Here is a 72,089-nt window from a genome sequence, read left to right as displayed (position 1 = left end):
AGGCAAGAGCTGATGAATGAGCCCACACACAGAGATTAAAACCAAAGCTTGACAGTGAACTATCCATAGTCTAGTGTCCTTTCCTTGCATTTTGTTTAATATGAGTCAGAGTCACCCCAAATGACCATGTTGGTATTGCTGCAGTGGTCTAAGCAAAAGAAAATACTGCTTTAGTCAGTGAGAATAATCCACATGCCAGGCCCACCTTCTGGAACTGGAGGTCCAGAGGACCCCCCCCCTCCCCCGCCCCACCGACCACTGGTGAATTCCTAGAGTTTCTCAGGGTATCTGGTCAATGCTATACGCATGGTAGTTCCCTGGGGCAGTGGGGGGTGGCAAATGGAGCCCACAGGGTACATAGATCCTGGTCTAGATTTAAAGTTCTCTGCCTGATGGCACTGCCAGCCCTGGTTAGTTCTAAGCACTGGACGTAGACTCAGACAAATTTAAAGAACTTACTGGAAAGCGCTCCTTTCAGTTCCCACTCTACACAGTGCAAAGCACCCAACAGGGGCTTTACTTCTCTATGTCTAACAGTAGTACTGCTTATTATCATTCTTGTTTTACAGATGAGAAAACCAGAATATGGTGAAATTAGGTAAGTTTTCCAAAGTTAAGTTGCTAGCAAGTATCAGGAAATAAAATCAGAGAATTTGATTTCATAGCCTGTATTCATAACCAATTTGCTATATGACCCCTGAAATATTGTAGTGTATGTGAAATCATTTTGGGTGAATGAAAGATGTATTTCTCTACTTTTCATAAAGTGTAAAGCATTCGGAAAAATGCATTCCAGCTATAAACAAAAAGTGCTGTGAAGGCTAATTATTAAATATTAAAAAAATACGATCATCACAAATGACTTAATCAATTAAAAATAAAAACTGGAGGAATTATATAAGGAGAAATATATAGTAGGAATATATGTAATACATATGTAAAATATATATGTAAAACATATACATATGTAATAATAATATCATGTAATATATATGTAATGTAATATATATGTAAAACATAATATGATGTGTAAAACATACTGTATATGTAAAACACTTTCCTATGAAGGCTCTGTCCAGTATACATAATGTGAGATAGCTAGAACTAATGAAAAAAGTATGGTCTTCTTGACTTAGGTCTCAGATCCCTGAGAGAAGATGGGCAATGTGGTAAGACGCAGAATCCGCTGCTTTGTCCCTGGAGACACTTTCTGAATTGGCCTTTCTGGAGGTGGGCTAACTGGAGCATTATAATGGTCCCACAGAAGAAACAGGTAGTTCGGGAGCTTATGGAGGGTAGGAATTTGTGGGACAGAGTCCCAAAGAGAAGGAAGTCACATAGAAAGAGAGCTCTACAAATCTGCATAGGGTTTCCCTTGAATCTGCTGCTCAATAGTAAGCCACAAAGGCAAAGGATGAAATACCTTGAGGACAAGCAAAAAACAAGTGGGGGCCTCCACGCGGAATGATTTCTAGAGCTTTCTCTAACCTAGAAAGCGCTGAGATGACTATTAAGAGTGGGGCATCCCACTGATCACTTGGGGGTACTCAGTGGAGACACCCCCAGAGGATCATGCTTTAGTACCAGAACCATACTTACCCCCAAATAAAGTCTTATCTAGAACCCACCTTAACAAAGCTAAAATCAAAAGCTTGAAATGATCAAGCTAATAGGCAAAAAACTTAATTGCTGGTCAGAATAAAGTTTAATACTCTTTAAAATATAGCAACCATAATCCAGATGAACGTAAAATCACAAGGTCTAGGTCCTGTTCAAAACAAAACAAAACAAAAAACTAGAAATACCAAGAAATAGGCCTATTGCAGGAGAAAAACCAGTCAATAGCTACAAACCCAGAAATAAGATAGTTGATAGAATTATAAGGCAAAGAGTTTTAAATGTCTGTTTAAATATGCTCAGCGTCACAGGAAAACATGATGATAATGAGAAGAGAAATGGAGGGTGTGAAAACTTACTAGAAATTCTCAAGATGAAAAGTACATTATCTGAAATGTAAAATTCACCACATTAAAAGCGTTTGACTAAGCTCAACATTCATGATAAAAGTTCTCAGCAAATTAGCAATAAAAAGTACCTTCCTCCACCTGATACATGGCACTATGGAAAGCATCAGGCTTAATGGTGAAGGACTCAAGAATGTTGATTGTCACCACTTTTACTCAACATTACACTGGACATCATGGCATATGAAATAAATCTGTGACTTACTCTTGCACTGCAGCTCCAACTGGCTCATAGGAAGTACCAAAAAGTCCTAGAATGTCCCATCTAGACACAGAAAATCATGAGTTCCAATCCCCTCCTCCTATATGTGAGGAATCTAGGTAGGATGTGTCTTACTGCCCCCCAAAGAAGCATATGGCATGCGTGTTAGGAAGATCATGTTTTTAAAATAAAATTCAGTGTTCTTTTCTTTTGGTATTGATGTCAGTGTGACCTTCTCCTGTTCCATCCCCATTCTTTCAGAGGCATCCATTTGCCCAGGGAGGATTAGAATCGTTAAAGCAGAGATGCCAAGAAAAAGGAGGTATTCAGCTCTTGCATACAAAGTAGAATTTTTGAGTCTGCAACAATCACGTTGTCTTAGAACCCAGGCTTCATAGAAAGAGAAAGCATTTTTAAAATTCCTTTAGATATCATTAACATGTTAGGAGCTAGGCCTGACAGCTTAGATCACAGTTTCTTCCAAAGTGTAGAAAAAAGATGGATTCTGCCATCAAGACTGCACCGTGAGAGGGCACCTGTTGGGATGAGCACTGGGTGATGTATGGAAACCAGTTTGACAATAAATTTCATATTAAAAAAAAAAAAAAAGACTATTGTTGGCAGCCATTGCTCTCTGGCCAACATGATCTTCTCCGATACCCTTGGTGCCACAGGCAAAATACCGGCTCGACACACGTGTCTATCAGTTTGGAGGTGCTGAGCCCGGGGGCTTTCCCAGTGCCCAAGTTCCCGGGCGCAGGAGATCTAGCTGCGATGAGCCTCTTCCCTCTTCTCCGAGGGCTCCTGACTTGTAGAAAGATTTTTCAAGCCTGGTTAACTTTTGCACTTCTAGTTCACCCCACAGGAAGTAGGCAACCTGTCCATTCCAAATTGGAGAGTTCAGGCTGCTCTCTCTCTCCAGCTTGCCATTTGTCCTAAATTATTAACTCCCTTTTAGCTTTGATTGGATCAGAGTAGGTTAGGTTTATGTCCAATTTGGAAATGGTGCCACTCTGTCTCATAGACAGAATTTGATGAACGATTTTCTTGAATCCTTCTGAGGTAGACAGGATAATACCCCGACCCCCAAATTCATCTATGTCCTAATTTGTAGCCCCTGTGAGTATTATGTTCCTGTTACAAGGCAAGGGAGGATGAACATTGTAGATGGATTTATGGTTGTGAATTGGCTGACCTTAAAGAGCTTGTTCTGGATTATCTAGGTGGACCCAGTGTAATCACAAGGGTCTTTAAATAGGGAAGAGGGAGGCAGGTAGTCACTGTTAGAATGATGCCAGGCTAGAAAAACGTGATTGTCCATTGCTGGCTTTGAAGCTAGAAGGGGCCCACAAACCAAGGAATGCAGGAAGCCTCTAGAAGCCAGAAAAGGCAAGAAAGCAGATTTTCCCCTGTAGACTCCAGAAAGGAATACTGGCCTGCCAACAACCTGACTTCAGTCCAGGGAGATCCGTTTCAGACTGGTGACTTCCAGAACGATCAGATAATAAATCTGTATTGTTTTAAAGCAGTAGGTTTGTGGTAGTTTGCTACAGGAGCGCTAGGAAGCTAATGCACTCTCTCTCTCTCTCAGCTTGGAGGAAGGGTGGAGATCATCCCCTCCACAAAATTATGGACTTCTCCTCGGGTAGGGTCAAGGCTTAGGATCCCCAAAATGCTTTTCTCTTCCTCCATGCCGCCCTCAAATTTCCTCTCCTTTCATCTGCTAGAGGGAATAGAAAGGGACAAGGTAGCTGTTGGACAGTGGCTGGGGGCATCCGTGTCTGTTTTGCTACCTTTTGGGAAGGGGAGGATGTCGAGGGCTCAGTATTTGCAGGTCCTTTTAGGATATCATTACTGCTTTCTGTCAGGCCTCACCTTGTCCCCACTTGTTTCTAATTCCAAGGCAACGGGGTAGGTAATACTACAACACGCTGTCAGATTTGCGTCGCTGAGTGGTGAGATGCACAGTAAAATTTCTCTCTCTATACCACATATGTAATCTGCATTGTGGCAGCACAGATGCAAAGCAGGTCCCCCATGACATTAATAATTTCTTTCGCATTGTAGTGACACGTGCGTGTAGTTTTTAAAGCCTACTACCATTATGAGGCTGATCGTTTGAAAGAGACGTACCTGGCCCATTTCCAAGAAACGTTCTTTTCATATCCAGCCTGCTTGGTATGTACCCGACAGCTGGGCGGGGCAGGGGGTGGGGGTCTGACTCTTAGGAATCCAGATTTTCATTTATTACCCCGTTTTCAGCCTGGTGACCCCGGGCTCCCTCAGCTCGTCCTTCCAAGAGAGCTGCCTAACTCGGTATCTGGGGTGTGAATAGGGGGATATGAGTGTCCATTTGCCACACGCTGTGTTTTCAGCCCCGCTCCATATCCTGGACTTCATTAGGAAGATTCTAGTCCCTTCAATCACTGTGCCTCTGAGGATTCTAGCATGAATCAGCCTGCCTATTGTTGTCATTCCCTGCTCCCCCAACGGACAGTTTGATTTTCGCATTTCTGCTCTGCTAAATCGGTTATGACTCATCTATCTATTTTCCAAGCTTCAAAACCCTGTTGACAATCTGGCCTGCTGTCATCTTCCTCCTGTCTCTTGTCTTGTATAAAGGCTCAAAATTGTCTATCTTATACCCTTTTATTATTATTGAAGGGGGTTCTGGGGGGGAGCTGAGAGACGCATACGGGATCTGTCTACCTTGGGCACCTGCCAATCTCCTTCCTTTGTTTCTTCAAATCCGTAAGTCATGTATGAATATTTCCTTCAGGAAACAGTGCAAAATAACAATTCTACTTCCTGGGATAAAAACAAACCATTTCTCCCATTTGAACTCCTCCAAAAATGCCCACAATTTAATGCAATTCAATAGACCTGTAACGCTTGTGTGTTTCCAGTAGCAATTTAGATAAAGTGGTAAGTGTGGCCTCCATTGGGGTCAGTTTATAGCACTTGGTTGCCATGGTCACAGGTTCTATAAAATGGAGTAAATAATGAAATACTCTATCCTTCTTCTCAGCACCAGACATTTATAGTATTCAAATATTTACAGAGAGAGCAGACTTACTTAGTTTTTTAAAATATCAAAATGGGCCTGTTTTCTAAAGGGCAGATCTTTGCCACTGGCAATAAAGACATAAATAAATGAAATTCTGGCTTTTGAGAAGCAAATACTAAGAGAAAACTAAAATATAATCTTGCAGGACTTAATTTTAGTTTACTTTCAGGGAGCATGTATTTTCCCACCAAAAAAGATTGACTTTCTTTTATTAGTTAGGGATTAAATCATTTGGTGAATCAGGTCCTGAGACACTTTCTCTGCTTGTTTATACTTAAAATTAATGATAAGGAATAGCAAACAGATTTATGTCACAACAGACGGTGACTTCAATTTGGGATAGGTAAGACTTAAAATTTAGTTTTCATTTTTATTGTGATAAATTATCTGAGATATACCCTTTTAACAGACTTCTACTTTTTTTTTTTTTTTTTAAAGTAATCTCTACACCCAACATGGGACTTGAGTTCACAATCCAGAGATCAAGACTCGGATATTCTACCCATTGAGCCAGCCAGGCACCCAACCCTCCTAACAGATTTTTAAGTATACAGTATAATATCTTTAACTGCAGGGGCAATGTTGTATGGCAGATATCTAGAACTTATTCATTTTGTATTACTGAAACCCCATACCTGTGATTAGCTAATCCCACCTTCCTTTGTATGACTTATCAGTCACCAACCAGCCAATCATTTTTCTTCCAAGATCTTTTCTCTATACTTTGACTCACAGAGCCTAAAAAATTCTGATGTGGTGCTTCATTAGGAAAATATAGTAACATTTAAATCAGAGCATGTGAAAAGAGAACTAATTTTAGGGTTCCAGAGGGTACATGAGGAAAATGTAATTCTCTCATTAGTTTTTGCTTGTTTCCCATTGCAAGAAGTCGTGAGGAAGTAATAAATTGGAGAACAAATGTGTTTTTGATTAAAGTTTCTGTGCTGCTTTCAGAGACAGCTACAATAGCATAAATCTAAATAAACAGTCCGACATTTATCCCAGGCAAAATTACATAACATATTTTAATACCAAAATCATAGGGAAATCATGGTTTCTTTGGAGCCTGCTGGTGTGTAGATGAAGGGGATATATGGGCTCCCTCTGGTGGTGAATTTAGCAATAATAATAACTGAACAAATGTTATTGTTTAACCCAAAGACCAGGTGAAATTTAAAGAATCTTTTCCATTGTCAGCAAGAGGTCTGCTCGAAATTACCGTGTAGATTCTCTCCCAGGCTCTCGACTAGAGAAACAGACCAACATAGAATATGTATCACTTATTTTACTTGAGTTGTCTGGCTCTTGAATTACAAAGCTGACTTAGAAACCCAGTGACACTGTTTTGCCATCTAGAGTCTCTGAAAATTTGTAGAATCATTCACTCACTCACTCACTGAATGTTTCTTATGGAAAATATTGGGATCTGTGGGTGACAGGGCTGTGGTGTTGAGAATTCCTCCACTACCCCTAGACCCAGACCTGTCTTTGTGGTAGTTGGGGAACAGGATTTATTGCCATCCATTGTTTGCAGCCAATACGGTTTTATCCTGTTCTCTTGTCTTTGTATAGGGGATACAATTTTCTTCCTTATGCCCTTCACTGTTCTTGAAGTGGCTTGTGTGATGGAACAGAGATGAACATATGGGATCAGTCTGCCTTGTGCACCTTCTCTGCCCATTTTAATTGAAAATATATCTTCATACAATATCACAAAGAAGCTAGGTTTGCTATGTTTATGTTTATGCTTATGTCTGGCTTTGAAAAGCAAATTGAAATATCTGACATAGGCAGTCTCACAAAGTAATTATCTAAGGGTAAGTGTGCCCCCCATACCTCCCACACTCTGCATCAGCTTTGCCTTTTTAGTCCCAAATTTAGAGCCTTGAATGCATGTTCAGTCATTCAGTTTCCATACGCATTAAAAAACTAGAATGAGGGGCACTTGGGTGGCTCTGTCGGCATCTGACTCTTGATTTCAGCTCTGGTCATGATCCCCTGGTTTGTGGGATTGAGCCCCTTGATGGGCTCCATGCTGACAGTGTGGAGCCTGCTTGGGATTCTCTCTCTCTCTATCTCTCTGTTCCCCTGCCCACTCATGCTCTTTCTCTCTCTCTCAAAATAAATAAATGTTAAAAAAATTTTTTTTTTAATGTTTATTTATTTTTGAGACAGGGAGAGACAGCATGAACGGGGGAGGGTCAGAGAGAGAGGGAGACACAGAATCTGAAACAGGCTCCAGCTCTGAGCTGTCAGCACAGAGCCTGACGCGGGGCTCAAACTCACAGACTGTGAGATCATGACCTGAGCCGAAGTCGGATGCTTAACCGACTGAGCCACCCAGGTGCCCCTAAATAAACTTTTTTAAAAATTAAAAAAAAATACTAGAATGAAGTCTCTAAATTCATTAGAATCAATCATTTTATAGCCAAGCTCCTTGGTTAAATTATTTAATTTACCCCCAAAATGTAGTTAATAAAATGACAAATTCTTCAGGATATATAATCAAGGGAAAAAAAAACCCAAAATTTAAAGCACCAACATTTTTCTGAAAACAAAACATTGAGAAGCACCTTGCATCGTATGTACATAGTAAGCACTCAATAGTGGTCTTGTTTTAAAATTCAAACAGCAAAACCATTCTGGACTACCTCGATGTTTCTCTTTCTCAAAATAACATTCTTTATGTTGCAATGTGATCCTGCCCATATAAGTCAAACAAAAAAAAATCTGTCTCTGATATTATTATGATGCGAAAACTTCAAGGAAATGTTAGAAAACTAAGAGAGACACATATGGGATCATTTGTTTTCAGAACTATAGAAAGAAAAGAAAGCTATTTTAATGGTAATCAAAATGTGGTCTTTTCTTTATTTCCGTCTCTGACAGAGTAAGGAAAAGATTGAGTGGTACACAATTTAAAATTTTATATACACAACATATGTGTCAGAAAGGTAAACCATCAAGGCTTGAAGCCGAATTCAATGGTTCTAAGAGCAGGCTGTGCATCAGATTAGCCTGGGAAGCTTATTAAAATTAAAGAAGCCTGAGATCACACCCCTGGAGATTCTAATTCAACAAGTCGGGGCAAGGCCACGGTATTTATGCATTTGACAAGTGCCCTCCGATGATTCTGAAGCAGTGGGTTCACTGGACAATATTTAGAAATCATTCCTCTCCGTGGCTACCTATCCCTGACAACCTCACTTCAAAAAAACAATGTTGCCACTTTGTCAGAAAGCCATTCCTTGACTATCCTGACTGAGGGGCACTCCCTCACCCCCTCTCCTGTGTATCAGTCAGGCAGGCTTGGTTCTGCTGCAGTAACAAACAACCCCAAATTTGTATCAGCTTTAAACGGCAAAAGTTGTTTGCTTGCTGGTTTGTTTGTTTGTTTGTTTGTTTGTTTGTTTATTTATTCACAAAAACTTTCCAGGTAAGATCCAGGCAAGTTTTCAGATAAGTCACCTTCTATGGGGTGGCTCAGCCTTCCAGCCTCCATCTACCTATCTCATTACAGATTTCTCCATATCAACGTGTGTTTTCCTGATTGCCACATCAAAGAGAGAAAGAGCTGGAGAGTCAAACACTAGCAATCTGAAACTGCAGCCTGGGAGTCACATAACCATTCTCCTCCATCAGCCAGAAGCCGTCAAGTGACCATGCATGACTTCAGGCGGGTAGAGATGTACAATCTATAATATACTCCAAAGTACAGGAGAGCCAGATATTCATTAGTAGTATTTATCATACGATACTTAATTTTTGCCTATCGCAATCACCTATTCTGATGACATTCTATCTGTTTGCTTATTCGGTTCTTGTCTGTACCCACTAGATCGAAAAAAATTTTGAGGTCAAAATCCTTATATTATTTATCACTGGTGATGTCACTCTGCCTGGCATGTAGTAAACACTCAAACTGTTGAATGAATGAACAAAGGAAGACAGAGAGCCGTCTAGTAGGATTCAGACAGGGGGTCATTTAAATTAGATCAGTAGGGAAAAAACCCCAGACACAATAACCGTTTATTCCGTTAGCCTGGGAGAATTAGATGATTAAATATTTATTGAGCACCTGTACCTTCTAAGACTTACAAAACTGATTGTACCAATATAATCACACCTCAGGTTTACAATATCTGCCAGTAAAGAAGATAATAAAATACGAGAATCTGGACAACTAATGATAAACTGGCAGTGATTATCTGTTTTATGAAAGCTTCATATTTTTTTTTTACAGGATTATTCACAGTAGGATTCTCCTCAATAGCAATCTCTCCAGGAGAACTTAAAATATGATTCAATTTACACACACGCTCTTAGGAATGTATCTATAAAGTCAACTACTGGGGTTATTATGCCTTCGTTCTACAGAGCTTCCTAATGGGAGTAAGGAAATCCAGTCATAGAATTTTATGAGCCAATTTGGTTCTTTAATGTATTTCATCTCATTTCTAAACTCCCTCTAGTGTCCAAAAAGAATAAAGTCCTTTGACTTTGGTAGTGAATCCTGACGCTGTCAGTTTGAAAGTAGCGAGTGAAACATTTTGAATGGGATTTTGAGAAAGACAGGAGGAACCTTTTCATTGTAAACTATGTGTTAAAAATATGTCTAAGTGTTTTTTTTTTCTTTTCTTTTCAGCTTTATTGAGGTATAACTGACAAATGAAATTGCAAGATATTTGAAGTGTAGGTTTTGATATACGCGTACATTGTGAAGAATTTCCTCCATCAAGTGAACACATTAATCACCTCACATATTACCTTTTTTTAAAAAAATGAGAACATTTAACTTCTACTGTAAATTTTTTTCCACCACAAAAGTATATCTGAAAGAAAATATATGCAGTGACCCACTAGCTCACCGATTGTATACAATTGATGAGCATTGTTAGAAACTCAGACAGGGAGGCACAACATAAAGACAGGAAGCTTCCTTTCTCTCTGCCTGCGGTCTCACTCCTCTGAGTCTCCCAACCAACTTCAGGAAAAGCAGGCAAAATCGTATGTGTTTGCCAGCATGTATATATTTACAAGGAACGTTGCCTTTTAAGAATTTATGTAAAAAGAACCAAGCTCTACAAAGTGATTTGCATTTTGCTCTTTCCACTTGCTTTTAGAAACACTTCCAAAACACTACCCCATGTTTTGACAGCTATGTAATATTCCTAATTCTTTATTCTAATTTTTGACAGTTACCATGGTCTTCCTCCATTTGGTTACTCTCTAATTTATTTTTAAATTTTTGAAAAAAACCCTGTAATTCCAGTGTAGTTAACATACAGTGTTGTATTCATTTCGGGTGAGTAATATAGTGATTCGACACTTCTGTGTGTTAGTGTTCATCACGTGTACTCTTAATCCCCTTCACCTATTTCAACCATCCACCCCCCCTCCCCCAACTGTTTGTTCTCTATAGTTCAACACCTGGCTTTTGGGTTGGCTCTCTCTGTTTCCCTTTGTTCATTTGTTTTGTCTCTTAAATTCCGCATATGAGAGAAATCACATGGTATTTGTCTTTCTCTGGCTTATTTCACTAAGCAAAATACCCTTTAGATCCATCCATGTTGTTGCAAATGGCAAGATTTCATCCTTTTTTTGTGCCTGAATAATATTGCATTGGATATGTATACCACATCTTCTGGATCCATTCATCTATTGATGGAAACTGAGGTTGCTTCCATAATTTGGCTCTTGTAAATAGTGTTGCTATAAACAGAGGTGCGTCTATCCCTTTGAATTAGTGTTTTTGTATTCTTTGGGTAAATACCCAATACTGCAATTGCTGGGTCGTAGGGTAGTTCTATTTTTAACTTTCTGAGGAAATTCCATACTGTTTTCCACAGTGGCTGCACCAGCTTGCATTCCCACCAACAGTGCAAGAGGGTTCCTTTTTCTGCACATTCTTGATTGTGTTTCTTGTGTTGTTGATTTTAGCCATTCCAACAGGTGTGAGATAATATCTCACTGTGGTTGTTATTTGCATTTTCCTGATGATGAGTGATGTTGAACATCTGCTTATGTGTCTGTATTGGCCATCTGGATGTCTTCTCTAGAAGTTACACTCAAATTTATTTTCGTAGTCCCATATTGATGGCCTTTTTACTACTAGAAAAGGTCATTATTGTACATATATCTCTTGAAAACAAACTGGAGTATATACAAGGATGAATAGAAATTTCCAGGTCAAAGAGTATAAGAACTCATAGTTATTAAAATATTATTGGGGTTCCTGGGTGGCTCAGTTGGTTGAGCATTAAACTCTTGATTTTGGCTCAGGTCATGATCTCAGGGTCATGGGATCGAACCCAGCTTCAGGCTCTGTGCTAAACAGGGAGCCTGCTTAAAAATCTCTCTCTCTTTCCCCTCTCTCCCACTTGCACACTCTCTCTCTCTCTCTCTCAAATATAAAAATTTATGTATATTATCAAATTCTCCTCCAAAGCAGCTCAACTAATTTATTCTTCTAGGTATTAGCTTTTTATTACCAATTTTGGTATGTTAAAAATGGAACTAATGGTAATTGAGAAATAAAAAAAAAATACCTAATTTGGAATCATAAGTAAAGTTGTTTTTGTTTATAACAAATTTCACCTGAATTTTTAATGAGAGAAGTCTCATTTTAGATCATTTATTTAGAATTTAGGTACAATAGACTATATAATACAGGGTGGCCTCTTGGTGTGGTAAGGTATATGATTGTCTTTATTATTTAAAGGTACAGACTTATACGAAAAGAAGATATTTTTAACTTTTCAGTAAATAAAAACATTTGATATTAATTTAACTGAATATATGTTTAAGTAGTCATAAGAAACACAATTTACAAACATGATGTTTCTCATTTGCATTTTGCATTAGGTATCAACATATTCATATTCAAACTAAAAATGTTTTGTTCACTGGGAACTTTTAACTGCCTAATGTCATCTGTACTTCGGAAAATCTTGTTTTAGGGGAAAAACCTAATATACTTAGCTGTCACCAAAAGAAATTTTATAGGGAATACCAACTTAAGTCCAATTACATCTGATGCTTCTCTGAAAAAAAAATTAAACACGTATTACTGGGGTATTTATTTTATTTTTGTTAAAATGGAATACTTATGTAAATATGTAATCACTGCATTAACTAAATCAACTCTCAAGGCTCGTATTCAAAATGGGGCCAAGTTTTATTTCAAACAGCTATATATAATTTTTGTTTAGAGAGGTCAATATTACATGCCTAGTGTCATTATCCGCTATACCTATTGGAAGTCGGTCCCTGAACGCAGAACAATGGTTACTGTTAGAATTTTGTACAGATAACACACACTTGCTTGTGCTCATCACACGTACGAGTCGATCAAAACCATCAGGCAGTATGAACTCACCTTTATTTACCAGTGGCCTGAGAAACTGGCTTTTATGGGCTGCATCTCTGAAACTGAAATATCAGAAAATATATTTTATAAGATATCCATACATGGATCTGTAAACCCCAAAATTGGTTTTCCCATTGTATTTGTCTGCTCAGGCTGCCATAAGAAAGCCCTGCTGGCTGGGTGGCTTAAACAACAGATATTTATTTCCTCACAGTTCTGGAGGCTGAAGTCCAAGATCAAGGTGGCATCAGATTTGGTTTCTCTTGAAGCTTCTCCGTGGCTTGTAGATGACTGCCCCTCACTGTGTCCCCAAATGACATGTGTCCTTTGTGGAGGACATCCCTAGCAACTCTCTCTCTGTATGTTCTGATCTCCTCTTCTTATAAGAACAACCTTCAGGGCCACCTGGGTGGCTCAGTTGGTTAAGCATCTGCCTTCGGCTCAGGTCATGATCTCACAGTTTGTGACCGCTTCAGATCCTCTGTCCCCCCCTCTCTCTGCCCCTTTGCCCCACTTCTGCTTGTATGTACGCATGTGCTCTCTCTTTCAAAACAACAAAAACAAAAACCTTAAAAAAAAAAAAAAAAAGAACACCAGTCAGATTAGATTAGGACCCACCCATCTGACCTCATTTAAACATAATTTCTTCTTTAAAGTCCTTATCTCCAGGGGTGCCTGGATGGCTCAGTCCACTGAGGGTCCAACCTTGGCTCAGATCATGATTTCATAGTCTGTGAGTTCGAGTCCCACATCAGGATCTGTGCTGACGGCTCAGAGCCTGAAGCCTACTTCAGATTCTGTGTCTCCCTCTCTCTCTGCCCCTCCCCCACACATACTCTGTCTCTGTCCCTTTCTCTCCAAAATAAATAAACATGAAAAATTTTTTTAAAAAAAATAATAAAGTCCCTATTCCCAAACACAGTCATATTCTAAGGAACTATAGGTTAAGGCTTCCACATGATCATTCTGGGAGGGGACACAATACAGTCCATAATACCAATCTACCTCAAAATAATCCATAGTGTTACCAATAATCTGAAGAAAGGATTTGTCTACACCTTTAGGTTTTTCTGATGTCAATAAGCAAGAATGTGCTAGTCTTTGAATAGACTAGGACAGGATACAATAGGATAGGAATCACCTACACTTGTTTTTTAGTGAATGTGTGTGTTCTGTATATCATAATATAGTATACAGTATACTATACTTTTAAAAGTGGCAGAAAACCCAGGCTCTGGAGTCAGAATTTATGAGTGTGAGTCTCAGTTTCACTATTTATTATCCGATCTTAGGCAAAATACCAAGCAAAACTCTTTCTGCCTCAGTTTCCTCACCTTTCAAATCAAGTAAAAATAGGGCCCCCTCATAGGGATTGTGCAGGATTAAGCGAGTTCCTCCATCTACCACAGTGCTTAAAACAGTGTCGGGTATTCGGTACGGGCTTTACATCTGCTAATTTTGTTACTGTTGTTGTCGTCAAGAATAGGTTAACCTATATCGGATACTTGGAAAATTTCTAGGGATGGAGGAGTGAATGAAGTGGAAAACCATGAGCCGACGAGCCAAAGACCACGGCAGTATATATCAGACAGTGTTTTCTTTGCCAGGTACGTGCTGATATTTTGAGGGTGAAATAGTGAAGTCTTCAAACCAGAGCGATCTGACATGCAGTAGGTCATTTTGACACAGCGTGTTGACAACAATGACATTTTGATGTGATCATTTGATCTTCATTGCATAAAGCGGCTGCTTCCAAGTGTACAAGCCTTGTGCTCTTACCAAATAAAGTGTGCGGACCTGACATCCCTGAATCCTCCCTACCTCTGAGCAGGATTACCCCTGATGCCTCCCCAGTCCTCTGAGGAACTCCCCAGGATGTGCATTTCAGTGTTCTTCCCCATCTAACTGAGAGTAAGTACTTCTGCCGTCGCAGGAAAAATAGAAAGACATGGTCAAGGTTCTTGGCATGCTCTTCACACGGTTTTCTCACAGTATGCACTGGAGCAGGAGCATTATTAGATCCATGCCCGGTGCCCCCTGATTACCTGAGATGAGACCCTTTAAAACAAGACATCCCAAGGACGCTGCGGCGGGTTGAGCTGGAGCTCAGTTCAGATGCAGTAACGCCCCGAACCAAAGATCGATTCTGGATCTAGCCATAAATCGAAACCAAAGACAACTGTGATACCTTCCGTGGCGAATCGTCAGTTACAGTTTGGGGCCAGCAAAATCATTCCATCGGCATTCCAACTTCAAAGGAAATGTGATAAGATACAAGTTCAGAAAATGGTCCTCATTAGAGATTGGACAAAAGATTGATGGGCAGGATGTATTGAATGATTGATCTGTGGGAAGGCTGTCACATCCTGCCTGTGAATTTTTACGGGAAATCGTATAGACTGCAGCGTGGATAGTATGCACGCGGGATGGCATTTTTGGACGTGTGCACTGAAGTAGTCCCCGTGCAAAATTTCTACACAGCAGCCTTGACACTAGATACCTGAGTGTGTCTGCAGACCCTCTCCTTGCACACACATGTCCTCACGCCCTTCTCAGAAATGGTTTTGAGACAGACAAAGCTGACTAGGAGTGTGAACAGGAAAACTCCAAGTCTTTGGGTTAAGGTGCTGGGAGCCCTTCATATGCCAAGAATTTTCCATAATATAGTCAACGAAGTGGGATTTTTTTTTTTTTTAATTAAGAAAGAAATGCTAGGTCAATGTTACTTAATCGTCCCTTTAAAAAAAATCTGTTGATTCCAGGGCCAAGTTTAGGGCAAAGTTCAGCCATAATGCTTTTAAAAACTTGAAAGCTACCTCAGGACAGTTGTTTCTGCTTCTGGAAAGCAAACAAAAAGCTGCTCCTGTCCCTCAAAAAGGACGAGGGGAGAAAGGCGAGCAAAGACACAGAAGGGGTGGTCCACTTGTGCTGGAATGCACAGCCTTGCCCAAAGCCCACCGTGGGGGCAGATGAGCCAAGCAGTTCAACAATCTGCACCGCTGCAAACAGAAGCCTTGTTCTTTGCCTGAAGAAAGACAGCTTCATCCTGTAACTGCAAAATCAGGTCACATTCCTGTTTGATTCTTAAACTGGTGTGTCCTAAGCCCTTCCTGACCCAACTTCACTCTCCCTCTCAAATGTGTCTCCCAGCTTCTTCCGGGAGTCAGCCAAAGGTCTGCCCCAGACCCCGGGACTTTTGACTCATCTTTCTCTGCTCCTACCTGCTGTCCTGCGCCCCACTCCACAAGCACCCCTGTGCCACATGACCTTTGTACAAGCCTTGCCTGGAGAGGACCATCACCTCTGAGGATAACGATACTGATGGCTTCTCTGCTGTTTCCAAATCACTGTTCTCCTTCTTCACATCACAGGTAAAGCCAGGTGTAACTTTTGGCTAGATTTCCTGAAGGCTGGGAGAGAAAGGGAGAGGGGAGGGTGGAGAGAGAAAGAAGGAAGGAGAGAAAGAAAAGGAGAGAGAGAGAGAGAGAGAGAGATGCATGCACCACTCCCCATACCCCCCCCCCCGAAAACACACACACAAGAAGCATGAAAAAGATTATCCATATACTAGGCCATAAAAATATTCCTAACAACAAAGAATCCAGTATTACCTGGACCCCATTATCTAAGCGCGCTAAAATACACTTAGAAATCAGAAATAAAAAGAAATGGAAAGCAAACTCAATGCATTTGTCTCTTTAAAAATCCGCACCCCACTAAAAAAAAATCCACGAGCTGAACAAGAAGTGACTACAAAAATTATGAAATATATAGCTAAGTGAATAACGTCAAAACCAGCATACATCAACAGATAGGAGAGGGAACCAAAGTAGTTCTTATAATCAGCACAAGCAATCCTGGACAATCAGGAGGGATCAGGTGGTCAAAGGAAACAAAGCTTCTGCCTCATGACAGAAAGGCACCAAGTAGTTAAGAATTTTTATAGGTAACTTTTAACAAACCTTCTGGGACTAATAATTCTTATTTTATACAAGTGGTTTCTGAGATCTGCAAAGGTCACCCTTCGTCTCCTGTGATTATCTCTTCTTGGAGTCTTTCAGTGAACTCTTGTTTTAGAGAAGATGTAATTTGCTTAATTTATCCGGTTTCATAGAGAACTATTTATTGAAAAATTTCGGTCATTTCAGATAATGCTAATGTGCATCCTCGTCTTGACTTAATGTTTTTCTCCTTTTTTCTTGACATATTTTCCCTTAAGTCCTAAGCTGTTTTATTGTTTTGTTTTGTTTTGTTTTGTTCTAAATCGTTGCTTCTCACGTTTGAACGAGGATGTGCTTCCTGGATCAGCTATTTTCAGGAAAGTAGATTTGAAAGGAATCAGAAGGTGCCAGCAGCTTGGACTTTGGTCCATTGGTCTTTTGTCTCCAGACATTTTCCTATCAACATTCTCCACCAGGGAGTTTGGTTCTGCTCAGGGCGGGTAGTCTTCCCGGCTTGGATTCAGGTTGCGTGTGACCAGCCTTGACTAGAGGCAGGGCACCTTCTGTTTCTCCCCCCTGCTTGTCATACTATCAACCTTCTTCTTGCAACAAACCATGTTCTCATCTCTCTTCTTGCAGCCCCACCTCTCCTACCCCTCTGAGATGTCAACCAGGGTTGAAGGAAATTCTCGCAGTTGGCCCATGGCTCCTGATGAGGTCAGAGTCTCAGCCCCAAATCCACAGTGGCAGGTGGGGTCCCTTCTCACTCTGAACCACGAAGCCGTCCATCTTCATTGGTGTGCTCAGGGTTAAGGGCGCTTCCTATTTTTAATAAAGAAGAGATTTCGTTGTTTGTCTTGTGTTCTCCGGGTTGCTTTCGGTTGCCTTTGGTGGGGAGAGGCAAGAACACATCTTTCTGCCATGATCTAAAACTGGGAGACCCCCTCATGGTTTAGTAACTGAGACTGGAAGGCATACAGATTTTCTCGCCCACAGATCCACAGCCAAGCAATATGTCTCAGGGAATTGGTGATGGAAATTTCACTTTTCATTTAATTTAAAAAACTAATTTAAGAAATAAGTAGAATGTAATATGAATTAGTGCTGGGGGTATATTACTACCATTTTTTTTTTACTACCAATATTTTTTAAAAGGTGATCTTAAAGCCAGATCAAAATGTTCTCATAGCTGGGTCAAACAGCCTCATGACAATGTCCTTGACATTAAAGCAGCCACATCAAAACACAGAAGCATCAAAATGTCATGTGCCTGCTGATAAAACGCTGAGCAGATACTGTGGAGGGAATGAACTTTACTCTTTAGTGGGCATGAGCATTTTATGCCAGAAAAATAGGCTGATAATCTCAAGGCAGGTGTCCAAAAGGTTATACATATAAACTTCTCCAAACTCCTATTGGATTTGCACAAAGGTTTGCAAAGAACACCAAGTAGGCCTCGGCTTATGCTTTACCAGGTCAGTGATGAGGACTGTTAGGTTTACTGCAAATAGCTACAAAGGATATTTAGAACCACGCCTCACTTTCCTACTGCATATCTGCCTATGTGCATGCTGGAGGTCATTTTGCAGAGCTAATGAAAGACAAGATTAATTAAGGTTGACCTATGAGTGATGACTGTAGCTAAAAACTTGGAAATCAGGATTTCCATTAAGACCCTGGGCTGGCTTTACATATGAGTGATATGGGTAGTTTACTTTCAATGAGGAAAGTGACCCTGCATCAGGCATCTAAAGGATTTTTTTAGTCGAATAAAGATAGGATACATGGTGAAAAAGGGGAAAGCATGGCCGTTGGAGTCAGACAGCTCTGAGTTCTAATCCTGACTCTGTGCTTGCTAATTGTATAGTCCATAGCAAGTTACTTAACCTCTTTGAACTTCAATTTTCCCTTTGTGATAATGGGTGGCAATGATGGTGATAACAGCTACCTTGTCGGGCTGTCAAGAGGAATAAGTAAAACAACATAATGAAAGCATCTAGGAAAAGATAGGTGCCTGGAAAATGGTAGCTTTAGAACTTGAAATATCTGGGACAGCATACTAAGCTATAGAAGAAAAAATGTTATCATCCTAGTTTACCCGTTCCTTGGAGAAGGGTGTCAGAGAAGCTGGAATAAAACATAAGTTTTGAAGAAGGAAGAGGAAAAAATTAGTAGGGGATACTTTCAACTATAGGAACTTCTGATTGCCCATTTAGACCCAGGGTTGTTATAAGACTTGACATCCGGGGCAAAAGGGAAAACATTGACCCAGGAATGAATAAGAGTGCTTTGGGGAATGTCTGTGTAGCACATCATTCTGAGTCTAAAAGGAAGGGAGTAAGCCAGGAGGATTAAACAAGACAGGTTCTGAGAATTCCAAACTTTTGCTATGGGCATTGCAGAACCCAATGAAGTAGGTTTGGGTGACTCTGCAAGGGACAAGCTATTGACGGCAAAGTTCTGCCTCTAGTGTGTGGTGTCCCTGGGTGGAACACTTGGCACTTCCAGATCTTTCTGTCTCTTGCAAGTTCCAATAGGAGAACAGTTGAGATATACAGGAAAACCAATCTAAAGTAGAATCAGCTCCTGTGAATGGCTTGCGAGTCGATAGGATGTATTCAGGAGAGAAGTATTTGCTTCATTCCAGATAAACTGCCGGTCTGAAGGCATTGAACATTGTGCATTAGCAACCTGGGAATCGCATTCCATTTTCGCTGTGAATATCCAGATCATCACATTTCCTGACATTGCTTGGAAACAAATGCTTATTATGACACGTATGAATATATTCATAATATAGATTTACATAATAATCCTGTCCATGAAATACATATTTTAAAAATGTGACACTATAGGGGCGCCTGAGTGGCTCAGTCGGTTAAGTGTCTGACTTCAACTCAGGTCATGATCTCGCGGTCTGAGTTCCAGCCCTGCGTTGAGCTCTGTACTGACAGCTCAGAGCCTGGAGCCTGCTTCAGAATCTGTCTCCCTCTCTCCCTGCCTCCCCCCACCCCACCCTGCTCAAGCTCTGTCTCTGTCTCTCTCTCTCTCTCTCTCAAAAATAAATAAACATTAAAAGCTTAAAAAAAATTAAAATGTGACACTATACATATTCATAATTATTTTACAGTCTACACTATTTCCTTGTGATTTGGGATTCTTGCATGTCCTAGGCTTGCAAAAGAACTTTCGTGAAATTACTTTTCTTCTATGATTGCCCATTCTTTCATCTTTAAAGTGAGGTATTTAACACTTTAATTTCCTATTTTCGAACTTTTGTGCCCTGCACAGCTGAACTTTAGAGAGAGTTAGGCATCCAGTTAGCCATGAAAATATATAAACACAATCACATACGTATATAGTTAAGAGCATAAGCCTTCATGTTGCCATAGCAATACCAAGGGCATATCTGTACCAAGGTCCACAAACACAATTGTGTTAGCAAAACACTTCAACATGGTTACACTTTACTTTGAATACATCAGGTTGACATCCGAAGGCCCTTTGAGCAAAAGTACTGGAAAAAAAAAGCCTCATTTTTATCAGAAGAGCACAATCTCTTCTGATTGTTCCCCAGAAAAGTCGAGAAATGATTCAAAATATCAAATTTTCCTCACATTGTGGCAAAGATAGAATAGACTGTATACCTCTTGTTTGCCCTTGCCTAGGAGAATAAAAAAAAGCTGAGGAACCAAAAGAGTGAAATTATGAAGTTTGAAATAAAGCTTGAGAGAAATCACCTTTCATCATGACTAATTTCCTCTGAAACAAGTTTCTTTCACCAGCTATACATTCTTTCTTTCAGAAACTCACATCCATACTGTGAGGAGTTTGAGGTTCCAGGCCTACTTAATGTGCCTGAGACAATGACTAACACTTCTTAGTTATTTAGCAAATATTATTCCTTTTACTTAGACCATTTGACCTTATTTACACTATACATTTTTCAGAATAAAATTTTTGAATTCCATTGCAAAAGAAAGTTAAGAATTCAATGTTCTGCATATATATTTTCTTGGTTGCCTAATGGTTGACGTTTGTTCATGATCTTCCTAAAAGATTGATGATAACATCTTAGGAAAATAGTAGTGTGAACTTAATTGAGTTTAGAAACAGAATTGAGCAGTGCCTGGGTGGCTCAGTCGGCTAAGCACCCGACTTCAGCTCAGGTCATGATCTTGTGGTTGGTGAGTTCGAGCCCCGTGTCGGGGTCTGTGAAGACAGCTCAGAGCCTGGATCCTGCTTTGGATTCTCTGTCTCCCTCTCTCTTTGCCTGTCCCCCACTCATGCTCTGTCTCTCTCGAAAATAAATAAACATTAAAAAAAAAAAAACAGAATTGAGTTTTTATAACTGAGGATTTTCCAGGGCCCAGGCCATCATTCCAACCCTTATGGCAGTACCTGTGAAGGGAGAAATACAAAAGATAGGGATAAATGTGCACGAATGTCAGAAAATAACCTAAAAACAATAGGATTTTTTAAAAAAAATAATCAATTCCTGTGGCTGTCTTCATTGGTCTAAGATTTATGATGAATTAAAAATAAATTTTACAGGGACACCTGGGTGGCTCAGTCAGTCAAGCGTCCGACTTCTATTCAGGTCGTGATCTCAAGGTCTATGAGTTCGAACTCCACTTTGGGCTCTGTGCAGACAGCTCAGAGCCTGGAGCCTGCTTCAGATTCTATCTCTCTCTCTGTCTCAAAAATAAATAAACATTAAATTTTAAAAAAAAAGATGTTTAAAAGTAAATTTTACAAAGTGCAGGCTCTGATTAATTCATTTTTGTTAATTGATGTTTTACTATATCTAAATAGTAAAATATCTGTTTCATTGGTAGGCATGGCAACAAGAGTGAGCATGCTAATTAAATCTAAAATAAATTTGGTTTTCAGTCATCAAAAATATATATTAAGTATTGACGGTGGCTTCTGGAAAAGAAATCAACTCTAGTGTCAAAAGAAGAGTGTATATTTGTTTTATGTATATTATGTTATTGACTGATTTTTTTTTTACCTATGGTAGAAGTTACATGTAAATACAAAATGAGGACTAGGACTGATCAAATAAACCAAGTAATATTTATAAATATCTCTAAAGACTGGAGTCAATGGCCAAGCAGATTTCTAATTCAAACACACAACACCTATAAGGAGCTACACTATGGATGGCTCAATTAACTAATTTTTCTAAAGAGAATCACTTTTGGGACACCTGGGTGGCTCAGTTGGTTAAGCGTCCAACTTCGGCTCAGGTCATGATCTCGCGGTTTGGGAGTTCGAGCCCGTGTCGGGCTCTCTGCTGACAGCTCAGAGCCTGGAGTCTGCTTCAGATTCTGTGTCGCCCTCTCTCTCTGCCCCTTCCCTGCTCACGCTCTGTGTCTCTCTGTCTCTCAATAATAACTAAACACTAAAAAAGATTGTTAAAGAGAATCACTTAAAAAAATTTTTTTTAAGTTTATATGTTTATTTTGAGAGAGACAGAGAGAGTGCGAGTTGAGGAGGGGCAAAGAGAGAGGGATACAGAGAATCCCAAGCAGGCTCCACACTGTCAGCTTGGGGCCTGATGTGGGGCTCGAATTCCTGAAACTGTGAGATCATGACCTGAGCCAAAACCAAGAGTCAGATGCTTACCTGACTGAGCCACCAGGCGCCCCACTTTTTTTTTTTTTAATTAGAAACATTTGTTTTCTTTCTGTCAGAAGGATTTGTACAAACTGGAAACATTTTTATCTATGCATAAATGAATATGTTGCTAAAGAATACAGAAACAGAGCATTGCAATAAACAATCTTTTAAACCTCTTCAAGATATTGAGGAAAAGAGGGGTGCCTGGGTGGCTCAGTGCGTTAAGCATCTGACTCGATTTTGGGTCAGGTCATGATCTCATGGTTTGTGAGATCGAGCCCTGCATCCAACTCCGTGCTGATAGCATGGAGCCTGCTTGGAATTCTCGCTCTCCTCTTTCTCCCACTGTTCACGCTGTCTTTCTCAAAACATATAAACATTTTTTTAAAAAAGATGTTTAGGAGAAGGAAAACTTCCAAAATATAAATTGAAGTTTTATTAAAATCGAGAGTATCTTCTTAAAACCATTTTCTGTCTCTGGTCAGAGAAGGCAAGCATGGCTTCATCTATCAAGGTCTGTTTCATCTACTAGACTCAGCCATGGTTGGGGAGGATCTAAAAGTAGATACAGCAGCATCTCACCATATATCACTTCTTTAATAATGTCAATTAGCCAGACATACGCATTAACTATCCTAAATCCTTAGGACAAGAAATTACAATAAATCACAAAGATTCTCTTAATAAAATCCACTCTTTTTTCTATAAGGAAAGGGACTCAGAGACTGTTTAGTTTCAACCTGAACGAAATTCTAATGGTCTTCGAATTATGCACCATAGGAATTTCAGTGGTTAAATGTAATTATGTAATTTAGAGTGAGGTAAATACTAACAACAAAATGATGGTGATGATGGTGATTATGGTGGTGATGCTTTCCTTTTCTGATCTGTTCAAAGGTGGTAAACGTAGTTTACAGAGCTGTTAATTTGCCCAAGGTCATTCAATCAAATATATATTGAGCACCTATCTACCCTATGCCAGATACCCTTCTGAGTGCTTGCGTTATATCAAAGTAGACAAAAATCCTTGTTTTCATAAAGCTCACAACTGAGCAAAAATAGAAGATAAATAGGAATATAATAAATAAATGAAATATTTGGTATGCTAGGAGGTAGGAAGTTATATATAATATAATATAATATATAATATAATATAATATAATATAATATAATATAATATAATATAACATAACATAACATAATATAACATAATATAACATAATATAACATAAATGAATATGATATAGTATAAATATGATATATAATACAATATAAAGAAAAAGTAGAGTAAGATGTGGGAGAGATCATGTGTGTTAAGGTGAGTTGATTTTAAGTGGAATATTCAGGGTGAGCCTCAGGGGTAAAAGGGACATTTGTGTAGACTTGAAATTCATGAAGAAGTTGGTCGCATGAAGTTATGGAAGAGGAGCAGTCTAGGCTGAGGGAACAGCTGGGCAAAGGCCACAAGACTGGAATGTGTCTGGAATATTCTGAAAAGCATGGGCACCTTGCTTTAGATCGTGGGCAGGGTGGAAGAATGGGAAGAGTCAAGTCAGGTGAAGCTTTGTTGGCCATTGTAAGGACTCTGGCTTTTACTCGGGGAAATCAGGAGCCATGGAGGGCTTGGAGCCAAAGAGGGCATGATTTGACTTATACATTTAGATTATTCAAGGCTGCTGGTTGAGAATAGACTGTAGGGAAGTGAGGGTAAAATCAGGGGGACTAGTTAGGAGGCTGCCATAGTCATCCAGTTAACAGATGATAGTGGCATGGGCCATAGAAGTGTTGAGTCAGCATGTGGCTCTGTGTTGAAGTTGCAGGGAACAAGAATTTCTAGCAGATTGTATATGGAGTGTGAAGGTGGGGGAGGAGTTGAGAATAACAAAACAACTTTGGCTGGTCAACTGGAAGGGCAGTGCTGCCTTCCACCAACATGGGTTTGTGAGAAAAGATGAGTTCAGTTTTGAGCATGTTGTGTAGAAATGTCTCCAGAACACACAAGTGGGAATGAAAGTTGGAAATTGTATATGTGAGTCTAGAATTGGGCACTGAGGTCTGAGCTAGAGACAGAAATTTGGGGGTCAGAAATTTGGGTGGCATATTGATGCTTTGCCACTCGCTATTTAGTAAATAGAACAAGGATTTAACTGGGTTTGTTTGCCCTAGTCTCCTCCCCTACAATTCATAATCATTTTTCCCAATTAAGAAATAATTCAATGTTATTAGCTCTTTACCTAGGTCCCCTCAACAGAAACTTGAATCTCCAGATGCTCATCTACAAAGTCAGACAGGCTTAACAGAAAGATAGGATGTGCTTATGACACTCTAAGCTTCAGTTTTGTCAAAAGTATGTCTACGTGTTTGTGTCAGTGCGTGCACATTCATGGAGGTCTTTCCTAAAATGATAATGACTGGAAAATGGTGTTTTAAAGTCCTTGTAAAATGTCAGATGCAAACAAAATAGGTAACTTTTTCCTAAAAGTTCCTGTCAGTGGCATTGCATCTGTCACTAGACATCGGTAACTTGATACACAAAGTATGTGTACATCCTATACTGTCATAAATACTAAATAGCTCACCAATAAAAAAAAAGAAATATTTCAAAATGAAGGGTTTATTAACTCTTTGGCTATTAATTGCCACCTCCCCCATCCCATCAGTATTTTCTGATTAAGAAAAGAAAATCCTTTTAAAAGACAGCTGTATAAAAGCAGGAATTATATTCGTGCTAAAACCCTACTGGTGAGCACTTAAGGGCACATTCACTATGAACTTTAGGTTTCCTTAAATTGCTTCTTTCAAAATAGTAAAGAGTGTAGGGTCAGTCAGTCTTCTTCCTGGAACTCATATTCTGATTTATAGTTTTTAACCTTAAGGTAAAAATCTAAAAGGACCCACACAAAAGCCTACTGTTCAGCTGCCAGCCTTCAGGAATAGGGAGTTATGTCAACATCTTGCTTTACTTAAAGCCAGGCACTGGTGCATTTGTGGAACTATTTAAGAAGCAAATTTCAAAGGAACCAGCAGGCATTGTGCAGAGTCCCCATTCTGTGAAGACATCTGTAAAGAGTAGGGCCCTGTCACCTGGTTGCATGGTGAGGGAAATCTTCACTTCCTTTATACTATACATGACATAGTTAAATAAGTCAATAAGTCTAATGGCTTAGAGAGGGGATATCCTACCAGTTCATGCCAAAGGGGCAGAGAATATAGCACAGTGTTTGGATTGGAGAATGACTGAATCTAACAAAGGTTAATTTCCTCAAGACGGAGAAGTCAGCAGGGCCCTGCAATTTCTTCTTGGATACTTCTAGTCCCCTGGTCATTATAAAACCCCTAAAGAGGTGGCCAGACCTCCATTCGATGGCCCGGAGGGGCTGGTGTCCTGTACACCTAATACAAACCCCAGAAGAAAGATGGTTATGCCTGAGACTGGCCCAGAAGCAGGACAGCAACCAGCATTCTTATTATAAGAAGAATGTATGTTAGAGTCTATGTTAGAATATGTGTTTGATGAACTATGAAATGTTAATCAAAGAAACCAAAGACTTAAATGGAAAGACATACCATGTTCATAAATTGGGAAGCTGGCCATGGTCAAGAAGTCAATTCTCCCCAAACTGATCTATATGTTTAATGCAATTTCTATCAAAACTCCAGCAGGATTCTTTGTAGATACAGCCACAATTATTCTAAAATTTGTGTATAAATGAAAACAAGAATAAATAAAACAAATTTGAAAAAGAAGGATAAAGTTGGAGACAGCACGTTACCTGATTTTAAGATATATAGCTATAGTAATCAAGACAATGTGATATTGGTAGAGGAATAGAAATATAAATCACCAGAACAGAATAGAGAATCCAGAATAGACCCATCCAAGCACGGTAACTGTATCTGACAAAGACGTAAAAGCAATACAATGGAAGAGAGACAGCCTTTCCAACAAATGCTATTGGAACCATTGGACATTAAGAGGCAAAATAATGAAACTTGAGGTATACCTGATACTTTATGCAAAAAGTAATTCAAAGTGGATCATAGGTGTACATGTAAACACAAACTATAAAACTTCTAAGAAAAATTTTCATTGCAAAGGGTTAGGCAAAGTCTTCTTAGAATGGTGCGAACACTCGATTGCTGAAGGAAAATTTGATAAATAGATTTCATCAAAATGAAATACTTCTGTTCTATGAAAGATCCTATTAAGAGGATAAAAAACACAACTTATTCATAGTAGAAGAAAATATTTACAGATCATGTGACAAAGTATTTGTGTTTCTAACCTATTAAAAAAACTTGTCTAAATACAAAAATAAGAAAACAAAAATTTCAGTTAGATAATGAGCAAAAGACACACGTCACAAAGAAGATACACAGATGGGAAAGTAAGTACATGAAAATGTTTTCAGCATTATTAGCTTTAGGGAAATGAAGATTAAAACATCAGTAAGATACCAATACAATCCTGCTATAATGGCTAAAATAAAAAATTTCAAATAAAAAGTAAAACAAAAAGATACCAAAACCTGGCAAGAAATTCTGCCACTCATATATGGCTGGTGGGATTATAAAATGGTACAGCCACCCTGGAAAATAGTTTGAAATAGTAATTTCTTAAAACAAAACAAAACAAAACAAAAACCCAAAAAAACACAACATACACTTACTGTATAACCCTGGCAATCACACTCCCGGGTACTTATTTTAAACAAATAAAAACTTAGGTTTACATGCACACACACACACACATACACACACACACACAAACTGTACATGAGTGTTTCTAGCAGCATTGTTTTTAATAGCTGAAAATTGGAAATTATGCAAATATTCTTCAATGGGAGAGTAAATATACAAATTATGGTATGTCTATGTCATGAAATACTACTCAGTAATAAGAAGGGAAAACCACTGATAGAGGCAGTGGTTTGGGATGGATCTCAAGGACATAATGCTGCGTGCAAAAAGCCCATTTCAAAGGATTGTATATGGTATAATTCCATTTATGCAGCATTCTCAAAGTCACAAACCTATAGTGATGGGGAAGAGAGCAGTGGTTTCCAGGCGTCAAGACTGGAAAACACTGTGACTATTAAGGGTTAATATAATTGAAGTGTGTATGCGTGTGTATGTGTGCGGGTATGCTGGTGCGTGTGTGTGCATGTGCATGTGTGTGCACGTGGCTGTTCGTGTGAGCAGGTGTATGCGGGGATGGCGGCGGTGATGGAATTGTTGTCTGTTTTGACATGTTGAAGATGACCCGAATCTGTACATGCAATGCAATTTCATGGAACCATAGCCAAAATTTTAAAAAGGAGTGCATGCAAACACTGGTGATTTGAGGTCTACACCTGAGTTAATAAGATTGTACCAACATCCATCTCCTGGTTTTAATAATGTACCGTGGTTATGGTTCTGTAGGACATTATCATTAGAAGAAGCTTGATGAGAAGTACATGGGAACTCTTTGTACTTTGGTGGATCTTAAAATTCAATTTAAACATTGACTCTACCTTTTTAAGAGTTCACAAAGGTCAGGGGTATATGGGAACTCCCTGCACTTTCTGGTCAATTTTTCTGTGAACCTAAAACTATTCTACAAATTAAAATAAAATAAGGATACAAATATGGCTCCAACAATAGTTTAAGAAATGGTTCAATGAAGGATCTCCTCCCCCTAATGGTAAATGTTGATAGCAAGGTATTTGCCTTTTATATTGTTCCAAGAAAAGGCTCAGCTTACACATGAATATGTGCCAGAGAAATAAAAAGATTGCCTCTTAATAAGTCATCCATGACACATGTGCGTAAAATTCTTGCCAACATGGCAAATATCTCATGTCGGAATTGCATTTTCCAGAACATCTGCAGATCGATGTAAGTCTATCAACTTCTGCATGGAGTTAGATTCAGTGAAGCAGTGCATGGATTATAAAATGCAAGAAAGCCCTGAGAAAGTGTTCCCTTCCCACCCATTCAGGTGAAGTCTGAGAATTAGTGTAGCTATTTTCTTTTTATTTTTTTTTTAATGTTTATTTATTTTTGAAGGAGAGAGAGAGACAGAGTGTGAGCAGGGGAGGGACAGAGAGAGAGGGAGACACAGAATCTGAAGCAGGCTCCAGGCTCCGAGCTGTCAGCACAGCCCGATGCGGGGCTTGAACTCACAGCCGTGAGATCATGACCTGAACTGAAGTCAGATGCTTAACTGACTGAGCCACACAGGCACCCCGTATTTTTAAATGTTTAATGTTTATTTATTTTTGAGAGAGAGGGAGAGAAAGAGAGAGAAAGAGAGGGAGAGAGGCACAGAGAGAGGGAGACACAAATCTGAAGCAGTCTCCAGATTCTGAGTTGTCAGCACAGAGTCCGATTAGGGGTTCAAACTCATGGACAGTGAGACCATGGCTTGAGCCAAAGTCAGTTGCTCACTTAACTGACTGAGCCACCCAGCACCCCTAGTGTAGCTATTTATACAACGTAACATTGGGAGTTCTTGGTTATTCATGTGGCTGTGAAATTAGCCAGGGATTCTTCATGATTTATATGACTCTTGAGAAATGGCCACAATTAAAAGATTGAAGGCATATTTTTAAAGAGTAAAGATATCTTTTACAATATTTTCTCAAGGGGAAACTTTGCTAAAGTTATTTACATCTCCGAGTATCCTTCTGGATTACACTGGTCACAGTACAGGGCTACAGGTGTTAGAAGCTATTTTGTGACAGTACTCTGGTTAGCGTCTTTTCGGAAAGTTTCCACTAGTTAACCTGAGAAGTAATAAAAAAAAGTCTCTTGTCAAAGATCTGGCTGTCTCAAGACATATTCACACCATTATAGGAGGCTGTCCATCCATTTCCCGAAGAACCTGTCAAAGCATTTCAGATCTAAGAGAAGGAAATAAAATTCCACCTGGATCCAACCAATAAATCAATTTATTTGAAAGCTAGAACCATAACTTTGCCTACAGAAGAAAATATGGAAGAAAAAATTCAGCACATTTATCACGTAAGGTGCCCTTGTGTTCTTACACAGACCTAAGTTGTTTTGCAAATCATGCTGGTGTTGAAGCTTAATTTTAAAGAGAAACTTTACAGGAACGACTAAAAACAACACTCATATTAAGTGTCCACAGTCAATACTTTGCTGGAGAAAAGGTCTCAAAAAGTTTGGCTCTGCCCAACCTTGGCAGCAGCTGGGGTTTGAGGTTACTGTTCTATTCACCCATGCAAAACAGCCAACCGTCAAATGACAACGAAAGGAAAGCATGCTTGGTTCTCGAATCTCTAGCATGTTACATAGACCTTGAATTTAAGGACCCAGATGTAGTAACAGCTTTCAGAATTGGGAAAGACCTTCAAAAATAGTTCACACCATTTTTAAATATCAGGTTTCTGTAAGAAAAAAAAAGATAAATGCAAAATCAAAACTTCTAGTGCCAACTTTTTCAGCCCTTTCATTGATGCTGGACAAAACTCTTAAAAAAAATCAGACCTTTTTAAGGGCACTCAGTGTATCCAAAATAATATTTACTCAAGCACATCCTCATCTTCTGGGAAATGGTGCTTCATAACCCTGGAGCCACCAACATAAAGATATTTTCTCCCAATATCTAAATAATTGACTCCTTTTGTAGAATGTAAAGAAGTTGTTGGCTTCCAAATATTTACCATTATGTTACACTAGCCATGATCTACTCTTTCTGATTCTCAATACCTCTTCATCTTAGGAAATTAGCCTTAATACCAGGTTACACTGAGGAATCCTCTGCCTCAATAATGTAAACACATCCCTTCTTTTATTGCCAAAGAAACCTGAATGTCAACATAGGAGCCATAATAATCCACCGTTACCTCTCTATCCACATTTTCATCATCTGTGTCTATCATTTCGGGATATCATCCTTAAAAAAAAATTCACCCTTAATTATATCATCACCAGTGCAATTTGGGGGTCCTGTCGGTAGTGCTCATTCATAACTAAGCCTTTATGTATAATCTGGAATAGGTGTTGGTGTTACGGCCGTTAGATATGGTTGCATTATCTTCACTGAAAATAATGAGTTGCCTCCTTAGCTGATAAAGTTGAATGACTATTTGTCTAGGCTCATGGGCCAAGTTGGATCTACAGGGAGTGTTTGGTGTCTGGTAAGGACATAGCTTAAGGAATCAAATGAGGAATATAAACTCTGTGGCCAGAAAAGTTGAGTCTTGTGAGGCAATCATTTGATTAGAAAGACACTTTTTTTTTTTTTTTTTTGCTTTTTACTTCGCCATCATACCAGATGTAACACATTTGGAAAGTGTTCATAATACAAATGCATGTTCAGTATAGATATGATCTCAAGATGTTCTAGAGCTTCCTGCTGTCTAGGTACTAATGTTGATATTAAAAAGGCTGCAAGGGAGTAGACCACGTACTGAACAATGTCTCATATTCCAATGGAAGCACTTCCTTTACCCCAAGAAAGGACCAAGGACATTTGTTAAGGTTTGCACCATAAGAATTCATAATTTTTCTCTTAAGGAAATTAAGAGTAGAATAAAATACCAGATTTTTATATTAGTCCACTTATTTACTGTTTCTTGTGTTCTTCATAATTTCTTGTGTATTTGATTTCCCATGTGGTATCCTTTCTCACAGCTTGAGGAATTTTCTCAACTATTTCTTGCAGTGTGAGTGTGTTGGTGACAGATTCTCTCAGCTTTTGTTTACCTGAGAAGGAAAGTATTTCACTCATCAATGAACGATATTTTTCCTGGTTAGAAAATTCTGAGTTGATATTTTTTTCTTTTGGTGTTGTAAAGTTGTAATTCTGTTTTTTCTCCTATTATATTTCTGATGAAAAGTTGGCCTTAATTCAAATACTTCTTTCTCTGCAAATAATGTGTTAGTGTTTTCTGGCTGATTCCAAGATTATTTTGTTTATATGTATATATGTTATATTACATAACAATGCATATGTGTGTGTGTGTGTGTGTGTGAAAATTGAGGAAAAACATGACACATTACTTATACAGCAAAGAGTACACGATAAGTATATTTCAGCGGACTTTATTGAAATATGGAAATTAAAGGACCTACCATAGCCAGAACAATTTTGATCAATGAAACAAAATTAAGAGTCCAGAAATAGACCCACATACATATGAAGAATTAAATTTGATGAAAATGTCAAAACGATTCAGTGAAGAAAAAAATCTCTTCAACAAATGGTAGCGCAGCAACTAAATGTCCAAAAGGGATACAATACCCTTCATCACTACAAAATTAATTACACCCGGAGATAAAAGCTAAAAGTATAAAGATTTTAAGAGAAAACAAAAAAGCCTGCAATCTTGATAAAGGCAGGTAGAGCTAGACAATAAATACACTAAACGTAAAAGAAAAATTTATAAATTAGACTTCGTCACAACTAAAATCTTCTACTCATCAAAAAAAACCCCACTAAGAAAATACAAGAGCAAGACACAGATTAGAAAATATTTGCAAAGCATTTGAAATACATAGATCTCGCAAAAATCTTGTGTCCAAAATCCATTAAGAACTCTTACAACACAAAAGTCTGTTTTGTGAACAGATTTTTCACAAAATAAATTACGTAAACGGTTATTGAGGACATGAAAAGATATTCAACGTCACTGTTCATTAGAAAAGTGCATGTTATAACCATAATAAACACATCACACACATTAGAATGACTAAAATTTAAAAGATTAACATCAAATGTTGGGGAAGATGTGGAACATGTGAAAATCTTATTGCTGTCAGGAGTGTAAACGAAAATTATTATTGATAAACTTTTAATGTACTTCTTAAAAAGTTTGTCTTTATCCAGCTTTATCCAGGAAAATAAAAATGTATAAGCATGCTTATACATGCATGCTAATTATAGCTTTATTATTACCCTAAACTAGAAACAATCCAAAAACCTATCAACAGATGAATCAACAGACAAACCTTGGTATATTCATATAATAGAATACTTTTCAGCAATAAAAATAAATCGCTGATATGTGAAACAACTTGATTTCACAGACAGTATACTGAGCTCAGGAAATCAAACATTAAATAGTACATGCTGTATGATTTTATTGTTATGGGATATTAGGACAGGAAAGTCATCTAGTGCAATAGAAATTACATTAGCAGGTCTTAGAGCAGAGGATGGGGTGAAAATGTAGTAACCAATTATAGAGACATGGGGGAACTTTCTGGGTTGAATAAATGGCCTATATGTTAACCAGGTTGGGGGCTATATATGTATATGTATCCCAGATTTCATCACACCTTGTACTTAAAATATGTACAATGTATTATATGTAAATTATACCTCAATGTAGTTTAACATAACGAAAAACAAAAATCACACAATACACACAGCACAGAAATTGACATAATATGATGTAATATATGACATGATATAATGTCATATTACTATAACTAATAAATATTAATTTAATGTCTACCTTGGCCTTTGTTAGGGGCTTAGGAGAGAAAAGATGGAGAAACAAGTCTTCCTTCTAAGTGTCTCCAGTTCTAAAAGTTTTGGGCACAAAATGTTGTCACACATTCTATGGTGTGCTTTTCTCACAGTGTAGAGAGCTATATAGACCCAAAGGAAGAGAGGATTCGGGAAAGTTGCCAGAACAACCTTAACCCACATTTTACCCAGATGTATTAACAGTAATGTTTGATTCACCTCTGCATTCCTGGCACAAGTCAGAGTCCAGCATATAATAAGGCTAATGAATTTTAGTGAATGAATGAATGCTTGAATGAGTGATAGTCTACACAGCTAATACTAACTCCTAACTCTTGATCTAGTAAAACAAAGTCACACTAGTTAGGCCAAATTCCCAAACACCCCTTTGGGCCACGTGTCTAAGACTTTAATCAATTTAGCTATACTCCTGACTATTCTTGTCTATGACAACATATAAGCAAGGGAAACAAGGCCTACTTTTTCCTTTGGTAGACCTTCATGGCTTATTTAATATGACCTCCATAGAGTATTAATATATCACATCTGTCCTGGTGCCAGCTTGCTTTGAATAATACCTTTCAGAGTTAGAACAGACCTCAGAGACTAATTTCCACTCCTTCATTTCAGATTAAAATCCTTGGCCTCAAAAAGTGATTTGCTTGGGATTACACAGAATATTGATAGAAAATCCAATTCTGTTAAACTTCTAGTTTTGGTACTTTGGCTGACCTAAGACACTCACCAATTAAGGGGGAAAAAATCTCTTACCAAGGAAGGAAGGAAAGAGAGGAGAGGAAAAAAAGCAAGCAAGCGAGCAAACCCTTCCTTGGCTTGCCAAGACCCTCTCACAAAGATAGAATCAAAGGCCCAGCGAATAGAAACAAGGTGGCCACATCAGGGTCTCGTTTTCACATGTTTTACTTGCTTCCAGCTGCTTTCTTTTCAGACTAGTCCAAATCCCCTTCAGTCCTGTGTGCCTGTGCTAATTAATTGTCAACTTGAGCCTATTAATAAAATGCAGGACTGAAAGCCAAAAGAGGAGTGTTAAAATATTTAAAAGCCCTTAAGCCTGGGGCACAAGCTAATCTGGGCAGGAGGCAGAAAGACTATTTCCCCTGGTGCTGAGTGGCTAAATAAGGAAAGCGAGTTTGCTGCGCTCCTTTTGAAAGCTTCTTTCTGACTTACTTCCAATTTCAAAGGCTGGACATCAAAGAATCAGGGCCCATTGGTCAGCGCCATTCTGGATCATCCAGCTCCTTATTATATACACTCACAGTGCCTTGAGAATGACATGATGATTTCCAAACAAGGCCGCGATGCATTAGGTTAAGCGAAAATCCTGGGGTAAGATATATTTAATGTCACCTTTCACACACAGCTGAAGTACAGTTGAAGCCAGGAAAGACCAACAAATTAGGCTCAAATGTGGCCAGTCTAACCAGTGGTGGGTATTACCGAATGACAATAGATTGAGTCTGATTAATTAACCAGGAATGCCATTTGTCTTTTTGCTGGCTGGCAAGCTATAGATCAGAGGAAATTTGGGCAGAGGAAGAGAAACAGAAAACGATTCAGCAAAGACCGTTTAGTGCCCTTTGTTCTCATCGACTAACATAGTTTGAAAATTGTGTTGGGGACTAAGGGAGGTATTTCGATCATATTAAAATGTTGACTGGGCTGAATCATTGTTCTCTGCATGTCATTAAAAGCTAGGGGGTGGAAATATACAATGTGCCCTTTGCCAAAGACAAAAGACTTGAGAGAACTTAGTATGTCCCACTTGTTCTAAAAACAAAGGGAAAAGAAAGTATTGGAGAGATTCTTAAGCAAGTATGTACTATGTTCTCAAAAAGAATTTCTATGAGAATTTTTCACCTCACTTTTGACAATGCCTCTCTAACCGTGTTCTGAGTGCATTTATACATATCCAATGGATGAAAGCTAGTTTATTTTTCAAATGGAGATGTATTCACTTTGACTTGGGGTTACTGGGATGGAGGGGTGCAGTTTTCTTATGAAACAAATTACTCCAGTTAACTACAAGCCACAGGAACTTCTGTGTTAAAATACTTAAAGAAGTATCTTTAAAACATTGTGTATGTCAATTTCTGGACAATAGGTTGTTGGCTCTTTATTGAGACCACCATGCTTCATCATACAATGTATAGCAGGCACTGTTTGAAGTGCTTTACAAAGAGCCCGTCATTTAATTTTCATAATACTCCTATGACATAAGATCTGCTACGATTCCAATTTCATAGACTATACTGAGCCTTGCTGGGGGTAATGAACTTACCCCAGGTGCACAGCGAAGAAGGACTGAAGTTGAGATTCGGACCAGCCTGAGCAGCTCCAGAGTCCATGTTCTTAAGTACATACCTGCCCCATGTCATCCTGACAGATTAAAAAATCCATGTTGGAAAGAAAGATACTCCTTGCATTGAGAAATTTTGAATCCTGAATGCCAATGATGCCACTTATTTTCAGAATTACTCATACAGATCTAGATTACTAAACGTTTGAGTTCATGTTTACCCACTGGTAAAACAGGACAGTGATGTCTATGCTATAATATTATTGAGAAGATTAAATAATTTAGTCTGCGTGGAAAATGCTTGGAACTTAATTTACCAAATGTTTATGTTTGTCATAGCCCTACTGTATGTTGGGGATACAAAGACAAGTAAGATAGGCCCCTACGAACTTGGTTCCAATGCAGTGGTCATTAGACCAGCAGCAGCAGCAGCAGCAGCATCATTAGGGGGACTCGTTTGAAATGGACAATCTTAGGCACTACTCCAGACCTACAAAACCAAAACCTCCATTTTAACACCATCTCCAGTGGTTTGTGTGCCCATTAACTTTTGAGCAGTACTATACCATGCACATGCAATTCACTGCCTGCCAGATTGGCTCCCGTCTTCTCTATGTGTACAATGACCTCTCAAGCAGGATTCTCTGGGAGAGTCCTAATTTCAAATTCTTCTTCCTTTTGTCAGACTATGGGTGTATCAGATTATGTGTTCTGGTCTCATGTTTGGAAAAAATGATCTGTGTATATGTTTTGTGTCTCAACGTTTTCCAATTTTTCTATGTTACAAAAATGCCTTTAATTTTAACTAATAATTCCATCATCTGCTCCATCTGTCGTGGTTCTGCTTGTCCACATTCCTGAGGGGTTGTTCTGGGGGCAGGCTGTGGGATGCGTTGCCAGGGCTCACAGTGGAGTTGCACAATGCAACGTTCTTTGTAGTGCTCATTCCGCCTCCCAGAGCCCCTCAAAAGGGCAGGGAAGCCTCGAATCAAATATACACAGAGCTTAGAAAGTTAAAATTTAGCCAGAAGTTGAAACACCTGTTCATATTATCAAAAAATACAGTTGGCTAAGAAGACCAAAAGGCATTAAAAGGAGCCATAGAAATAGGTATATAATATGGGATGGAATCTTGAGATCATTAGAGGGGCTGCTGATGATCATAAGAGGGGCTGCTATGAGGCACAGATTCTCAGGAAAAGGAAACAAATGCTGCTTTCTGGTGGGCAATGCTATAAATCAGAATGAAATGAAAGCCACATGGTATTTCTTGGAGGTGAAATTGTCCCATGAATGGGACTGCACTTGAGGTATTTTAATAAAAAAGAATATACGAAAGTTATTCTTCGCAATACATTGCAATGAATGACAGGTCTACAGACAAATGCACCAAATTCTATAGTCTCTCCATGCTGCATTCCCGTCCTTGCACCTTTTTTTAAATGCTTATTTATTTTTGAGAGAGAGCGACAGAGAAAGGGTGAGAGAGCATGAATGCAGAGGGGCAGAGAGAGAGACACACATACACAGAATCAGAAGCTGACTCCAGGCTCCAAGCTGTCCACACAGAGCCCAACATGGGGCTTGAACTCATGAACTGTGAGATCATGACCTGAGCCTAAGTCGGATGCTTAACTGACTGAGCCACCTAGGCGCCCTCCCTCTTTGTACCTTTCAAGTACAGCTAAACATGGCAGTTTGATGTGCAAAGAGCGTAGGTCTGGGAGTCAGGGACCTCGATTCATTCAAGGCTCTACCTTCACTGGCATTTAACTTCTTTGGGTCTCAGTGTTGTCATCCCTTAAATGTGATAGTTTTTGACAAGTTGATTTATGAGATTCCTCCAAGTCTAAGGTTTTTTCATTTAAAGATTTCACGGTCACCTCTCCCTGCAGGGAGCCCAGAGCCTTGGAGCCAGGAGTGATTCTTGTTAAGGAGCCACACCTGTTGTCCACATCTGCTCATTTTGTGCTCAGAGTACTTGGCACACAAAACATCACCACCACTGTTCTTTGACTGCATTTCTGGCTCTCGTAGCAGGGAAGAAGTAAGAATCAGTCAAATCTTTGGGGAAGAAAGAAAATTGGCATTAGGAGAAAAGAATGAGGAGAGAAGGGGAAAAAGTGAAAAAGTGGTCAGGGCATTCCCAAGAACTTTGCCCCTAATCAGAGGAGCAGGATTACCTTTGGGAAGGAGGGAAGGAAGGAAGGAAGGAAGGAAGGAAGGAAGGAAGGAAGGAAGACGTGAGGGAGGGAGGAACAAAGGGAGGAGGGGAGGAAGGAGTGGGGAGGGAGTGAGGAAGGAAGGAGGGAGTGATTAAGGAAGGAAGGAGAGAGGGAATGAGAGAAGAGAGGAAGGAAGGAAGGAGAGAGGGAAGGAAGGAAAGCAGACACCAAGTTGGCAAAGAGGAGGGGAGAAAGGGCAGTCAAGTGCATGGCCAGAAAGGTGCCACCTAAAGGGATAGCCATTTACTTTCTTCCATCCTCATTTCTACCCCTACAGCAGACATAACCTCAAAACCCAAAAAGATAAAGCTATGTTAGAAGACAGTGACCCAAGCAATGATGTTACTTAACGCAGACCAAACTGGCTTCTTCTGTCTGATGTTGTGTTCAGTGAAATAGCCCAATTTTGCTTTTGAAGACCATGCCAACTTCCTTTCTCCCTCCCGAGAGAATTTGCTGTTTTCATTTGGTATCTTGAATAGTCTTTGCTGCTACAAAAGGCAGAGTTCACATTTACTTAAGAAAAGTACTTATTTCATGAGCCTCAATCGATTTCAAGGAAACCTGGTACTAGTGACAGAGTGCTTCTTGCTGGGCTTTCTAGAAGCAAGAAATTCAGCTGGAAACAAGATATGTTGGTATCTATCAAAGGAGCAGACAGCAAAGAAACTGAAATATGATGGAGGAACCAAGATCTGAGATCCAGTCCATGCTTTGACATAAAGTTATTGTTTGATCTTGAGAAAGTCAAACTTGCTGTGCATTAGTTTTCATACAAAGAGATGGAAAAATATCGGTACTTCTTTCCTCAAGGATGTTGCAAGTTTCCATCAATCTCCTTAGAAAAACACATTGTTTTAGTACCTATGACTTTCTGCTTCCTGACATTTCCCATCAAATAAGAAGAAATACTTTCTTCACTTTTCAGAGGCTTGAAAATTCCTTTACCTTGATATGTCACTTCCAATTCAATTTGAAGAAAATCAAATACATTTCAATGATATAAGGAGAAATGGTGGGGGGGGGGGGGAAGGCCTTGAAACTCAACTTGGTCTTCAAGAGAGAGACTAATCAGGATTGATACAAAGAATCTCAGAGGAAAAAAATTGGCTTTTTTTCCTTCTATATTTCACTGCCACTAGAATTTGCCCAAGAGAATATTCAATTGCTACAACAATGACAATTTCGTACCTATCTGGGTACTTCTAAAATATTTTAAATCAGTTGATTATTTTAAAATCCTTGTGGGATGCCTGGGTGGCTCAGGCCAAGCGGGTTAAGCAGCCAACTTCGGCTCAGGTCATCATCTCACAGCTCGTGAGTTCGAGCCCTGTGTCGGGCTCTGTGCTGACAGCTCAGAGCCTAGAGCCTGCTTCAGATTCTGTGTCCCTCTCTCTCTTTGCCCCTCCCCCACTCACACTCTCTCTTTCAAAAATAAATAAACATTAAAAATTAAAAATAATTAAAATCCTTATTTACATGATAACTTAGTAAATCCTCCCCCACCCAACTTTTTTTCAGACTAAAAGCGGCAGCAAAATATCAGGCAGTAGTTTGGGAAAATTAATACAAATTTTGAATGCGGAGTCTGAATTCCTAAGGTTTTCTCACCAAATCTATAAAGTGGGAAGAGATTTTAGAGGACATTTTCCTCAATTTAAATCCATAAGGCCAAGTTAATTGCCTTCTGTTACATGAAAAATTAGTGGAAAGGTCAGAAACTGAATTCCCTTTTCATTAGACTCTCCTCGTTGAAAGACGTTCATTATTGCTAGTTGCAAAATTGATATTTCCATGGACAGTTCCAAGATAGGTTGTACAATACAATGACTGTAGTCAACTATTGGCACCAACCAGGAGTCAGTTGTAGGTTACTTTGCACTGGTCAAGGATAAAACTGAAGAAAATTTGGCTAACAGTAGAAAGAGGATTTTAGTAGAGGGGACATTGTTGGCTATTTTCCTCATTGCTTTCTGCTCCTTCCCTACTCACACTAACAATATGGCACTTTAGCGAAGGGGTTTCTGGTTACTGTTCCATTAATGCAGGCAACACCTTTTCTAGCCGTCTACTTTCAACTTTCCCGTTATCATCCAGGACTTCCAGCAACCCACTCTTGCTGAAGTCCCACCTTTCCGGGTCATCTTCTTGGGAGCGGTTCAATTTGGGATAACTACAGGCAAGCTCTGTTCTCGAGGTCCACGTCTGGTGGCAGTGAATCACACATCTTTTGTCCACTTTCCATAGAGGTACAGCTCATTCATTCCTGATGCAACCTTCTCTTTGCTCAGTCATCACCGACTAGCCTCCTGCCTTCTTCTATCTGGAGTGGAAGCAGTACAACCTGCGTCCCCCAAACTCAATGGGAAATTTTTTTTTTTTTTTTTTTTTCAATGGGAAATTTTGAGCAGTACTCTTGCTGCTTTCTTTCTCACTTGACCTAAGTTGAAAGAGATGCACACCCTCTTCTCCCTGAGGTGAGGTTGCTCTGCTGGAAGCCCTCTCTGTAAAGTGCTCATTGCAGGCCACTACCACCTCTTTTCCTTAACTCCTCTGAGCTTCAACTTTCCAGTGTGCGAAATGAGAATAGCCATATCATGAAACTTTCAGGAATGTTGTCAAGATTCCGTGAATCTTTGAAAATCATAACATGCTGGACACATTTCATTACTATTATAACGTTAATTCTTTTTCATTGTCGATGCATCTAAAGATTCAGGTAATTCTGAATGAAATAAAGACCCAATTTTTGCCTCTAAGCCTCTCTCTCCATCACTCTACTGACCTTCTTCCTTTATTCTTGTTTTTTTTTCCTCCTAGAATCCAATCCCATTTTAAATGCACTAGTGGTTGAAGGATAAAGATATGGATGTACATAAATAGTCTGTCATTTGCAAGTCCCTGCATAAATTTATGATCTCAGGGTTTTCTAACCAAGCCAACAAAATTAGCATACATGTTTGGCATAGTCAAGCTCAGCCTCTGGGACTAATCATCTTCCCCTTCTTTATATAACATTGATGTGCTTTCAGAGTAGAAAAAAATGTTATTACGATTTCCATTGTTACAGATGGTGTTTTCTTCACTCTTTCAAAATAATTTTGGTTTGGAATTAAAAAAAGAAAAACAATATAGCATTACCCAATATGGCACAGCGAAGAAGAAATCTGATGCTTTTTCGAACGAGGTAATAGGAGGAAAGCCAATAGTTACATAATGCATTGGTATTTTGTGTTGAAGAAAAACGTACCAGAGAAATTTGTTTTATATTTACAGACCAATGTGTTTACCTACACAGAGCCTTTGAAATACAGATTGAGTGCCTTTTGACTCCATCTTAACCAATGATCCCCAGCACAATAACTTGCACAAAGAAGCTTCTATTTACTTCTTGTTGAACATCAAAAGCTGTGGAACCAAAGTGATTATCATTGCCCAATTGGTGGCAAGCTTCATCCTTTTATTCAGCTTTGGGTAGTGGTTAATAACAATCTCCAAAAACATACTGCCAAACTCAAATCCTGGTTTACTATCTGTGTGACCTCAGACAAATCTCTTAACTTCTCTGTGTCTTAGCTTCTGTATCACTTAAATTGGATTATTTTATCGGTAAAATAGGATTGAATTAATGCACAGAAAGCACTCATAAAAATGCCTCATACACAGTCTGCACACATTACATGTTAGTTATTATGAGTGAGTCTTGACCACTTATACGCTCAGTCCTGGACTTGACTGGGGCACAAAATGATGAAACATAAAACATCAGGCTCTCTTCTCCTGGTACTTACAAACAGGTGGGGAGATAGACACTAAGGCTCTCATATAAATGTAAAATATTTAATATTTGTTAAAAAAAAGAGAGAGAGATAACGAAACACAAAATGGAAATGATCAGAGCAAGAAAGCTAGGGAAATGTCTTCTGAGTATGTGCTGATTTAGCCAAGATATGAAAGATAAGGAGTTGGAGGGCAGATTCTAGGTGGAGGGGACAGCATGTGCAGAAGTTCACCTGAAAGAATGTAAGGATGGGACAGCCCTGGTGAGCTATAATGGACAAAGGTGGTAACAGGGGAGATAGAAAGAAGTCAATGATGGGATAGATATTTAGAGGTAAAATCCTTGAGACCTGGATTGGGTATTACATACAGGGGGGAAGAAAATTAGGACTTTTTTTCTAAGACTCTGAAATATAAACCAGGTGAATGGTGAAACCACTCAAGGAAAAGTGAAAAGTGATGCCTGAGATTCTTAACCTATCATTTATTTTTAAGAACCGTATGTTGAGACGATGCCTCATCTATGATATGGCCATTACTACCAGTGGAGGGGGCATGATAATTAACATGATTTGAACGTTCTTACATGGCCTGGGGACCACGTTTGCTCTTTTATATCACACAGGAATGCTGCAACTTTGAATAATAGAAAATTCAAGAAACAGTGGTCTTATTAGGTAAGAGGCTATTGATTTTATAGAATAAAAATTCTTGAGAAAATGACTCTAGGTTGGCTCCCGCTGTTCAAGAATATCATGTAGGAACCAGCTTCCTTCTAGTTACCTTCCGTGCCATTGTGTGGTTCTATATGCATGCTTCCAAAATGGCTTCTCTACCTACAGACATCATATCATCATCCCAAATGGGGAAAAAAGAGGTACAACCAAGAGCTTTGTTGTTTTAGTTGAGAAAGAAAGCTTTCCCCTGGAGACTTCCATGTGCAATTCATTGAAAGGTGAAAGGTGATTAGAAAAGAAGATTCAGAATAGCTTTGGATTAGCCAACCAATAGTTTCTGCCACAGTTCTTTTGCTATTTAGTTATTTTGATCTTTAGTATTGTCCCAGTACATATTTGGAAACTGAGGCTTATAGATTTTAAGTAAGTTGCTTGAAATCAGCCACAAAATAAGGCATAGAGCCTGGGCTCAAACTTAGCATTCCTCCACTCCAAGGCCCACATGCTTCCAATCACTCTTCATTGCATTTTCTTGCATCTTAAAAAAAAAACAAACAAACAAACTAGACCAGGTAAGTTATAAAACAGAAACAAATTATTTTCTTCCACAGTGTGTGGACACCATTTGCAGGTATAATCATAAGAGTATGTGATTTTTCCCCATAGCCTAAATACACACATACACACATTAAGTACAATACATAATGATCCTGAAAAGCTGGCTGTGGGATTAACAAGGTAACTTGGATGGCTTCTGTTTTATCATTTTATTTCACAGAAAAATCTTAGGGAAAAGACACAATGCCAATAAACCAGCGTACTAAAGACTTAAAAACAGCAGTTGTGTTTAGAACCGAAGAACAACTCCTTGAAGAATGTAAATTGCTAAAATAACGATGATGATGATGATGACATGGGAAAAATGGGAGATTTAAGAGAAAAAACAAACTTTTAAGTGGGAGAGCAGGTACACATATACTCCGTGTATTTTGTGCCCTTTCAGGATCTGCTTTTTTCCCCGCAGGTATATAGAAACTGGGGCTTGCATTTAGCTTCTTCATGTAAAACCTGAAAAGTGCAAATCACACTGTCAAGCGTAGGTCTGACTTGAATATTTACTTTGAAAACTAAAATGATCTCTACATCCTCTAACTGTATTTGTGGTTTAAATCGGAGGGAATAGTTTTCTCATTTAGCCCAGCTGTCATATGCTGCCATTCCTGGCAGAAGAAAAAAATATATATATGCAATCAGGAATACTCTAATTTTATTTTCGCCTATTTTTTTCTTTCAATGGGAGCATTACCAAGTAGGAGACAGGATGGGGAAAGAGATTTGCCAGTTGCTATCCAAAATCAGCTTGATTCCATTGGGATGGAATATTTTCTTCTATATATCTGTGGACATCTAGAACTACACAGGAGTGTAGATTAGTCTACACAGGAGGCTGTGCAAAATGTCACCCTACGAAGACAAAGTTTTGGTAGGTGAAATTAGAAGCTTTTAATAAGGGGCTGAAAATGCCAACAAGTTAAATTTTGTCACAACAAATATAATTTCAAAACGTCATTCTGCCAATGGAATTTTTTTCCCTTTTTTCCAGTTTTATTCCGAAGAGAGGAAGGTTGCTGCTATGTTCTAGTTGCTGTAGCTCCTAGTTCATCCCCCTTTCATAAGAAACAATGTGAGTCTTAGGTTATGTGACTTATTCAACGTTATGTGATTCATCAGGAGAAGTACTAAAAAGTGAACTAAGGTCTAGATAGCTCCAAACCATTTTGTATAAGCCAGCCTAGCAAAGTTCACAACTTTCCTTAGGAAAGGTTGAAAAGTAAATGTTGTGAGGGTGAGAGTGAACAGGGCTACAGTATTGGAAAAATGGGAGCTGGCCTAAGGATGATGGTCAAAGATATCTGGGCAGCAGTCAGAACTCTGGACAGCTCTGGACTGCTTTGGAAGTTCCTTTCTGATTCCACTTTCTCTCCAAACTTCATCAGTTTTGTTATCTTATATGGGCAACAGCTTTCACTAAGTGCTTAACTTCTTCAAATAGTATTTGCATATAAAAAATTGTATTTGCATATGCAATATAATTGCAACATGGGTGGCAACATAGTGTACTGGATATGGAGTCACATTTGTGTTTGGGTCACAATCTCTAACTTATAGTGAGATACAGAGAAAATCACATAACCTAACTTTTTCTTCTCTTTCACCATGAACAAAAGACATGTATTAATAAAATGATAGTGTCTAGCTTTATGCCCAGCACATATAATTACTTAGAACAACTTTACTTTCTCCTCCCCTCTCCCATGTCTTTTTAAAGGAAAAGTCTATGCAATAGTCAGGGCTTATCTGGTTACAAGTGACAGAAAAAAACAGACAGTTCAAACTAGATTAAGCCAAACAAGGAACTTCATTGGCTCATGTAACTGAAAAGTCAAAAGGGAATAATTTCCTCAGGCATAGCTCAGTCCAGGGATTCCTGGCTCCTGTGCTCTCCATCTCTCAAATAGGGTCATTTCACATGAGGAAGCTTTGATGATTGTTCTAGTAGAAAAGGCAGGATTATAATTAGGATTTCTTCACTATCTGCATTTCCAAGTCTTGGAGAAGTTGCTGGTTAATAGCTATTCCTTTGCTTGTCATCAGGAGTGGCAAATTATTTCTGCCAAGAAATCAGTTTCTTATGGTAGTGCTGATCCCTGCCTAAGTCACATAAAATGGATGAAACAAAGAGAGAAAAAGGGAAGGGAAACTCAGCTGCTAGGAGAAGGGTATGATGGGCAGATAGAAACAACAAATGATCACCTCAAAGGTTCTCTATACATTTCTGATCCTTTGGAATATGGGTTTGCTTCAGGGAAAAGGAAAATCAATGTCTATGGAATATCTTAGATTTTAAAAAAATCAGTCAATAAATATTTGAATGAGTAAAGGATTTTTTTAAATTTAAATTCGTTAGTTAACATACAGTATAGTCTTGGTTTCAGGAGTAGAACCCACTGTGAATGAGTAAATGATTTAACTGTGAAGTCTCTAGAGCCCCAAACACACTGTAGTTTCAGGGAAGTCAGGCCCTATTGGGATGATGTGAACTCGGTAGAAAGGACATGGCCAGTATTTTCACCCCTGAAATTCCATCTCTCTTTTGATGCAAGGACCAGGTCCTGCAAAGAGTCAGACCCCAATGAATTCTAAAGAGTCAGGCTACAGCAAGGTCTCAACAATAGCCTTCTCTGATTCAACTTGTTCTCATAACGGTCTTCATACTGTGATATCGTTTTGGCCATGTTCCACAGCAGGAGGAAACACAATATGAAAATCGGAGATGAGCGATAATACATAAAATGCTAAGTCTAGGGGCGCTTGGGTGGCTCAGTTGGTTGAGCGTCAGACTTTGGCTCAGGTCATGATCTCGTAGTTCATGAGTTTGAGCCCCGCATCAGGCTCTGTGCTGACAGCTGGGAGCCTGGAGCCTGCTTCAGATTCTGTGTCTCCCTCTCTCTCTGCCCCTTCCCCACTCATGCTCTGTCTCTCTCTGTCTCTCAAAGATGAATAAACGTTTAAAAAAATTTTTTTAAATGCTAAGTCTAATACCTGGCATATAACTGAGGGCTCAGTAAACTAGCTCCTTCTACAAAGCTATGGAATTATACTTCACTCTTGGAAAGCGGTTAGCCATTATGACATCATAGCCAGAGCAGGCTGTAAACTTGCCTTTGCTACCACCAACTGTGAGTGCCAAGTGTCTTTCTGACAGAGATGGTCTTGGGAACAAAGTTCTCACCAGTAATTCTTATTTTGGGGGTGCACTGCATCCACCCACTCATCTGAAAAGTCATTATAGCAACAGTACATATTTTATTTTGTATTTTCATAAAATTTTGTTTTTTAAAAAAATTAAAAAATTTTTAAATGTTTATTTATTTTTGACAGAGAGAGAGAGAGAGACAGAGCATGAGTGGGGGAGGGGCAGAGAGGGAGACACAGAATCTGAAGCAGGCCCCAGGCTCTGAGCTGTCAGCACAGAGCCCGACGCGGGGCTCGAACTCACAGACCGCAAGATCATGACCTGAGCTGAAGTCAGACGCTCAACTGACTGAGCCACCCAGGGGTCCCTAAAATTTTGTTCTTTTGATAGTGTTTTGCAAACTTAAAAAAAAAAATGTAGGCCAGTCACAGAAGAACTAATATCGCATGATTTCACCAATGAGTTACCTAAAATAGTCAAATTCATAGAAGCAAAGAATAGAATGGTGGTTACCAGAGACTGGAGGAAGGGGAAAATGAAGAATTGTTCGACTGATGTGTACTTTCAGTTATACAAGATGAGTTATTTTCGAGTATAAAGTCTATAGTCGACAATACTATATTGTGCAATTGAATTGTTAAGATGGTAGAGATCTCACATTAGCTCTTTTTATGGTCCCTGCTCCCCAGCACAAACAAACATGCACAACAAACAGCAGCAAAATAAAGGGACTCGTGCAAACATTCAGAAGTGTGGATATGTCCATTGCCTTCGTTGTTGTTATGGATTCATGGCTGTATGCAATAGGTCCAAACTCATTAAGTTGTGTACATTAAATGGATACAGTTTGTTTATCAATTATACCTCGATAAAGCTGTGAAAAAATAAATTCAAACATCTTTTTCAGAAGACTTAATTTCATAAATTATAGCTAGATCCCCATACTAGACAGCTATTCTTAAAATATATTATCATTTTGGAAATAATTTCAGGAAAAATTCACCTAGTTCCATACCGAACTTGCCCTTTGACAAGTTCCCGAAATATCTGCCTGTTTTCAGGTACTCTTCTTGTGAACCCTTTTCCAGTTGTCTCTCCACCTGTTAGCCAAGATTCCTGATTCATTCTGGACCCTATTGTTCTCCAAATCTCAGAAATAGAAAATAATGTCCTATTCTCACCCACTTGTCAACAGTGTATCTCTATCCACTTGAAACAAATTAATAATAACATACACATAGCGCAGCCTTAGATATAGGAAGTTGGAGGCAATCCAAATATTTTTCAATGTCCCTTTAGTCTACTCAGGCTTGCGGTTGTCAGGAACATATGTCACTCAGTCTCAGACCCTCCTGGAGCTGTGAAGAGGGTATTCTGTGGACAGTCTCCAGCTGTCAGCTCCTTCAGGCTCTGCACCAGTTTAGGAGTTTTTCATGGAAAGACCTATTTCCCCAGAGCCATCTGTATCCGGCCCAGCGCAGGATACTCTGATGGTCGGTACTCACTCCAGAGCCCCCCGTCTGATTGCCAAGACTTTATCAGGTCTGCATCACTGTTCAGCTTCACCCTCTGCCCAGTTCTTCCTTTCTCTTCTCTTCTCAGGCTTTGATGCCTATTTTTTTTTTTTCACTTCTCACTGCCACTCGGTGTCTGTTTCTGCTGAACACAACTGCAGCAAACCTCAATGCTCTAAACCACCTAACCCAAACATCACACATGAATCATTCCTGTAATTTCCGGTAACGGAGAAGCTTATTTCTATCATTTAAAAAAGACAGCTGAATAAATCCTGTAGTATCTGCTCTAAGAGAACTTTATCCATATTTGGTAGTCTGTTGGCTAAGTCATTTCTAGTCTTTTGGTGTAGGAATCTTAAAAAGGTAAAGCATAAGGGGTGGTACAACTCACACTTGTATTTGTATGCTGTGTGATGCAAAACAAATATTCAAGCCACGGCTGTATCTTCTGAGTGATGATTAGAAACAGATTCATCATCTTTATTATCAGCATATGATATTTCCATCAAATGTCTTAAGAGCCGTAAGTACAAAAGAAAGCTCAAATGTCTTTACCCATATTTCTGTAATGATCTTTTTCTAGATATCACCCCAGCGCAACATATTATTTCTGCTAGGAATCTAATGTTCCTTTTCCAGTTTTCAGTCATGAATGTAGAAGTGATCATGTCAGAGCTGAACAGTTTGCCCATCATTAGGTAATATAAGCCAAACCCGTCACAGTAAACATAATCATAGTAAAAAAGAAAAACAAAACCCAACCAGGAAAAATGATTTAGAAGCCATGGATTGTTCATTTCATTAAAAAAAAAAAAAAGGAGTTTATTATTAAAACAAGGGATCCTGGGAATGACATGCTTTGGCCACCTAAAAATTCCTTTTCAGCTTTCGAATTGGTTTCACCATATCGTTTAGCCTCTGTAATTCTCTCTGATGGCTCTGACAGTGCTTCTCAACATTCATTTAACTATGATGAGCATTGATGATGATGATAATAATAATAATAATAATAATAATAATAATAAATAGTAAAGAACTAACACTCATCATTAATATGGGGTCATGCAATTTATATTGTCACAAATATTACATCCTTCGATTTTTTTGGTCTTGAAGGTCATCAAGCTCCTTGCTTGCTTCAAAACAACACTTATGCAAAGAAGTGATAAAAGTGTTCTTCATGTTCATATAGTTTTTCTAGATCACATGCCCTGCTTCCTTTCCAGAACTATCATAGGATTTATTAAAGGCATAATTTATTCCTTCTTTTAATCATTTACTTCCTGGCTTTGTCACTTAAAGGGTATACTGAGTTTCCTCACCTAGATAAGCCTAAAAGGGGCAGGAATTCTATCCCTGGAGACAAGGACAGTGCCTTCTGTCTCTTTTCTGTTTACTATTGCTGAGTTCATTAGGAGCTTGAACCTCATTTCACCATCTTCCTTAACCCACCTGCTCGCTTTTCATTCAGGATGCTTTGCTAGGGACTTCCATATAAAGATTACTAAATGTTATATATGCTTGAGAGTTGCCCTGTTACGTTATCGATCCATTTCCCTATACACCACTGACATTTAGTATAGCGAGTATTAACTGCCCACACCATTGGCAGACCAAAAAGCAAACTATAGTGTGAAAAACATGTTGCTTTTACCATTCTCCTCCTGAGTGGTGAATGTTGTAATGAAATGAATACATTTATTGTTTGTCATTTAGTGTATTACTGAAGAGAAATAAATCAAAAATTTGGACACATAGTAAATTTTAAATGTACGTAAAAATTTCATCTCCCTTGTGGATTCACTACATTTGGTAAGTGTTTTTTTTTGGGGGGGGGGGGCACGGATTTCAACTGACTTAAGACAGAAAAGTATTAAAAAAAATCAAGGTTGAAAGAAATAAAGAAATGTCCCATACATGCATATAATATACAATTTAAGTAAGAATGATGATCCTTCCTAAGTGAACATCTTGGTTAGCTGTCCTCAGCATCTGAGGTAGACGTCCCCGCAGAAGTCTAGACTCTCCGAAACATTTCTCCCCGCTGATGTTATTTGTTTTTCTCCTTTACCCAACTTGCTTCTTTCATTCTCCTCCTTAACTATGTTCTCTGGAACACCCATTTCACCGTAAACAAACCAAAATGGTACAACCTTAAATTCTTCATGAGACAGTCTTCTCACCTACTGCATTTCAGTGAAACATGGCACCTCCCAGACTCTGCTTCCCAACCTGCCTTCTTTCCTGGAACAGAGCCTTCTCACTGCCCATGGTAGACAAGGGAGGCTGATTTTCTCCTCCTTCAAGATGACTTCCAGACAATCATTCCTCCCCTATTCTTTTTTTTTTAATTTTTTTTAATGTTTATTTATTTTTGAGACAGAGAGAGACAGAGTGCAACTGGGGGAGGGTCAGAGAGAGAGGGAGACACAGAATCCAAAACAGACTCCAGGCTCTGAGCTGTCAGCACAGAGCCCAACGCGGGGCTCGAACCCACGAACCGTGAGATCATGACCTGAACAGAAGTTAAGTTAAACTGGGCACCTTTCCGTCAGTTTTCCTCTGCACCTCACTTCCTGTCATTTCCTTGGATGCTTTGATCACTTCAATCTGTGTCAATGACGTCTTCAACACACTAGCCTCTCAATTCCTTGACCTCATCTTATCTCATGACCTTCTCCTCGATTCCATTTCAGCCATTTGCTCTCGGTCATAACCTGGATCCTGTGATTACCAGGAAGTTTCCTCACTCTGAAATTGGAAAAAACAAAAATCAAGTATTTTTCTTCAGACAATAGTCACATCTCCATTCAGCTTTCTCATTTCAACTACTCCAAAGATCTTGGTTCTTATCAGAACAGCTAATACACAAATATTTGTTATTCCTTCATATATTTTAATCTATTTCTGTTTTCACTTTCTTCCCTCTGTGGCTTAGAAGGAAAGATCTTTTCGTCAGTCATGATGCTGGATGTATTTATTTCACACCTCCAGATTCGTCATCTATGATCTCAATCTCTCCCTATTCCTCAGGCTATCACAACCAAATAAGAGATGATGGAGGGTACTGGAAAAGAAGCTGGTGATAAAGGCAAAATTACTCGATGATGGGACTAAGATTTTTTTAAGTGTGGATTCAGAATGACTAAGAAGAATACAAGCATTATAGGTCCTGGCAATGTGGAAATTATAACTAAAAAAAAATTGGAGAAAAGGAAAAGATATTGAAGACAAAATTACATTTTCTCATGCCTCATCTGTTATAGTTGTGTATAAAAGGATACCATCTAGGCCCCAAAAATCAAACAATTAAACTACAAGAGTATTTAATAGTGCAAAATCAAGTAGTAAGAAAAGATAGCACTACTGACTAAACCAGGATGGCACTCATACATGAATAGGCAGCTGACCTATGGATCAGAACAGAAAGTTCAGAAGCAGACCCAAGTACAGACGAGTATTCAGGGCATGGTAAATCTGGACCCTTGAATCTCCAGCAACACGTTTAGGTTTCACTCTGATGATCTACATTCATTTCGCTGTCTTTCTAAAACAATTTTTAAACCACGTGGTTAAAGATGACGCAAAATAATCAACCATTTGAAACATTTTCAAAGTGAGACAAATGCTGTGATGCAAAGTAACACTTGCTAAAACATAAAGTGAAGGAAACGTACTCAGTGTGGGATCAGCAATGTCTTCCCTAAGGAAATTATTTCTAAGCTGAGATAATGAGTTTCCAGGTATGGCTCCACCTGGAGAACAAGAGTGGTCTGTGATGAAGATGCAGAGGTAAACATGGGTCAGACAAGACAGGAGCTCACAGGACCTTAACAAACGACAGGCTTTATCTTAGGAACAGTATGAAGCTATGAATGGGTATGATGGACACTATAGTAAACTAGAAAAAAATCTAACTTCAACTTGGAGAGGGATTGGAGGGTACAAGAACACAGCAGGGAGCTATTGTAATTGTCCAGGCAAGAAATGATTATAGTTTGGGTTAGATTGATGGCCATGGAGATGGAAAGAAATGGACAAATCTGATAGATAGTCTCCATACTTACCCAAACAGCTGCTTATTGGTTGCTATATTTTCCTATCAAAATAGGGGGAAAGAATGGATATTAAGGGGGTGCTTGTGATGAGCACTGGGTGTTATATGTAAGTGATGAATCACAATATTTTAACCTGAAACCAATTTTACCATATATGTTAACGAACTAGAATTTAAATACAAACTTGAAATAAAAAAAGAAAAAACTTATCAGATAGAATATTAATATCTTGAACCAGGGAAAACTGATAATACGTTCTTTAGAAAATTATTGAATCATACCAAACATAAAAAAATCCTATCCTAGGGGTGCCTGGGTGGCTCATTCGGTTGGGCGTCCGACTTTGGCTCAGGTCATGATCTCACAGTCTGAGTTTGAGCCCCGCATCGGGCTCTGTGCTGACAGCTCAGAGCCTGGAGCCTGTTTCAGATTGTGTCTCCCCCTCTCTCTGTCCTTCCCTTGATCATGGTCTGTCTCTCTCTGTCTCAAAAATAAATAAAAAGCATTTAAAAATTAAAAAAAAGTCCTATCTTAAAATTTTATTGCCTTTAAATGTGTGTCATATCTTGATGTTTTGTTAATGCTATATATGATATTGTAGCAAAACTATTTAAGCTGGTGGAGCCCCTGCTACCTTCACCACACTGCTTTCAAGATGGCCCTGGGCAAGGACAGCCTGCACAACGAAAGAAGAGAAAGGTGAAAAATTGGAAAGTTTTATGTGCTAGGCTTAGAAGGGCACATACCACATTTAACCCCAAATCCACTGGCCCGAACTAAGTCAAAATGTCCCAACTGGTTGGAAAAGTGGCTAGAAAACCTGTCCTATTATAGAAGAGCACAAATATGGCAGAGCGCTCTCTCTCTCCCCAGCCCAAGATTATTTTTGCATTTTTGGAAAATAGATGTATAATTGCCAGACTGAAGGGCATTAAATAAATATCCACTTCTGATTCAATCTGAATTGAGGAAACCTTCCACGAAAAACCGACAACTTGTATACCCGCACAAATGAATGCATAGAGTTGTCGGGGGGCCCCTGATAAAACCTTATGTAATGCTAACGTGCTACGTTTCCAGGTACGTCATCTGACATTGCTTCTCTTAGCTATATTTTTCTTTGGCCAGTGTACAGAAACAGCAGGAATCTGACAGTAGATATGGTCAAGATTCTTAGCTGTCAATCACAGTTCTCTCTCTGGCTCTAGTGGTTCCCATCTTTCCCACATGGAAAAGACCCTCTTTCCCTTCCCAAGATCACTGAAATCTCATCCTATACGTGGCTCATGCTTGTTGTTTAGGATCTTGTTATCTAAATTAGCCCAAGTGTTGATGAGACTCCTCCATGTGCTTCTTCGAGAACAGCTCCTCTGGGGCAGCTCTCCATCTCAGCCTTGACAAGTTAAGAGGTGAGTTATCTGCTCTCCACACCCTCAAGACGTAACGCTGAAGCCTGCTGGAACAGCAATGGACATTCCTATTCAAAAGAGAGGGGGAAGATACAGGCACGTTGTAGTCACTGACCCAGAGTAACTCTAAGATCTAGCCAGGTGCATGGTACCATGTCTTTGCTCGGTGCTCAGTTCTCCCACAGAGCGGTTCTTGGTGTCTCTTAGCTTTGCCCTCTGGTCTCTCGGCTCTGCTTTTCTGAGTCTTCTTCCCTTTTTGATAAGAAAGGTCTGTGTTTTCAACTGAGTAGTTTGCTCAGCCTTCTTTACACCCATAAAAGGTGTAAAGGTTCATTTTGAACCCTCTTGCTTTTTTGTTGGTCCAAGCGGAGGTGTAAAAAAAAAATTGAAAAAAATTTATATGTGTATTTTTAATTTTTTTAATGTTTATTTATGAGAGAGAGAGAGAGAGAGAGCGAGTAAGCATGGTCTCAGGGTTGTGAGATCCAGCCCCACATTGAGCTCTACGCTCTCTCCTTCTGCCCCTTCCCAGCCTGGTCACATAATCTCTCTCTAAAAACAAAACAAGACAAAAACAAAAACAAAAACAATACCTTAAAAAAAACATAGTAGGGTATTAGTAGTGATTGTAAGTGGGGAATGACTGAGAAAATCTATTGCTTACCTAGATATTTGCTGATTATCTCACATAGTCTAGTATAATGACTAAGAACAGGGATTCTGGAGCCATATTGCCTGGGTTTAATACTGGTTATGTCATTTACTAGCTGTAGCAAATACTGAAAATGCTCAACTCAGATTCTCTTAGAGCCTTTTGAAAGGTTCCATGTGCATATCCTCCTGCTTCTATGGGCTTTTCTTTTAAGGATGTGTACCTAGAATTCCCATCAGAGGAGGGGTCCTGTGGGTACTACAAAGTCCTCTTGCCAGAACTGGTAGAAAGCTTGCCTGAGTGCTGATCCGCCTGGGTGGCATGGGCATTTATGAGTGGACCAGACTGTAAAATATCAAATCTATTGCCAAGAAGCTGGACAAACTCTGCCATCTCAAGAGCTAAACTTCACAATCAGGAAGAGGTTGATATTATTGAGCCTGCCTCCTTGTTTGACTTCTTCTCTTATCTTTCTTGCTTCTCCTGCTTTCTTACCCGTGAATCCTGGGAGCACTTTCTTAATAAACCACTGACACAAACAAATCCTCAAATTTCTTGGGGGTCTTCTTTTGAAAAATCTGACCCCAAACACTCTGCAGGTGATCTTGGGCAAGCAATTTAACCAGTATGTTAAATCCAGTTTTCTCACTTGGAAAATAAGGATGCTGAAAGGGTAATTATGAGGAATAATATGAGACAAAATGTATAAAGAACATAGTGCACTGCCTCACACGTGTTTAGCACTAACAAAATGTTAACTTAAAGGTTATTGAGCTTAAACATGAATCATGAATTTCCTTTGCTCAAAATTATTAGTAGTCCAATTTTTCTGACCTTTCCTATGATAACAAATAGCTTCTAGCAGTATGTTACCTTGTAGGTATTTCTGAAAAATATAAACACACTTAATCTGTCTTTTCAAGGTAAAGATGACATTTTAACAGAAAGAGAAAACCTCATGTAGCAGAAAGGCCATTTTGAAAAAGAACATTTGAAATATTTTTATTATAATGCTGAAAGTAATGTGAAATGTCACTCATAAAAAGGTTCCCATCTGAATACCTACAAACCTGGAATAGAATTTTCTGTTTTGCAGTTTTCCAAAGAGTTTTAATGGCTTTCTCGTTCAATTTTAAAAATATAAAAATGTAATTCCTTTTGATTATCAGAACAACTAATAGACATCATAAATGAAGGAAACTTACTACAGAATTTAAGACAAACAAAAGCAAAGACCTTTGTCTAATTTAATGTGAAAATTAAAAGGAACATCATTATTCAGCAAACATGATCAATAATGTGCTTCTTCCCTATTTGTATCTAAATTTCTTCATGAGATATAATTTTTTAGGTATATCATCATTAAAACTATTATTAGATAAATTTACAGAACTTCAAGTCACTATATCAAAAGTACTATTTATTCTAAGATTTAAAAAAGGACATATTGAGGGGTGCCTGGGGGGTTCAGGTTGGTTAACCTCCGACTCTGGATTTTGGCTAAAGTCACCATCTTGTGGTTGGTGAGAATGAGCCCCATGTGGGGCTCTGTGCTGACAGCATTGAGCCTGCTTGGGATTCTCTCTCACCTCTCTCTCTGCCCCTTCCCCTGCTCACACATATTTAATCCTATTGATTTCACTTAAATATACTTAATATTATTTTAGTGAGAACAAAAATTCTTCTATAATATAAAGTAAAATATAACTTAATGTATCATAAATATTGTTTATTTAATCTTTGTGCAGTTCTTACTAAATTTATTTGTGGTATATTGTTTATAATTTTAATATAGTCATATAAATATGAATCATAAACTATTTATTTAGATTTATATATATATTAAATATATTAAATATACATATATTTATATATATATATATAAATTATATTTATATTTAACTATTTATATAGATAGTTGAGTACCTAAATAGACAAAAACACATGCATAAAATTTTTTATCCCTCAAATTTCGTGTGATCAAAAGTTTGGTGAACCAGACTGCTTCTAATATTCTAAAATAATGATCTAAACCCACCAGTGAAAAAAAAAGAGATTGTCGGAGTGGATCATAAAACAAAATCTACAAGCAATCATTTTTAAATATAGAGACTTACATAGTTTAAAAATAAAGCAATGGGGAAAGATACACCATGGCAACACTAATCAAAAGAAATCTGGATGAACTATGTTAATTTTAGTCAAAGCAGACTTCAGAACAAGGAAAATCATCAGAAGTAAGATATTATGTAACGATAAAGGAGTCCGTTCTCCAAGACTATAAAATAGTTCTAAATTTATATACACCTATTACATTATATGAAGCAAAACTTATTGAACTGAAAGGAAAAATAGACAAATCTACTATTATAACAGAAGCTATAGCAGTCGTATACTTCAACATCCCTTTGTCATTAACAGATCAAACAGACAGAAAATCAGTAAGGATATAAATGACTTAAACATCACTAACAACCAACTTGATCTAATGGACATTTAAGACTACTCCATCCTGTTATAGCAGAATACACAATCTTCTCAAACTTCCATGAAACATTCACCAAAAGACAGCATTCTGGGCCAAAATATACACCTAAAAAAAAGTTGAAACTCTACAAAATATATGAAGTATATTCTCTGACCAAAACAGAATTAAATTAGACGTCAAGAACAAAAAGATAGCTGACAAATCCCCAACTGTTTGGAAACGAAAAACAAAACAAAACAAAACAAAACAAAACTCTAAATAACCTATGGAACAAAGATGTCTGAGGAAAAATTTAAAATATTTTGAAGTAAGTGAAAATAAAAATACACAAATTATAAAATTAATGGGGTGCCATGTAAGCGCTTCTTAGAGGAGAACTTAGAGCGTGCAATTAATATATTAGAAAAGAAAAAATATCTAAGATTAATAACAATTTTCTACCTTAGGAAAGCAGAGAAAGAACACTTTAAGCATAATTTATATAAAAGAAAAGATATAGCAAAGCTAGATCATAAATTATTAAATCAGGAACAAGTAAACAATAGAGAAAATTAATTAAATCAATACTCCTTCTTTGAAAAGATCAACAAAATTGATAAACTTTTAGCTAGACTAACCAAGTAAAAAAGAGAAGGCATAAATTATCAATAGTGAAAGAGGTGTTGTCCTACTGATCCTATAAACATTAAAAGTCTAACAAGGGAATGATGTGATTAAATTTATATGCACAAATTTGACAATCTAAATTAAATAGTCCAAATCCTTGATAAACACCAGCTACCAAAATGTATATAAAGAGAGGTAGATAACCTGAACAAGCTTTGTATGTATTACAAACTTGAATCAATAGTTAATAATCTTCCAAAAAATAAAAAAAATAAAATAAAAAGACCAGATGACTTCACTGGTGAATTCTACTGAACATTTAACAAAGAAATTTCTCTACAATTCTCTACAATTTTGTCCAGAAAATAAAAGCAAAAGAAGTAATTTAAAATTAATTTTATGAGTTACCATTACCTTAATACCAAAATCAAATAAAAACATTACAAGATAGGAATATAGACTAGTATCTCTCATGAACAGATACACAAAATTCTCATCAAAATGTTAACAAATCAAACACTTTATGAAAATAATCATATTCCATGACCAAGTGAGTTTTATTCTAATATGAAAAGCAATGTTATCATCAGAAAAGTAGACTAAAGAAAAAAATTATGTGATCATATCAATTGATCAGAAAAAGCTTTTGACAAAATCCAACATCCTTTCATGATAAAAGTACTCAGAACACCAGAAATAGAGGAGAGCTTAATGAAAAATATATACCAAAAACAAAACAAAAAAACAAAGAACAAAAAACTACAGCCAACATTATGCTTAATGGTGAGAAGTTGGATGCTTTTTCCCAAAGATCAGAAACAAGGCAAGTATACCCTTTGTTAACATTCCTATTGTTATTGTACTGGAAGTTCTAGCTAGTGTAATAAGACAAGAAATATAAATAAAAGACAAACGTATTGGAAAGAAAGAAGTAAAACTACCCTTATTCACAAATGACATGATTGTTTATGTACAGCACCACAAACAATCAACAATACCAAATCCTAGAGATAATATGTGAATCACAGGATACATGGCAAGATCACAGGATACAAGGTTGGTAAACAAGAGACAATTGTTCTCTTACATATCATCAATGAGCAACTGGAATTGAAAACAGAAAAATTTGCAATAGCACCAAAACAAAACAAAACAAAGCAAAAAATCTAAATAAATGCACAGACCTTCCATATTCATATAAATTGGGACAGGAATATTTAATCAAGATAAAACTAAATCTTGTTAGGATATCAGTTTTCCCCAACTCAATCTACAGATTCAAACAATCCCAAAGTCTCAACAAAAAGTTTCATAGATATCATCAAAATGATTCTAAAGTTTATATGGAGGGGTGCCTGGGTGGCTCAGTCGGTTAAGTGTCCGACTTCGGCTCAGGTCATGATCTCACAGTTCATGGGTTTGGATCCCGATCCGGCTCTGTGCCGACAGCTCAGAGCCTGGAGGCTGCTTTGGATCCTGTGTCTCCCTCTCTCTCTCTCTCTCTCCCCCTCCCCTGCTCATGCTCTGTCTGTCTCTCTCTCTCTCAAAAATAAATAAACATTGAAAAAAATTTTAAGTTTAAATGGAAACGCCAAGCACCAAAAATATCCAACACTATACTGAAGAACAGGGTTGAAGGACTCACAGTAGCTGATGTCAAGATTTAATATAAAGATTAAATAATAAAGACAGTGTGATGTTGGCAAAAGAAGAGGTGTCTAGATCAATGCAACATAACTGAGAGGCTGAAAGTAGCTCTATACCATTATAGTCAACCAATTTGAGGCAAAGTGCAAAGACTTTAGACAGTAGAGAAAAAAAATAGTGTTTTGGATAAACGATGCTGGAACTGAACATCCATATCCAAAAATATAAACCCAGACACAGACCTTCTATATTACAAAAAATCAATGCAAAATGAACTCTAGACCGAAATGTCAAATGGGGGAGAAAAGTTAGATCTCTCATGCAGAATTATAAATAATGTGTGGAGATAGGGAACCCTCAAGGGGATGGAGCATAACTCTCCACTCTTTTAAGTGTGGACTGCACTTCTACAGAAGACAGTTTGGAAATGAAGGGAAAGAATAACTTTACAATGGAGAAACCTGACAAGCACTACCTCAGCCAGGTGGTGAAGGTCAATACCAGCAATTAGACATATTGATGGTACACACCCTTGACAGGCTGCAATGAGAACAAGACTTTAAGTTGGTCCTCTTCCTCTCAAAGCAAATAATCCTCATCTAATCCTGAAAAAAAAAAATCAAAGTTTGACTGGAGTACATTCTGTCCAATACAGGACCAGTACTCCTCAGAACTCTCAAATGCAACAAACACAAGGAAATTGAAGAAACCGTCACAACCAAGGGGAGCTTAAGGAGACATAATGACTAAAATTAATGAGGTATCCTGAGTGGAATCCTGAAGCAGAAAAAGGACATTAGGTAAAAACTAAGGAAATCTGAATAAAATATGGATTTTAGTTACTAAGGTAACAATGTTTTGTTAATTGTGACAAATGTATCCCATTAATGCTAGACGTTAATAATAGAAGAAAGTGGGTATAGGGTATGTGGAAACTCTTTGTACTATCTATGCAATTTTTCTGTAAATCCAAAACCATTTAAAAATAAAAAGTTCACTTAAAAAGTTTAACAAGGAGCTAATAAAAATAACAAATAGAAAAATACTTTTGCAAATGAAGGAACATACTGCTAAATAACTCAAAGATAAGGTAAGAAATCACAGTGGAAATTTGAACAAATTTTGAACCGATTAATAATAAATGTTATTTATTTGTAATATATAATAACAAAAAATAAATACAATAAATATAAATAAAATATGCATATTAAGTAAGAAATAAAATAAGGTTAATAATAATTAAAATAATATAAAATAATAATAAATAAAATGATATACATAACTGCATAACTACCATTGAAAGACATAAATAAAACTTTGCCTTATATGAATGTAGTATTGAAAGAATAAGAAAGGCTGAAAACAAATGCATGATGTAACTATCCATCAAAACAAGTGAAAATAACAAAAGAACAGTAAATACCAAGTAAAAGGGAGAAAATAATAAGTAACAATGGCAGAATTTATGAAATAGAAAATTAACTTATATTAGAAGTCCAATAGAGCCCAAAGTGTTTTTTTGAAAGACTAATAAAATTTATCAACTCTTAACAAATCTAATCAAAGAGAAGAGACAAATAACAAAAATCAGAAAAGGGAAACATCACAGAAATCCTCGACATTAAAAATATAAAAAGAGACTACTCTGGACAACTTCACGCCCATAGCATTAAAAATGTAGATGAAATAGACAAATACCTAAAAACAGCACAAGCATATAAAATAGAAACAGGAAGAGAGAAAATCTGATTTGTCCTATAGCTATTAAAGAAATTGAATCTGTAATTAGAACTTTCCCACAACAAAGCACCAGGCCCAGATGGTTTCCCTGATAATTTCTACAAAACATTTAGGGAAAAAATAACTCAAACACATTCAAGGAACAAAAAAAGAAAGTTTCTAAACTAATTTTATGAGGTCAGCATAACCTTGATGCCAAAACTTAAAAAAACTTTACCAGAAAAAAAAATTAAAACAAAAATCTTAAATGAATATAGATGCAAAAATTCTAAACAAAAGTTGTCAAATAAAATCCAGTGATATATAAGATCATCACCAAGTTGGCTTAATTTCATATATTCATAGTTCATGTTTAGAACTATGTTCTAAACATGTTCATAGTTTTTAGAAGTGTGTCACTATATTTGATCACATTAAAATGAAAGGAGAAAAATATCATAAAAATCATAATAAATTCAGAAAAAACACTTGGAAAATTCAACAGTAACATATGATTTAAAACACACACACACACACACACACACACACACACACACACACACACACGGGGCACCCAGGTGGCTTAGTCAACTGAGCAATCGACTCTTGATTTCAGCTCAGGTCCTGATCCCAGGGTTATGGGATTGAGTCCTGAGTTGGACTCTGTGCTGAGTGTGGAGTCTGCTTGGGATTCTCTCTCAATCTCTCTCTCTCTCTCTCTCTCTCTCTCTCTCTGCCTCTCTCTTCTCTGGCTCTCTCCTTTGCTCATTTGCTCACTCTGTCTCTAAAAATAAAAATAAAAATAAAAAAATAAACACATGTAAACTGACAAGGAAACTTTTTTAATCTGATGAAGAAATCCTAGATTTAAACTACCCCCCCACAACATTAACAATGAGTTATCCAATAAGGAAATTGAGAAAACAATTCCATTTATAATAGCATCAAAAAGAGTCAAATACTTAGAAATAAACTTAAGGAGATGAAAGACTTATATCCAGAAATTATAAAACATCGATGAAAGAAGTTAAAGCAGGCATAAATAAATGGCAGGATATCCTATGAAAGGAAGAATTAATAATGTTAAGATATCTATAGTACCCAAAGCAATCTACAGATTCAGTGCAATCCTATCACAATTTCAAAGCATTTTTTAAAGAAATAGAAAAACAATGCTAAAATATGTATGGAGCCACAAGAGACCCCCAAATGGCCAAAACAATATTCAGCAAGAAAAAAACAGCTGAAGGCATCAATCAAAATTCCTGACTTCAAATTAGATTACAAAGTCTCAATATTCAAAATGGTATCGTATTGGTGTAAAACAGGCATACAGACCGATGGAACAGGATAGAGAGCTCAGAAATAATCTTATGCATATATAGTCAACTGATCTTTGACAAGTATGCCAAGAATACACAATGGGAAAGGATAGTATCTTCCACCACTGACGCTGGGAAAACTGGATATCCACATGCAAAACAATGAAACTGGACCCTTATCTCACACTACACAAAAATCAACTCAAAATGAGTTAAAGACTTAAACATAAGACTTGAAACTTTAACACTCTTAGAAGGAAACAGAGAAAAAACTCCTGGACATTGGCCTTGGCAAAATTTCTTGGACATGACAAAAAAAACCACAGGTAACAAAAGCAAAAATATAAACCAAAGTAAAATACTCCTAAACAGCAAGAGGAACAATGAACAAAATGAAAGGCATGAGAGAAAATATTTGCAAACCATATACCTGATAAAGGATTAATATCCAAAATACATAAAGAACTCCTACAATACAATAGCCAAAAAAACCAAGCTGATTAAAACAAAACAAAAAAAAAAAAAAAAGGCAAAGGACTCCTGTATCCCTTGGGTAAATTCCTAGCAGTACTATTGCTGGATCATAGATCTATTTTTAATTTTTTGAGGAACCTCCATGGATGGAACTGGAGAGTGTTATGCTAAGTGAAATAAGTCAGGCAGAGAAAAACAGATACCATATGTTTTCACTCATATGTGGATCCTGAGGAACTCAACAGAAGACCAGGGGGGAGGAGGAGGGTGGAAAAAAAGTTACAGAGAGGGAAGGAAGCAAACCATAAGAGACTCTTAAATAAACTGAGGGTTGATGGGAGGTGGGAGGGAGGGGAAAGTGGGTGATGGGCATTGAGGAGGGCACCTGTTGCGATGAGCCCTGGGTGTTGTATGGAAACCAATTTGACAATAATGTCATATTAAAAATAAATAAAAATAAATAAAAAATAAATGAAAAAAGGCAAAGGAACCGAATTGACGTTTCTCTGAAAGAGACATACAAATGACTAACAGTTATACGATGGCCAACAGGTATATGAAAAGGTGCTCAACATCACTAATCATCAAGGAATCCCAAATGAAAACTGAAATAAAAACATATCTCACATCTGCTGAGATGGCTTTTATCAAAAACCAAAATATAACAAATATTGGTTAGGATGTGAAAAAAGGGATCTTTGTACACCGTTGGTGGAAATGTAAACTGGTGCTGCCCCTATGGAAAACAGAATGGAGGTTCTTAAAAAAAAACTAAAAATAGGACCAGCATATGATCCAGCAATCCTACTTCTGGGTATATATTCAAATGAAGTGAAACCAGGGTCTTGCAGAAATAACAGCCTTTCCATGTTCATTGCAACGTGACTCACAATGGCCAAGACATGGAAAACAGTAGGATGGAAACAATCCAAGTGTCCATCAACAGATGAACAAATAGAGAAAATGTGGTATACACACACACAATGGAATGTGAGCAAGGAAATACGAGAGGGCAGTCTCATGGAATTTGCACGACCAGCAAACATGTCTTTGAACTTGATATACGCACTGGTCTATCTGCTCAATATATTGTTGACCTCTTTTAATTGTATCTAACACTTGAAGAGAGCATTCAAAGCTGGGAACTTGATCACCTGGGCACATGCTGAAGAGCAATAGGTTAAGGCAGTGATTTTCAATGCTGGCTGCATTTTAAAATCATCTGGGATCCCGCTGCTAGAAATTCTAACTGCTTGGTGTGGGGTGAGGCATAGCACAAGTCTATCTTAGAAGGTAATTCCAGTATGCCCTCAGGGTTGAGAATCACTGGTCTATTTTATTTATTTTTATTTATTTTGTAATGTTTTTATTTATTTTTGAAGGAGAGAGAGAGAGACAGAACATGAGCAGGGGAGGAGCAGAGAGAGAGAGGGAGACACGGAATCCAAAGCAGGCTCCAGGCTCTAAAAGCTGTCAGCACAGAGCCTGATGCGGGGCTCGAACCCACAAACTGTGAGATCATGACCTGAGCCGAAGCCGGATGCCCAACCGACTGAGCCACCTAGGCTCCCTTATTTTATTTGTTTAAATTAATTTTATTTAAATCCAAGTTAGTTAACATATAATGTAATAGTGATTTCAGTAGTAGATTCATGATTCACCTTTCATTTCACTCATCATGTTATGTCATCTTTGCCCCGGGTCCCCCAGGTAGACTTGTGCTATAGGTCATGGTAAGTTCTTATTTAAAAGTTCTTAGGCCACTCGCTTGCATCTGCTGTGCTTCTACTGTTCATGTTTTTATTCCTTAGTTCGACCAAGAATTTCTCATTAACTTAAAACAGAAATAAAACCATAAAACAAATAGCATTATCGTAACTCTGCATTTTGAAAGTCCATTTTGGTGCTCAGATTTATTTTGGTCTGGTTTTTATCATTCCTTCTGTTTTATCATTATATATATTTAATTTCTCAAGTTTCTTGAATTAAAACTCCTCATTTGACTATTTATTCCTTTTATGGTACTTTTAATGTGTATTATGCCTTATTTTAAATTCTCTCACAGCCTCCTCATTTCTTACCCTCTAGTTTTCTATTTTCTTTTCGTAACTCAAAACTTGATGCTCCCGTTATGCGACTTGGGTTCCCTAACTTTTAATATCTCTGGTTTTAGCTTTATGTCTCCTTTTTCATTTAAATTTTGTTTTATTTTCATTTTTCTACTGCTTCTTCTAATTACCTTTCCTCACAGGTGTAACCATCATGTCAATAAGTTATCTTGAAAATTTTGTCGATACAGTGTCAATTTTGAAGAATCTTCTCAGACGAGCATCTGTTCACCAGCGAGGGTCATGGAGAAGTGGGACACCTGCTCAGTGGTGTTCTCAGTGGGGTGGTGCGTTTATATGAAACACAACACACATGTGTAAGCTTTTCTGCTTCATCATTGCCTTCTTTACTCTCAATCATTTTAAGTGTCAGCCCTTACTTTTTCTTTCTTTTTAACTTGAATGAATTGAGGTCTTAGTTTCCTGAATCTTTTATCGCAGATTTATAGTTCCTTTTGCAAATCCATTTTAAAATTTTACCATTTTGTTTTTAATTATTTTCTAAGCTACATTTTCTGTTTTAATTTTTAGTTCATTATTTGTCTTTCTGCTGGTAGGCAGTGAGGATAGTCAGAAAAATCAGCCATTGTATACAGAAGGAGAGCAGACTATCCTTTCATTTCTCCTTTATGGGTTTTCCACCAGGTCCGATGCTGGCTCTACAAAATATCTTATTCCTTGTTTCCCAGGATACTTACGACAACTCAGTTTCTCCGGACAATTGTGATTCTATCTCTTTGATAAGTCCGGAAAATACCAGCACAGTGCTTTCCATGACGTTTTATATTTACCAGCCTTTTAATGTGGCACTAAATTTTGGAACCTATGATTTCAGCATGCAAAACTATCGGACTTAGGATAAGGCATGCTACCCAACAGGAGGGGGAAGAGGCAGCTGTGTGATTCCACGCCAGCAAGAATCCTGAGGCACTGTCTCTGTCCTGGCCTTCGAGGAGATTCCTTGCTGGTGCGTTTCCCCAACAGAAGATCAGCATCTGGTTCCTAGTCTCTGACTAGGCATTCACCTGCCTTTGTTACACATCTTATTTAGTTATTGTCCTTTCTCTATGGAATTCTAGGAAAAGCTTTCTGGTGTGTGAGTCCTCTTATTACGTGCCTCTAATATTGATGTGCTGGGAATGCTGGTCAGAGCTGAGGTCGGTACCAGCAGGGGGTGGGTTTGTTTGTTTATTTATTTAAATTTTTTAGGAAATGTTTACTTATTTTGACAGAGAGAGAGAGAGAGACAAGGAGCATGAGTGGGGGAGGGGCAGAGAGAGAGGGAGACACAGAATCCAAAGCAGACTCCAGGCTCTGAGCTGTCAGCACAGAGCCGGACGAGGGGCAGGAACTCACAGACCATGAGATCATGACCTGAGATCATGCCCTGAGCCGAAGTCGGATGCTCAACCGACTGAGCCACCCAGGCGCCCCAGCGGGGGATGGTTTTTGATGCATCCAGTTGTACTTCTGATGTAGTTCCAGTTGTACTTCTCCCCACTCCATTTTCTCCTTTGTGGAGATTCTACATCTTATCAGGCTGCTGGAGTCCAGGGAGAAGGAAATGACCATCCTGGCCTTTGGCCCTGGATCTTTCTTTCTCTTGGAAAACAGGGGACTTCGGGAATTGGCTGATTTGGGATTCTCCTGTCTGTTGTTCTTCCTCCAGAGAAAAGGGTGGTAGGTGGGAAACATTAAAGTCTTTAAAAGTAGACTTGGTCATTCTTGGGGATTTGTGGAACCATAATAGTTGATGATACGTCACTTTAGTTCAAGATTACAGTCAAGAACACACAGTCCAGCAACCAAAAATAGTTTCGAAATACTTGAAATCTTTTACTTACATTTCACATGAACCACTAAGAAACACACATCGTTAATAGCAACATGGCGACACTTGTACTTTCTCCCCCTTTTCATACGTATCCCGTCCTGCAGCTGCTTGAACCAACTCTCTCGTGGTTTCCCCAAACCTCCTTGCTACCTCTCTTCATTCATATTCTCCCCTCTCCTACTCCTCATCTCTATGCTTTTATTACGTGGAAAAAGGCACACCATTTGAAGGAGGTGGTGGCCCTGGACTAGTAATTATGATTCTTTTTGGGAAAGCTGAAGGGGGCACAGGGAAGGTAGGTTATAAACACTCAAAAATGAGTTATTTTTACAGCTGTCTTTGTAACTGCAGAGTTTGTTTATTCTATATTGGTAAGTACATGTAAGTCTGCTTTTTTTCCCCCTTCAATGACATTTTCTCCTCAACTACACAATATGAGGGATGAGACTAAGGACTCATCTAAGACCTCTCCCAGATAATGTGAGGGACTGGACCTTAGTGGTGGGATGGCTTTTCCCATTTAAGGCATAGTCATGGATAAGGACATTTCTTTGTTGGTTTGTTTTTGTTTTTTAAAGTTTCTTTTTTCATTTTTGAGGGAGGGAGGGACGGAGAGAGGGGGCGAGTGAGAATCTCAAGCCAACTCCACGCTATCAGCTCCCAGAGCGATGCGGAGCTCCATTCCACGAACTGTGAGATCGTGACCTGAGCTGGAATCAAGAGTCTGACGCTTAACTGACTGAGGCACCCAGGGACCCTGAAAATGGCATGGCATATGGAATGTTTTGATGGGCCATGCTGACCACTGGGGTAATTCAATATGTGTTACTGTTATTCCCGTTTTCAGATAAGAATACTGAGGCCTAGAGAGATTCAATAACTTGCCCAAGGTTACACATAAGTCATAGGTAGCAGAAGAAAAATTAAAGCCTTAGCAGTCTGACTCAGAACCAACATTCTTTTCAACAACCTATGCTGAACAGGGTGGCAGTTCTGATCTCTGAGAGCCCAGGACGTTGCCTCCAGATTCTTAGTCTGTAAGCTGTTCTTTCCAAGTCTGATTTCTTTCCTAAACTGGATGTTATTTTTCCTGATACTCCATGTACACATTCTGCCTTCTTAGGGATCCAGCAACGTTTCACTGACATTAATTCTCCATGTTGGACTTAATTTCAGTTATTTTAAGATAATCAATGAGGCAGAATTTCAGGGCACCCAGCGACCTAGAGACCAAAGGGTCATTGTCTCTCATTCTCTGTTAAAAAGAGCATTACAGGACAGTTATTGCCACACAGACTTTAGTACTTGCCTTGCTTAGGAGAAAGCTTTTTCTTTATCTGAAAAGATTTTTTTTTATCTGAAAGCTTTTTTTTTTTTTTTAACTTCCCTACTTTTAAAGGAGGAACATAGAGTTTGCCTTCAGCTGGGTATTTTCTTCCAAGGTGATAGCTTCCTTCCCAACTTCAGCAGAAATGATTTGCAGTGAGGCGGCCCAATCCCAACTCCACTGGCTCTTTTGATAAGGATTCCTGAGGCAGATGTCTCTCTGGTTACCTAGTAACAACATTAGAAAAGCAAGCTAGCATAATTTTTGGACAAAGATTACACGCAGGAACTTTAAAGTACTGGCGTTCCATTCATTGAAATTGAAATTAATTTCAATTGAAATTGAAATTAAAACTCACAGTTCTGAGTGTGAATAAATTGAGAACAATACCTAACTCTAACAGTCTGTTATTTCCATTTATCTTTATTTCTTCTTACAAGGGAACTTGTAAAAATCACTAAATATGTGGCAAGTGACAAGGAGGCTTAATGCCTGTGGTCAGAGTCGCCCTGGAAAAAGAACCATGGAGTACCTATCTCTACAACCCTGAATCCTGGTATCTTGGCAGACAATTTGAGGACTAACTTGAAGCAACAACACAATAGATATCTGATTCTCTGGAGGAACATTCTTCTAGAGCACAGTTACTCAAAGTGTGATCCAAGGAACATCCACCTCAGAATCACCTAAGGGTCTTGTTTCGAGCATGAATCCTTGGACCTTCCTCCACATCTTTTGAATCAGAGTTCTGGGAGTAGCTCTTGAAAACCTACAGTTTTAGCAAGCTCCTTGGGTGAATCTTTTGCTCACTAAAAATCTGAGAAATCATTTTTGGGGGGGTGGGGATAGTGGTGTCCATTTAATGGAAAATACCTTATTGCATATACTGATAAGAAAGATGTGGTAGTGAGTGGAATCATATGTTGGGGAAAAACTTGAAAGAAATTGCTTTTTTTTTCTCTCTAAGCTCCAGGCAAATGTCATAATCCATGGTTAGGGTAGATATTTTGGCTTCATAGAAAGTGATTATTTTTTGCAGACCTTAATCCTTGCTGTTAGTGTTGACAGTGAAGAATTGAGAGGAATGAGATCACAAAATGTGTATTTTAACTTGACCAGTAGATTTTCTGTCTAAGGAAATTTCAAACTTGATATGGTAAGAACAAGTTTTTCTCCTCTTACATATTATTCAGGAATTTTGTAAAATTTTTATGCATTCCACGTTTGAGCAAATGTGGGGTCGCCTTTGATAAGAACTATAGAACATCTGACATAAACTCTAGGCTGGGTAAAGGAGTATTTGCAAAACAAAATTTCAGAGAATTTCTCAGAAACTCTCCAGTTTAAATCCTGTTGTAAAGTCACTACTGGATGTCCAACCTCAAGTAAGAAAAATTATTTTAGAAGAATCTGTCTCAACTATCAGAACTAGTAATGAGACAAATTCTAGAATGTGTGTACCGATTTATGACTTTAAAGAGTAGAGTTTGGGATTACTTAAGGAGAAATCGGCCAAAAGCATTATAATAATGCAGAGGTTCTCGAACTTTCTCAGTCTACCGTGTCTTCAGTGTCTCAGTAATTCTTTCATATTTTACACTTCTGTTTATGAAGTAGTCAGGCCCAGACACCTGGTGGCAGTTATGCAACAGCATTTGACAGGTATTTCTGTGTTTCCCTTGAAAATGTACAACATCTTGCAGTGTCCCTGTGTGTTCAATGTGATGCTCCAGAGCCCCTCAGCATGGATCTGGGAACCACAATAATCATGGTTTACAACATTTATTGTTCTTTTCTTGGCTCTGTGGAGTAGGTGAGTATGATCAAGTCTGCATGTGCGCATTAGAAGCACTTGGCTGATGATAGACATCAGAAATTTCTCCTTAAATACACCCCAAGAACAAAGGTTCATCACAGCATTGAATCATATATGGGCCTTCTTCTAATGACTTGAAATATTTTTAGTTATACACTCTCCCTTCTCCTTCACCTCAGGAAACTCAGCATATTCAAAACCGTCTTGCTCTTTCTGCTATACTTATTCCTAATCTTGGTGAACCATCCACCTTTGAAACTGGAAGATGTATGGTCATCTATATCTTCCCATGCATGGTGTATTCCACACTAGTGGCTGAGTCTTTTGATTCACCGGTCTTTAAACTGCTCTACCCATTCTCTTCCTTTCATCTTCAGTGGTTTTTCCTTAGTTTATCCTCATATGGACTGATGTAAAAATTTCCAGTTTCCATACCTTCCTGCAGCCAGTTTTATCTCTCTCTAATACACTTTTTTTTTTTTTTTTTTTTTTAAATTTTTTTTCAACGTTTTTTATTTATTTTTGGGACAGAGAGAGACAGAGCATGAACAGGGGAGGGGCAGAGAGAGAGGGAGACACAGAATCGGAAACAGGCTCCAGGCTCCGAGCCATCAGCCCAGAGCCTGACGCGGGGCTCGAACTCACGGACCGCGAGATCGTGACCTGGCTGAAGTCGGACGCTTAACCGACTGCGCCACCCAGGCGCCCCTCTAATACACTTTTTTTATTGCTGACATTCATCTTTCTAAAAGCACAAATCTGTCTCTCCCTTAAAGTCCTTCAATGACTCCTTGCTATCTCTCTACTAGTTGAGACTAATTCCTTCAGTATTAGCCAATGCCATCTCTTAGGCTTCATTCCTAAGAACTCTGTGCACTGCCCTTCCTTCCAGCACCTATACTTGAGCTATGACCCCGCTTACACTCAACTGCTAATTACACGGAACCACTAACAAGTACTAAGCCATGCGATCGTCTTGCTTTTTGTTCATTTTATTCCTTGGCAAGGTGCTTCTTCCTATGTGTTTTCCACTTCTCCACTTATGATTCTTTCTTTAGAATAGGCAGGTATAGGGGCGCCTGGGTGGCTCAGTCGGTTAAGCGTCTGACTTCAGCTCAGGTCATGATCTCCTGGTTCGTGAGATCAAGACTCGCATCGGGCTCTGCACTGACCGCTCAGATCCTGGAGCCTGCTTTGGATTCTGTCTCCCTCTCTCTCTGCCCCTCCCCTGCTCACGCGCTGTCTCTCTCTGTCTCAAAAATAAATGAATGTTAAAAAAAATTTTTTTAAGAAAAATAAATAAATAAAATAGGTATAGTATAAATATTGTCATAAGTCATTCCGTGTCTTTGGGGGAACAAGATGGGTTGTAAATAATAAACATAAGTGCTTTGGTGTATTACTAGTGCTTCCCAGGTATTATGACAAAAGAAAAAAAAGAAAAACTGGACCACTGATAGCAGCTATGAATATTGGCTAGAAAAAAATAATGTTTCCAATTCATAAGTTAATCAAGGGGCAATCCTCGTCCTAGGAAATAGCATGTAGGACAACAGCCTCATACTAACTGTACTCCTGGACCACAGGAATCTCACTCAGGGCCAACAGTCTGATTACACATGTGTTTGTCTCTCAAGCCATCAAGAGGGCAAAATGGTCATTTTCAATTCAATAAGTATTTATCGAGCACTCGTACTTTGACAGGTACTCTGCTAAGTGCCGGTGACGTCAGTCTAAGATGATGCTTCTGCCTTTCGTGAAATTGCATGCGATGGGAAAGAAGATATATGCCGGTCAAAGCAACCTTGGCTTGGTTGTTAGAAAGGACAATCAGTGTAAACAGTACAAAGTCCTTGAGAAATGCTAAACTTTGTTCAAGAAAATCCAAAAGCATTTTATTATCCAGAAAAAAAAAAAAAAGCTGTTAAACCTTTCCTTTAGAGACCTGGACTTGTTTGTACATTTTGAAAATGAACAGTCGGAAAGAATATCCATTTGTAGTTCTATTTTTATAAGCAAAACTCCAATGCAAGTTAACAAGGGTTGTCGCCTCTGTGACTCACTTATCTGTGCGCTTGGGAAAACTTTTCTCTCAAACCCCAAAGGTCACACATGTCCCAGGCCCCAGAGCACCTAGGAGGAAATAGCATAGAGTGTAGCATTGCAAACTGAAACTGCATTGTTACACCAGAGGTCATAGATCTCAGAGATCCTTCACATCTACCCCAGCTTCCAATGTTCATTCCTAAGACCACCAACATCAACCTATAAACACTGATTATTGGGACAGTAATTCAGAGCACTCTCGCTAGGATTAGATTGAGAAAGTCAGTGTGATTTGACAAGTAGGAGAAAGGATTTCATGTACTTTCTCCCTTACCCTTCCATGATGCTTGATAATTCATCATTTGTAATCCATTCCCATGAACTGAGCTCTCTCCTCTTGACATCCCCACTGTCAGGTGTTAGTGTGTGTTTTTTATTTTCTTCCATTTAAGGCAAGTCTCTGGAGAGAATGAGAGTCCTAAGTTCCTGGCCTGAGATTAATTAAAGGTAGAAGAGAAGAGTAGAGTGTCACAGTGAGAAGGGTTAAGGGCAGATTATCATCAAGAGGTGGTTTGGGGAAATTAAAACCCAGTGTTACATATTTTATAAAAGGGACTTGTTTCTGACGTTCCTATTTCCATCTGTCTTAAAATTTTGACTTATCCACAATAAGACTTTTTTCAGGCTTTGAATCTGTGAGAGCTTACCTTCTCGTAAATAACTGAAGCGGGAGGAAAGAGATACTGATTCTAGCTTCATATCATGAAGTAGGAAAAACATCAGTAAGACTATCAAGTACAAGATCTCTAAAATATTCATTGTTAACAGACCTAAGGGAAGAAGCCGGGATAACCATAGCAACACTGAAACATTCAGGCCATAAATTCTGTGAAATAGATAAACCAGCGGCAGCTGATTTCAGTGGAAGGGGGAAAAACCCACATTATTCTAAGCTATACTCTTGGCATAAGACTCTAGTGTCAATTCTGTGAATACAGTGATTAATTTAAAAAGTAACCAGGTACCGTATATATTATATGAATTTTTTTTTTCACAAAGTACTGACTTTACAATCTATGTGGCTTAAGGAAGAGACATGTAAATTAGACACTTGAGATCAATTTAAGTTTATTTTCTCAGCTAAATAAGAGGCTGTGGTTAAGAATTAAGAACTTCCTTTAATAAATTCATCCCTCATCCTCAGTCCTTCCAGATTGGGGAATGAGAGGAAAAACCTTATGGAAAGATCAAAGGAAAGAGAAATTGTAAACAGTAAGTTACTTTTGTGTGAGTAAACATTACGTCTTCTATGCTGAAGAATATCTTGCTCACTTCTTGTGCCTTTTGAAATATTTCACTATCTTTCATTGTCTGAAATCCTACCTCTTCCATGAAACTTTCCTCAATTCACCAACCCATCTGGGGCCTATTCTTTCTAAACACAAAGAGTAGACACAGTCCATCCCACCCAAAACAGCATTAACTGCACCATACTTTGGGTTGGAGAAGGCTGTAAAGAAATGGAATGAGGTCATTCAATTTCTGGGAGTAAAAGGATTCAGAGAAATCCCAAACCTCCCTGAAAATCCGCCCCCCCCC

This window comes from Panthera leo, chromosome C1, assembly GCF_018350215.1.
Source record: "Panthera leo isolate Ple1 chromosome C1, P.leo_Ple1_pat1.1, whole genome shotgun sequence".
Lineage (NCBI taxonomy): Eukaryota > Metazoa > Chordata > Mammalia > Carnivora > Felidae > Panthera > Panthera leo.
Note: the sequence above shows the minus strand (reverse complement) of the source record.